Here is a 67,846-nt window from a genome sequence, read left to right on the forward strand (position 1 = left end):
ATTCCCGGGATATGGAGGTGACTGAATACATAATCCATGAGTGAGAGTATTGTCCCAATACTGGGCATAACTACAATTGCTGAACCGAGTTGTCATCTTCTGGCTGGGATACATTATGCACCACTGAAGCCCACACACGCATTTTTCAGTATCATGATACATTCCCAGATTATGACCAAGTTCATGGGTCACAGTAAGTGCAAAATAATACAGACTGTCTCCTAAAAAAACATCAACTCCACTGTTAAAAGGACGGAGGCATATTCCTCCGACGTAGGCAACTCCAAGCTTTTTGCCAAAATATTTTTTTATGAAAAGATGGGCAGTATCGTAGTGTAGTCGGGCATCAAGATTGAAATACTTCCAAATAGAAAAGTCTTCCACAAGCTGATCAAGGTTATTGGTGGCAACTAGGTTTCTTCCGGTCCAGATTTCAATCCCGGTCAAAATTACATCAACCTCCAAAGGGTAATAAAGAGTACCTATTATATTGACAATATCAAATACTTCACGCTGTACTACTGTCACGTTACTTCTGTAGTAAAGGAATAGAAGATGATCCACAACTACTACCAGCTCAAGAAACCGCAAGTGGGTCCACCAGCCTGTGTAAGAACTTTGCATAAGAGTAGAATTAGATGATGCCCTCAACTGCAAATGGCGTGCTACTTCCTCTTCTGTTAACCCACATCTCATAGGTGGGAACTGTGTATCATTACTGTCCATCTTATACACCAGGTGTTCAAATGTGGAAGATAACCTCATTGGCTCAATTTCATAAGCAAGGTCATTAATCTGTAGCATTCCTCGAAAACCTCCAGAACAGGTACTGAGGGCAACCAGGGACTCAGGGATTCCTTCCACATAACCATGATAGTAGCAGTCATCAGGAACAAAAGGCTGTTCCTGGAGGAGGGCATGCTGGTCCGTGTAGGTGAATACTGGGAAGTGTTTGGAAACCAAGAGCTTCTTGACCCTCATGTGGACAATGTATCTCTGGCCCCCAAACTGCAGGCTGTAGGAGAGCCAGCCTGGACCTTTTATACCTCTGCCCCTGCCGGTCACCTTCAAGGGGATCACCAATTCTGGGGACAAGGGCTGGGAGGTCCTCGCCTGAGAGTGGCCAGAAATGAACAGAGGCACTCCTCCCCAGAGTAGCAGAAGAGTGACTCTGATGTACACCAGGGCCTCACCCACTGCCATTATGGAGCTGTCATTATGGAGCCATCTTTCCGGGGCAGAAGAGGGCAGGGTGTGAAGCACTGCTGGTCCGGCTCCTCCCTCTGAGATGCTTAGTGTGCAGAGCTGACTTTTATGGATCTGTGTCCTGGAAGAGGTGGGCCATCAGAGCTGCAGTGTGAAAGTGAAAATTTTTAAAAAGCTAGGTGGAGTTGGTGGGGTAGGGAGAGTAGGAGAAGGACAAGGAGGAGTAGGGAATTTGGGTAAATTGGAAGGGGAGGTGAACCATGAGAGACTATGGACTCTGAAAAACAATCTGAGGGGTTTGAAGTGGCGGGGGGGGGGGGTGGGAGGTTGGGGGAACCAGGTGGTGGGTATTATAGAGGGCACAGCTTGCATGGAGCACTGGGTGTGGTGAAAAAGCAATGAATAATGTTTTTCTGAAAATAAATAAATTGAAAAAAAGAAAAAAAAGTGGTTCTTCAGTTGGAATGTGGTTGGAATTAATAAAATGCCTGAGACTATCATATAAATATACATATATATTTACACACACACACACACACACACACGTATATATATACATAGGCAGGGGGTGGGGGAAGCACAGATTTCCAGAGGAAGAGATGAAGGAGGTTAGTCATAGATGGATAATGGTTGAAACTAGTTGATGGATACAAAAAAATTTATTACATACTGTTTTCTAAACATGTAAACTGGCATGACATTTTTCCATATTAAAAAGACTGACATCTGACTCCCAAATTTCTCTTCCTCCCAAAAGTTTAACAGTACCCTGCTGTCTTCACCAAGCATGTGGACAACGCACCCAAAAGCCACCATTTTTTTGCCCCTTTATTCAGTTTATTCCACCTCCCCTTTTCTGACCCTTTCCTGTGCGGACATCCTATCCAGGCCCCATTCTGTCTGAGGTTAGGAGTTAAAGTAAGCCTTACTTAAGGGACTTGTTAATTTGGGGAGACCCCTTCCAAACAAGCCAAATTTGTATTTTATAATGCATTCTTAACTGTAGAACAACTTTGGACATCCAAAGAAAGGCAGGCATACTGATGGGAAAACAGGGGAAGGGCTGCTATCTGGGGGAGGGCAAATAGCTCAACTGCCCCCAAGCATAGCACGCAGGCAGCAGCTTACTCCCCACCCAGCCCAGCTGCACTGTTTTCAATCATAAGAGGCTCATCTTAGATGTGTAAATACGGATACTAGTCTATATTTTTTCATGGCTGGTGAGTTAGCTGAATTCTCTAGAGACGGCAGAATTGAGGAGGGTCGGTTCATTAAAATGTTCAAAAAGCCACAGTTCAAGGGGACTTACGCCATTCCTGTCGAAGACATAAATTTTAGCTCAGGTAAAAGTTAATTTTGCTTATTCACTGACTTTCAGTTAAAAGTATCAATGATTTGTTTAATATTTGAAGGCAAAAAGTAAAACAAAGTTAGAGCCACATCTGAACGCACACTGGTGACATGAGTATTCTACATAAGGACACAAATGGGATCCGTAGTACCGTGTGTCAGACATATCTTCAGTGTTGTAATGTTGAGAACACCTGTATATGTCTGGATACTTCTTTTTAGAACTAATGGATGGCTACTGGAAGCCAAGAATACTAGATAAATTCTCTTAGGGAAAGTATCTCTGGTGGAGTTAAAATCTTAATTACTCAATTTCCTCTCCATTTCTCTCTTCATGAGATCCTTGGTGCAAGCTACAAATCTGGGAATATTAAAATGAGAGCATGGATTTGAAAGATGACTATTAAAGCATTATAAAGAGAAAAAAAACCTGTATTAAGCTTTGTCAGAAATATGATGTGGTAATAATAGAAAAGTTCATTGCTGAGAATCTTTGAGACATGTGGTCTGTCATCATTGGGTGGCTTGAAAGAAAGCCCTGAAGGAACAGGGCCTGACCATGAATTATGCAAACTACCATCTCTCCAAAGCCCTTCCTTCCTACCATGACCCGCACTTCAAGCAGTGTGAGAGTTTCCTCTGTGCGAATCCTTAGCTCTTCTATTTCCAGCAGCTATTTTAGATTTCTCGAAGCCCCTTTCTTGCCAAGTCTCCTCTCTTGCTCCGTCACAGCCTCCATTTCACTGTTTCTCAAACTTGGGTCACAAATCAAACAGGGCCACAAAATCAGTTTAGGGAACCACAACTAAATGAAACAATATTAAATGTCAGGGTACAATGGTACTACATGTCAGAGAGCTTCCCACAGATCAGTGGAACCTGCGATTACCTATCACCATAGAAGCTCTAGCAGCCTTCTACTGGTACTTCTTATGCTGATTATCAATCATTTCCTAAACTCCAAAACTAAAATTTATAGTTTGTCTATGAAGCTGGAGATGGGAGTCTGCACATTATATTTCCAATGTTATTTGGGTTCCTTAAGTTTTATCCACAAGGACACAAAAGAGAGAATAAAAGGCAAAAAAAAAAAAAATAAGGACAAGGGACTTGTAATTGCCTATTTGCCAGCTCTTACTTTCTATGAATCCCAGCTCTGGTGCCTTGCTCTGGTTGTGAGAGTTGGTTAACACATTCCCAGAAACGAGTCCCATCAAGCCCCAACAAAGGTAGAGTGCCTGATGAACAGTGTGCCCTCCTCAGAAGTCTGAGTACCCGACGTCCAGAGCCATTCTCCAGTACCTTGGGAAACCCACCCAGCTACCCAATGTCCCTTTTTCAGATGTTCCAGGCATACCACAAAGAACCCCGATACAAGCTTCATGTGTGTAGCGCTTGTCTCTCTGAGATCTGAGTCACAATTTTGGAGGAGCTTCTTCCAAGTTCCTGAGGAACAAATACCATGGTGCTCCTTACAAGAAGTCCAGCTTTTAGCTCTACAGAATCCCTTTTCTGATGTCCTGTCACCAACATGCCTGAGAAATGCTCTGTCTTCTACAGTCCAGATCTATGAGGCCCATTATGAAAGTATCTAGTTAGATAACCCCAACCTCTTCCCTTCCCCCTTCCCCCAATCTTAGGAGTAGGGCTTTTTCTCACATCTCATACCTCCATGTACCTCAGTGTTCTCTTTTCATCTTTTTGGTCCTCTAAAGCCTTTTCAAGGATTTCTGTATATTAACTACTCTTGGTGGGTTTCTTTTTTGGACTAGACCTTGAAAGATACAGGATTTAGTACCAAGAGTGCTGTCAAGAGAGACAGACAAAATGGGACTCCAAGACTGGTATGGGCAGGTCCATTGCTTTACACACTGCTAAACTCCTGTCCAATGGGGAATAGGCATGCAGTGGCATCACAATGAATTAAATTAACACTCAGTGTTTATTATGATGAAGTGCATTATTGAAGCAAATGTGTGGAGGACCAAGGGTGATGATGACAGTTAAGTACCCCGAGGACTGTTCCATCAGAGAACTTGCACAGTGAAGGTCAAGGCTCTAAACTCACAGCTTGGAGAGCTGATAATGGTAGACCTAAAAGAAGCCCTCATTTGTTTTAGCCACAGAGTCAGTCTTACCAAACACACACACACACACACACAAACCAACAAATTTTAATTGTGGAGTTAAAGAATCACAGTGTATGTTGACTACATAGATTTGCCAAGATTCTAGTGGGAAAGTTAGGACATTGACTGAGAAGGAGAAAAACCTTGACACTTGCAAAGAAAAATTCTAGGTATGACTTAACGGATTCTGAGTATCTCAATTCTCCCAAATCCCTGAGTCTCCTTTACCCAGGGGAGAAGCCAGACTTCTGTCTGAAAATCCTTCTCACCTCAAGCTAGAGACCCCCTAATTATCTCTTCTGGGAAGATACCTAGTCTCCTCAAGAAATAGTCCTACCATCTTTTATTGGCTCTAGATGCAAATCAGAATCTAACTCAACATGCTCCAAAGAAACAAATTCAGTATCTGAATTGAGAGGAAGGAACTTCTACTACAAAATAATGATATTTTACTAACTTATATTGGTAAAAGAGGGGGTGGAACAAAAGATATTAAGAGCAGAAAAGGTAAAGTAGTTACAGAGATAAAGATATATTTAATAAGGGCCTGGTTGGCCAGAGGGAGTCATTTTGTGTTTATGCAGTAAACTTAGATTGACCCCATGCAGTAAACTTAGATTGACCCTGCTCCTCTCAGAGGAACTTACTTGCAAAGCCTAGATACAAGGGCAGGTCAGGCCAGTTGAAGACATCCAATCAGTGGGGCGTGCATATATCTACTAGGGTAAATTGAAATTCAATTGGCCACCCGTGTGTTACCTAGCAGTTTTTCCTGTGTGTGGCAGACTTAGCATGACTGTGCAGTTTTCTCTGTGTATTGCAATCTCATTGGCCACCTGTGTATAGCTCGGCTAAACTACCTCTATAAAAGTTAGTCTGTGAGGCTGGGAGGGGTTGCCTCTTTGCAAGAGATGGCCCTGATGGGTCAGTTTGATTCTCCATGCTTGGCGTGAAATAAAGCTTTGCTTGATTTGTATCAGTCTCACTCCTTTGATTATGGACCCTAAAATTTAGTATGACAAAATTCAACAGAGATGGGGCACTTGAGTGGCTCAGTCAGTTAACATCTGCCTTTGGCTCAGGTCATGATCCTGGGATCAAGCCCCAAGTTGGGCTCCCTGCTCAGCAGGAAGTCTACTTCTCTGTCTTCCTCTCCCTCTGCCCCTCCTCTGGACTGCACCCATACCCCCCTCCTGTTCATGCTCTCTCTCTCAAATAGATAAATAAAATCTTAAAAAAAAATTCAACAGGGATTTGTATCTACTAAATAGCTTCAAAATATATAAAGAAGACATTGAGAAATCAAAAAAGGATAAATGGAAAAAATCCAAAATCTACTTGCAGATACTAACATACTTCTCTCAGTGACTGAGAAAAAAATCGGACAAAAAAATTAAGGAAATATAGATTTAAGCAAGGTTAATCAAATTAACCTGACACATATGAAACAGCATATTCAACAATTGTGGAACACCTATTAAGTTCAACTGCACATGAGATATTTAGCAAAATTGATGATATCCATGGTCATAAATGAAGTCTCAACAAATGGAAAAATAAAAATTGCATAATATATATTCCTTAACTATAGAACTTTTAAAAATTATATAGGAAAAAGAGTTAGAAAGTAGTAATTTGGTTTAAAACTAAAGAACAGCCTTCTAAATAAGCCATGGTTCAATTATGACCAATATGTATAATTAAAAATATTTTGGTCTGAATGAAAATAGAACATATTAAACTTGTAGAGTGCAGTTAAAGCAACACTTACGTGGAAACTTCTGGATTTCAAGGTGTATATTAGAAAAGGAGATAGACTGAAAATATTTTATATAACTAGAAAGATAACAGCTAATTAAGCTTTTTTCTTTTTAAGCTTTAATAGTAAACTTTAAAAATAAAGATGACAGTACAAAATAATATACAAATGGCTATCAGACACATGAAAAAATGTTCATCATCACTAGCCATCAGGGAGATTCAAATTAAAACCATATTGAGATATCACCCTATACCAGTTAGAATGGCCAAAATTAACAAAACAGGAAACAACATGTGTTGGAGGGGATGTGGAGAAAGGGGAACCCTCTTCCACTGTTGGTGGGAATGCAAGTTGGTGCAGCCTCTTTGGAGAACAGTGTGGAGATTCCTCAAGAAATTAAAAATAGAACTTCCCTATGACCCTGCCACGGCACTCCTGGGTATTTACCCCTAAGATACAGATGTAGTAAAAAGAAGGGCCATCTGTACCCCAATGTTTATAGCAGCAATGGCCACGGTCGCCAAACTGTGGAAAGAACCAAGATGCCCTTCAACGGACGAATGGATAAGGAAGATGTGGTCCATATACACTATGGAGTATTATGTCTCCATCAGAAAGGATGAATACCCAACTTTTGTAGCAACATGGACGGGACTGGAAGAGATTATGCTGAGTGAAATAAGTCAAGCAGAGAGAGTCAATTATCATATGGTTTCACTTATTTGTGGAGCATAACAAATAGCATGGAGGACAAGGGGTGTTAGAGAGGAGAAGGGAGTTGGGGGAAATTGGAAGGGGAGGTGAATCATGAGAGACTATGGACTCTGAAAAACAATCTGAGGGGTTTGAAGTGGCGGGGGGGGGGTGGGAGGTTGGGGGTACCAGGTGGTGGGTATTATAGAGGGCACGGATTGCATGGAGCACTGGGTGTGGTGCAAAAATAATGAATACTGTTTTTCTGAAAATAAATAAATTAATTAAAAAAAAAAGAAAACTAAAAAAAAGAAAAAAAAAGAAATTCAATCAATGTAAGTTTCATGTTAACAAACCAAAAACTAAACATCATATGATCACATCAAAAGATCAGGAAAAAACACCTGACAAAATCCGATATCCATTCCTAATAACCCTCAGAAAACTGGCAATAGAAGGAACTTTTCTTTTTTTTTATTTTTATTTATTTTTAAAATTTCTTTTCAGTATTCCAGAACTCATTGTTTATGCACTACACCCACTGCTCCATGCAATACATGCCCTCCATAATACCCACCACCAGGCTCATCCAACCTCCCACTCAGTGCCCCTCCCAAACCCTCAGATTGTTTTTCTGAGTCCACAGTCTCTTACGGTTCATATCCTCCTCCAATTTCCCCCAACTACCTTCTCCTCTCCATCTCCCCATGTCCTCTGTGTTATTTCTTATGCTCCACAAATAAGTGAAACCATATGATAATTGACTCTCTCTGCTTGACTTATTTCACTCAGCATAATCTCTTCCAGTCCCATCCGTGTTGATACAAAAGTTGGGTATTCATCCTTTCTGATGGAGACATAATACTCCACAGTATATATGGACCACATCTTCCTTATCCATTCGTCCGTTGAAGGGCATCTTGGTTCTTTCCACAGTTTGGCGACCATGGCCATTGCTGCTATAAGCATTGGGGTACAGATGGCCCTTCTTTTTACTACATCTGTATCTTTGGGGTAAATACCCAGTAGTGCAATGGCAGGGTCATAGGGAAGTTCTATTTTTAATTTCTTAAGGAATCTCCACACTGTTTTCCAAAGTGGCTGCACCAACTTGCATTCCTTCCAACAGTGGAAGAGGGTTCCCCTTTTTCCACATCCCCTACAACACATGTTGCTTCCTGTCTTGTTAATTTTGGCCATTCTAACTGGTGTAAGGTGATATCTCAATGTGGTTTTAATTTGAATCTCCCTGATGGCTAGTGATGATGAACATTTTTTCATGTGTCTGATAGCCATTTGTATGTCTTCATTGGAGAAGTATCTGTTCATGTCTTCTGCCCATTTTTTGACATGATTATCTGGTTTTTGTGTGTTGAGTTTGAGGAGTTCTTTATAGATCCCGGATATCAGCCCTTTGTTTGTATTGTCATTTGTGAATATCTTCTCCCATTCTGTGGGTTGCCTCTTTGTTTTGTTGACTGTTTCCTTTGTTGTGAAGAAGATTTTTATCTTGATGAAGTCCCAAAAGTTCATTTTAGCTTTTGTTTCCTTTGCCTTTGGAGACATATCTTGAAAGAAGTTGCTGTGGCCGATGTCAAAGAGGTTACTGCCTATGCTCTTCTCTAGGATTCTGATGGATTCCTGCCCCACGTTGAGGTCTTTTATCAATTTTGAGTTTATCTTTGTGTATGGTGTAAGAGAATGGTCAAGTTTCATTCTTCTACATATCTGCCCAGTTTTCCCAGCACCATTTATTGAAGAGATTGTCTTTATTCCAATGTGTGTTTTTTCCTGATTTGTTGAAGATTATTTGACCATAGAGTTGAGGGTCCATATCTGGGCTCTCTACTCTGTTCCACTGGTCTATGTGTCTATTTTTATACCAGTACCATGCTGTCTTGGTGATCACAGCTTTGTAGTAAAGCTTGACATCGGGCAACATGATGCCCCCAGTTTTGTTTTTCTTTTTCAACATTTCCTTAGCAATTCGGGGTCTCTTCAGGTTCCACACAAATTTTAGGATTGTTTGCTCCAGCTCTTTGGAAAATGCCAGTGGAATTTTGATCAGAAATTTTGAAAGTATAGATTGCTCCAGGCAGTATAGATGTTTTAACAATGTTTATTCTTCCGATCCAAGAGCATGGAATGGTTTTCCATCATTTTCTGTCTTCTTCAATTTCTTCCATGAGTGTTCTGTAGTTCCTCGAGTACAGATCCTTTACCTCTTGGGTTAGGTTTATTCCCAGGTATCTTATGGTTCTTGGTGCTATAGTAAATGGAATTGATTCTCTAATTTCCCTTTCTGTATTTTCATTATTAGTGTATAAGAAAGCCACTGATTTCTGTACATTGATTTTGTATCCTGCCACATTACTGAATTGCTGTATGAGTTCTATAGTTTGGGGGTGGAGTCTTTGGGGTTTTCCATACATAGTATCATGTCATCTGTGAAAAGAGAGAGTTTGACTTCTTCATTGCCAATTTGAATACATTTTATTTCTCTTTCTTGTCTGATTACTGTTGCTAGGAGTTCTAATACTATGTTGAACAAGAGTGGTGAAAGTGAGCATCCTTGTTGTGTTCCTGATCTCAAAGGGAAGGCTGACAGCATTTTCCCATTGAGGATGATATTCGCTGTGGGTTTTTCATAGATAGATTTTATGAAGTTGAGGAATGTTTCCTCCATCCCTATACTTTGAAGCGTTTCAATCAGGAATGGATGCTGGGTTTTGTCAAATGCTTTTTTTGCATCAATTGAGAGGACCATGTGGTTCTTCTCTCTTCCCTTATAGATTTGTTCTATCACATTGATTTGCAAATGTTGAACCACTCTTGCAACCCAGGGATCAATCCCACCTGGTCATGGTGGATAATCTTTTTAACATACAATTGGATCCTATTAGCTAGGATCTTGTTGAGAATCTTAGCAACCATATTCATCAGGGATATTGGTCTGAAATTCTCCATGAAAAATTTCCCAGTCTGGTGAATGGAACCAAAATTTGTGTCCTAGAGGCAGAAAGGTCTCCCCCCAAGATCACAGAATCCAGAAAGACCTCAGGACACCTGATTGTGAAAATGATGAATCATAATTTTAGACAGGAGCTCTTGAAAGCAGCTAGGGGGAAGAGATTCTTTACATACAGAGGAAAGCCCATAAGAATAATGTCAGATCTGTCCACAGACACCTGACAAGCCAGAAGGGGATGGCAAGATGTATTCAGGGCACTAAATGAGAAGAACATGCAACCAAGAATACTTTATCCAGCAATACTGACATTCAAAATGGATAGAGAGATAAAGAGCTTCCAAGACTGGCAAGGTTTAAAAGAGTATGTGACCACCAAGCTGGCACTACAAGAAATATTAAGGGTGGTTCTATAAAAGAGGAAAAAACCCAAGCATATCATTGAACAGAAATTTATGGAGACAATCTGTAGAAATAAAGACTTTACAGGTAACACAATGTCAATAAAAACTTATCTCTCAATAATCACTCTCAATGTGAATGGCCTAAATGCGCCCATAAAATGGCACAGGGTTGCAGATTGGATAAAATGACAGGACCCATTCATATGTTGTCTTAGAGACCCTAAGACTCTAAGTTTATCTTTGTGTATGGTGTAAGAGAATGAACCTAAGGATACATCCTTAGTTTTTCTTTGTGTATCCTAAGTTTACGTATCTTAAGTTTGTGTATCCTAAGTTTAAACTTATCCTAAATTTATCTCTGTGGGGGTGCCTGGGTGGCTCAGTGGGTTAAGCCGCTGCCTTCAGCTCATGATCTCAGGGTCCTGGGATCGAGTCCCGCATCAGGCTCTCTGCTCAGCAGGGAGCCTGCTTCCCGCTCGCTCTCTCTCTTTGCCTGCCTTACCATCTACTTGTGATCTCTCTCTGTCAAATAAATAAATAAAATCTTTAAAAAAATTGTCTCTGTGTATGGTATAAGAGAATGAACCTAAGGATACATCCAGACTGAAAGTAAAGGGATGGAGAAGCATCTTTCATGCCAATGGGCCTCAAAAGAAGACTGGGATAGTGATTCTCATATCAGATAAATTAGATTTTAAACTAAAGACTGTAGTCAGAGATACAGAAGGATACTACATCATTCTTAAAGGGTCTATCCACCAAGAAGATCTAACAATTGTAAATATTTATGTCCCCAATATGGGAGCAGCCAATCAAATAAGAAAACTGTTAATCAAGATAAAGAGTCATAGTGATATGAATACATTAATAGTAGGGGATCTTAATATGCCACTCTCAGTAATAGACAGATCATCCAAGCAGAAAATCAATAAAGAAACAAGAACATTGAATGACACATTAGACCAGATGGACCTCATAGATATATACAGAACATTCCACCCTAAAACAACAGAACACTCATTATTCTCTAGTAAACATGGAACCTTCTCCAGAATAGACCATATACTGGGTCACAAATCAGGGCTCAACCAATACCAAAAGATTGAGATTATTCCCTGCATATTCTCTGATTACAATTCTTTGAAACTGGAGCTCAACCACAAGAAAAAGTTTGGAAGGAATTCAAACACCTAGAAGCTAAAGACAACCTTGCTTAAAAATGCTTTGATTAACCAGGAAATTAAAGAAGAACTTAAACAATTCATGGAAATCAGTAAGAATGAAGACACTTTGGTCCAAAACCTATAGGATAAGGCAAAGGCAGTCCTAAGGGGGAAATACATAGCCATCCAAAACGTTTTCAAAAAAACTGAAAAATCCAGAATACACCAGCTGTCTTTATACCTTAAAGAACTGGAGAATCAACAAAAAATTAAGCAAACTCCACACACAAGAAGGGAAATAATCAAGATTAGAGCAGAGATCAATGAGATAGAAACTAGAGATACAGTAGAATGCATCACTGAAACTAGAAGCTGGTTTTTTCAAAGAATCAATAAGATTGATAAACCACTGGCCAAACTAATCCAAAAGAAAAGAGAGAAGACCCAAATTAATAAAATTGTGAATGAAAAGGGAGAGATCATGACTAACACCAAAGAAATAGAAATAGTCATCAGAAATTATCAATAGCTATATGCCAGTAAGTTAAGCAACCTAGATGAAATGGATGTATTCCTGGAAACCTATAAAATTCCAAAACTGAATCAGGAAGAAATTGACAGACATAACAGACCAATATCTAGTAATAATATTGAAGCAGTGATCAAAGAAACCTCCCCCAAAACAAGGGCCCAGGACCTGATGGATTCCCTGGGGAATTCTACCAAACTTTCAAAGAAGAAATAATACCTATTCTTCTGAAGCTGTTTCAAAAAGTTGAAGCAGAAGGAAAACTTCCAGACTCTTTTTATGAAGCCAGCATTACCCTGATCCCCAAACCAGGCAAAGACCCCACCAAAAGAGAAGGAACTTTTCAACATGATAAGGAAATCTATGGAAAAAAATCTACAGCTAATGGTAGCTTTTAATGGTAAAATACAAAGAATCTTTCCTCACCCCAAGATCAGGAACAAGAAAAGAAATTCTATTCTTACTACTTCTATTCAACACTACACGACTAAAGATTTTGGCCAGTACAATCAGGTAAAGAAGAGAAATACATGGTATCTAGGTTAGAAAGGAAGATCTAAAACTATCCTTTTTTTTTTTTTTTGATAGATGACACTTCTAGATCTTTATGTAGAAATCTGATGGAATTTGCCAAAAAAGCAGCTACTAGAACTAATAAATTAGCTTTGCATGCTCAAAGGATATAAGCATTTGAATGAATGAATATACAAGCATTTTATTTTATATACAAACAATGAGCAATTGGAAGCGATATTTATTAAAATACATTATTACACAGCAACAGCACATATTTAGTACTTAGCAATAATTCTGGCAAAAGCTGTGAAAGATCTATAACTAAAAAATACAAAATAACACTAAGAGAAATGAACAATACTCTAAATAAGTAAAGAGACCTTATTCACTGAGCTGAATCATTAACATGACTAAAGATGTCAATTTTCTCCCAAATGGTCAAACAATCCAACATTTTTCTTGCAGAATTTGACATACTTCTTCTAAAATTTACATAAAAATGTCAAGGACCTAAAATAGCCAAACTAACATTGAAAAAGAAGAAAAAGCTGGAGGACTACCACTACCTGATTTCAAAACTTATTATAAAAGAACAACACTCAAGATAGTGGAGTATTTGTGTAATGACAGACAAATCAACAGAACAGGACACAGAGAATAGAAATAGACCCACACAAATATGGACAAGTGATTTTTGACAAAGGTACAAAGGCAAAGCCCTGAAAAAAGGAGTCTTTTTAACAAATGGTACAGAACTAAATGGAAAACAGAAGAAGAACTTCATTCAATACCTTGCACCAAAAAAGGTAATCCAAAATGGATCATAGACTAACATGTAAAACAAAACCTGCAAAACTTCTAGAAGAAAGCATAGAAGAAATCTTTTAAACCAAAGGTTAAGCTAAGATTTATTAGATATGGTGGGAAAATATACAATATTCATAAAAACAACAAAATAAGTTGAACATCAAAATTACAAAATTCTCTTCAAAAAACTTTAAGAGAATGAAAAGAGAAGCCACAACCTGGAATAAAATGTTTGCAAAGTATATATGTGTTAATGGACTATGAAGAATATATAAACACCTCAAAACTCAGTAAGAAGCAACCCCTCAAGAAATGGATGAAATTTCTGAAAATACACTTAAAGAAGATACAAAGATGGTAATAACCACAAGATGTTCAACATCACTAGTCATAAGAAAAATGCATTAAAACCTCAATGTGATATTATTATATACTTATTTGAATAGTTAAAATTAAAAAAAAATGCTGACCATGCCAACTGATGGCAAGAATAGAGGGACTGGAAATCTTTTTTTTTTAAAAAGATTTTTTATGTATTTAGTTGACAGAGAGAAATCACAAGTAGATGGAGAGGCAGGCAGAGAGAGAGGGAAGCAGGCTCCCTGCTGAGCAGAGAGCCTGATGCGGGACTCAATCCCAGGACCCTGAGATCATGATTTGAGCCGAAGGCAGTGGCTTAACCCACTGAGCCACACAGGCGCCCCAGAGGGACTGGAAATCTTAACCACTGCTGGCAGAAAAGTAAAACAGTAAACCCACTTTAGAAAACAGTTCCGCAGTTTCTTAAAAAGCTGAACAGAGATTATGCTGAGTGAAATCAGTCAAGCAGAGAGAGTCAATTATCATATGGTTTCACTCATTTGTGGAGCATAACCAATAGCATGGAGGACAAGGGGCGTTAGAGAGTAGTAGGGAATTTGGGTAAATTGGAAGGGGAGGTGAACCATGAGAGACTATGGACTCTGAAAAACAGTCTGAGGGGTTTGGAGTGGCGGGGGGGTTGGAGGTTGGGGTACCAGGTGGTGGGTATTATAGAGGGCACAGCTTGCATGGAGCACTGGGTGTGGTGAAAAAATAATGAATACTGTTTTTCTGAAAATAAATAAATTGGGAGAAAAAAAATACAAAAAAAAAAAAAAAGCTGAACATCTACTTACTATATGATCCACTCATTAAGTTTTTACCCAAGAGAAAGAAAGATCAGGCCCACACAAAGATTTGTGCATGAAGGTTCACAGCAGTTTCATTTGTAATAGCCGCAAACTGGGACAAACCAAATGTTCATCAACAGAAAATGGCTAAGCAAATTGTGATATATACATACAATGAAATACTACTCAACAATAAAAAGGAGTGAACTATCAATATGCATGAACACAGAGATTCCCAAAAATCATCAGACTGAGTCAAAGAAGCCAAGAAAAAAGTATATATTACCTAACTCCATTAATATAAAACTCTAGAAGATTCATCGGAACCTATATTGGCAAAAGCAGATCAATAGTACCCCAAAAGGAATAATTACTAAGGGACAGGAGGAAAGTTCTGGGGGTGGCACATATGTTCACTATCTTGATTGTGGTGAAGATTGCACAAATGCACACACATGTCAACACTTAGCTAAACACACAAGTTGAATATGTGCAGTCTGTGGTAGGTCAGATAAACTGCAATAAAACGGGTTGGTTTTTTAAAAACAAAGTTTAAAAGTAACGAGGTGATGGGCGCCTGGGTGGCTCAGTCAGTTAAGCATCTGCCTTCAGCTCAGGTCATGATCCTAGGTCCTGGGATCGAGCCCACATCAGGCTCCCTGCTCAGCATGGAATCTGTTTCTCCCTCTGCTTCTGCAGCTCTCCCTGCTTGTGTTCTCTCTCACTCTCCTTCTCTCAAATAAATAAAATCTTTTCAAAAAAACTAAAAAGCTAAAAAATTAAAATACTGAGGTGAAAGAGGTGTACTATATTAGAGAATTCACTCTCTCTCTCTCTCTCTCTCTCTCACACACACACACACACAAACTTTTTCAAAATAAAATTTAAAAGTGGTGAGGTGAAAAAAGTATACTCTATTTGAGAATTCTCTCTCTCTCTCTCTCTCTCTCACACACACACACACACACACCTTATTTAATATTTATTCCAAGAACTTAACAAAAAGTAACAACACCCTCATTGCTTCTAGAGGAAATCCAACTCACTTGGGCCCAGCCCAAGGGGTAATTCCGCAGAAGGCCCCCAAGCCTGTAGCCCTGGGGGATCCTTCCACCTGTCCCTCAGCGGATTGCCTACAGCCTGCACTTGGAGGGCCGTACCCTTGTCCTTTGTCTATAGCCTAAGAAGATCTTGGTTTCCAGAACCTGCCAGTGTTCCCCCACTCAGAGCTGTGCGCCTTCCAATGGATCAGTCCTTCATCCAGGATGCCTGCTGCCATCATGGTTATATGGAAGAGCCCCCTGGAGGTTCTTAACTGTCCTTAGGACATAGTTAGGGATCTTGCGAGGGATGCTATGGATAAATAACCATAAGGCACTCTACCACATTTGAACCCTAATTGTACATGACAATTAGCAATGAGACTCAATTCACAGCCATGAAATTTGGCTTACCAAGGTGACAACATCAGAAGCTGGCATTCGTGGCAGAGAATTCATAACTGCCCCAAAGTTCGCATGGGTGGTAGACACACACTGACCCTTTGTGGAGTTGGTTATAGTGATGGACAACCATCGTTTCAGTTACTTGAACAGAAATGTCTCAAAGGCGACAGAAGATACATTAAATGTGATCAATTTAGTAGATTCCATCTGTCCACATGTAGGCCTTCATGTTTAATTGGGATTGAGATTTGGAACCAGACACGTTTATCAATGTTGAACAAGGCAACTCCCTGACAGTTTCAGTGACTGGAAAAGTGTTCATCCCTATCCTCCTTTGGCACATGATTCTGGGCATCTGTTTGTGGGCTAGGATTTTTCTAATGTATTTGGATTGGCTTGGATCTCAGGAATATGCTACTGTCATTTGGTGCCAGCAGTCTGGAAATTCCTCAAAGAGGATTTTTTACATTGTACTCTAGTCATTGCTAAACAACTGGGCTATAATCTTGGTATGTCTCACATAAAGGAATTAGGTTTTTGCAGGAAAAAACACTGTATTGTGAGTGCTCATAATTCAAATACCAGTGCTTTTTCAACTGCAGTTATGGAAGTTATTTTAACCTCATGAACCTCAGGGGTGTCTATCTGACAGATATACCTGCTTCTTGAAATGTTATCCCATTGGAATAATGCAGTAACAAGGCAGTGGAAGGTGACGAACAGTCTAACTGCGAGTCAGAACATTGGTGCAGAAGGGATCCTTGCTGTGGCTCTCATTGTAGACTGAAACCTTAGGCAGACTGTGCTTTCGGACCTTGCTGTGTAAAATATAGGTTTGCATCTCCCAGAAAGCTCTGTAGAGCACGTATCTGTGAGTATGACCTTCTTAAGTGGTGCTGTGGAAGCTCAAGGTGCTGACTTAAGGATGCCTACTATTAACACAAAATATGCAACAGTCACAATAAACAATGTGTTTATTGTTTGGCCAAACAATTTTGGCCAAATAGCAAGGAATGCCTCTAACCTGTTATGAAACAACTAATATGCAAGATCATTTTGGCCACTGTGGTATAGAAGGTTTATAACATATAAAACACACCCTCCTCCAAATTTTGTGTGGGAGGGTGCAGTGGGACAGCATAGAAAAAATTCCCAATCTTAAACAACACAATGCCACAATTCAGATATCAGTTAATGGTACCAAGTGTTGGGGAACCAACTACAGCTTTGGGAGGCTGATGTTGGACAAGTAAAAAATAGCATCTTTTGTGGTCTAGCAAGATATAAGATATGTTTAAGGAGCTGTATCTGTTATCTGATCCTAAACTATAAGTGTAAATTAGAAAAATGGCATAGGGGAGAAGTATGCAGCAATGAAAAACTACAACAGCAATTATGGGTGGACTCCTCCCTAGTGTGAGTTTACAAGCTATGGAGGAAGCTCAGACAGTGGTCCAGCTCCAAGAGGAAGACCCCTTCACCCACTATTAACAATTAAAAAAATTTTTTTTAAATTTTTTCAGTGTTCCAAGATTCATTGTTTATGTCCCAAACCAGTGTTCCATGCAATATGTGCCCTCCTTGAAAAACAAAAACAAAAACAAAACAATTCTTGACACAGTAATTCTACTCAAACTCTTTTTCCTTGCTTCTATAGCTTGTGCTTTTATCAGAATACTGTTTTTAATGGAGGCCCTAGCCAAGAAAATATCCTGAGAACTTAAAAAAAAAAAAAAGAAAAAAATAGCAGGATTACAAAATATTCACTGGTTCAAAGAAAAATGTCTTTGGAAAGGGAAGCCACTGCATGGTTATTGTCCAATCATTGTCCAATGACCCACAGTTCACTAATTTAGAAAGTCCAATCAAAGGCAAATTTTCTTCATTCTTTATGTTTAATTAAAAGATTAACAGTCCATTAACTTTTGAAATTAAATGTCTTTTGCCTTTTCTTTGTAAGTACTCAGTTCCTTCCATTTAAGTGGTGGCACTCAGTAGGAAACCCTGAAGATGTGTCCCAGTGCTTTCATTGTATTAACACTGTGGCTATCCCCTCTAACCAGGCGTAAGAGAATGACTGTGTGGCATAATCATGGAGACAAAACATTAAACAGTACAGACTCCCTTTTTAATATCTGAAGGAGAAATGGTACAGGAAATCAGAGGAAAGAATGGGGCTAATACATAAAATACCCATAAAAGAGACAAAAAAAATCCTTTATAAAGAGATATAAAAAGGCAAAAGTCATGGAATCAAGGGAAAGCATAAGAAAATCTGCTTTCTGTTTTTTATGGTTTTCATGAAAGCAGGTAGCAGTCTTAAAAGATCTCCAGTGAATCATTTTACAAAGGAAATCTGGTAAAAGGTGAAGTGAAGTCTAAAATACAAATAACATATAGGCCAAATGTTATAGTTACTATCCTGGCTATTAGAAAGGAACCCTGGAGACCTAGCTGCCTTTAGCAGCCAATTTGATGTCTCTGGGCAGTGGTGCTGATGAATTACCTTTCAAGCGTATTTTGTGTGTGTGTTTGTGTATGTGTATGTGTGTGTGTGTGTGTGTGTGTGTGTGTTTGTAGTGCCACACTCTACAGAGTTGTGGGGACTCTCTTCCCCTTAGCTGGGTAAGTAGACATGAGAATACAAAATTATATTGGTAAGACAAATGCTATGAAGATAGTGCGCACAGAATTCTTGCAAGCATGGTATTGGAGCAGAGGGGAGGTGATCAGAAAGATTTCCCAAAAGGACAGCTGAATTACCTCAGCAGGAACAGTGATAATAAAAATAGTGAGCACCTGTGGGGGTGCCTGTCAAGTATCAGGTTCTAATCTAAAATAATATTTTTAAAGATTTATTTATTTAGAGAGGTTGGGGGAGGAGAGGCAGTGGGTGAGGAAGAGACTCTCAAGCAGATTCCCCACTGAGCGTGGAGCTGGACACAGGGCTCTATCTCAAGATCCTGAGTTCATGACCTGAGCCGAAATCAAGAGATGGACACTTAACCAACTGAGTCACCCAGATGCCCCTAATCGAAAATAATATTAATTAACTCATTTAACTTTCACAACAATCTTGACAGGTTGGTATTGTTATTACCCCCATTTTAGAGTTAGAAAAACCAGTCACAGAAGGTTTAGATAACAGTCAAGGACACAGCTGGCAAAAAATGAAGAGTAGGTGAACCTAGACTTTGCTCTTAGTCATTAAGCCAAGAGTGAGAGTTTAAAAATCTGCAGGGCCAAGAAGTCGGTGCATAGACTCTCAAGTTCTGCCACTTGGTAGTAAAAACACCTGGAGCTCACTTTAATCTCCACAAAATTTTACTTCCTTGATCACAACACGGATAGGAGTAGCTTACAAGGTTGTTGCCAATATCAGAGACAGTGAGTTGTGAATGTAAAATACACATAAAAACTCGTGAAATACCTGTCCTCTACTAAGGATGGTAATGTCCTTGCTCAAATTCCAAAGACAGATGGCGCCAGGTTTTTAGAGTGGAGTTCTCTGAGGCATCCTAAAATATGCCAGTCAGAGCACGTGCGGACATGATCATTCATCCGTTCAGACTCTTGTTCGACAAATATTTACTGATGTTGGGCCCTGTGAGAAATGCTGGCGATACAAGAGTGAATAAGACTGCCATTGCTGGTGGAAGATAAAGTCCAATAGAGGAGCCAGACTTAAAATAGATAATTAAGTATAACGGTGTGAAGAACCCCAACGGAGAGTAACGCCTATGAAAATGTATAAACTAGTCTAGGAGTCAGAAAAGGCCGTGATTACAAGACACTTGATTTGAGACATGAAGTAAAAATACGTAAGCTGGGGGCAGAATGTGAAAAATCCCAGCCAAAGGGAGCACTATCTATAGGAAATTATCGTCAGCATTCGACAGTGTTTGACGATCACTTTCTCCTTCTCGCTTTCTTCATTTGGCTTTCAGGGTTCACCTCACTAGCTGCTCCTTCTCCTCTTCGATGCTAGTCTTTCTTCTCCAACATTTAGATGTTGGAGATGTTTCAATTTCTCCAACATTTAGAGTTGGAGTGTTTTAGAGCATTTTTCCCCTTTCTACACTCATCCTGTTGGTGATCTCATCCCTTTCACAGTATGAAAGACCACAGATATGCTGATGAGTGTGTGTGTGTGTGTGTGTGTGTGTGTGTGTGTATCTCCAGCCTGGCACTTCTTTAAAATAGGCTCCTGCCTCCAACTGACTAGTTGGCATCACCACTTGAATGTCTAACTGACATCTCAAAATAAATATGTCCAAACTGAGTTCTTCATCTCCCCCACCCAACCACACCCCTAAACCTGCTTGTGCCAGTCTTCATCTCAGTTAGTGGCAGTTCTATCCGTTGAGATGCTCAGAACAAAAAAATTATTATGGTCCTCTTTGAGTCCTCTTTTTGTCATACCTCACACATCCAATCTGTCAGCAAATCCAATCTTCAGAATATATACAGAATCTGATCCCTTCTCACCTCCCCTCGCTATCATCATACTAGTCAAAGCTGCCATCATCTCCCACCTTGATTATTGCCACAGACCCATAACTTGTCTTCTACTTCCATCCTATCCACATCAGTCAATTCCCACACAGGGACAGAATGAATTGTTACAATGTAAGTCGTATCAGATCATATCACATATCCTATCATTACTTCACTTGGAATCCTCCAACGGTTTCCCATCTCATTCACAGTGAAAGTCTACAGAAACGTCTACAAGGACTTACCCAATATACCTTCTGCCACCAGTACCCGCCCCTCCCTCCTTACCTCTCTGACCCATCTCCTACATATTCTGCCCTTTGTTCATTCCACTATAGCTGTTCTCCTTGCTGATGCGCTAACGCACCAAAGCACACACTTCTCTCAGGATCTTTATCCTTGTTACTTGTTAACTCCCTTCACCTGCACTGATTGGGGGTATAAATAAAAGGTCTCAAATTCAGCAAAGAAATCTGACCTATATATATATGTGAGTTTCCAGAACATAGAAGGCAACTAAAGTCATAGCAGGGTTAAGATTTCCCATGAAAAGTAGAGGAAACAGAGAAAAGGGCTCAAGAGTGGGGGACACTGATGAAAAATAGTTCACAAAGGCAATTACTGGGTTGTAGGGTAGCTCTATTTTCAACTTTTTGAGGAACCTCCACACTGTTTTCCAGAGTGGCTGCACCAGCTTGCATTCCCGCCAACAGTGTAGGAGGGTTCCCCTTTCTCTGCATCCTTGCCAACATCTGTCGTTTCCTGACTTGTTAATTTTAGCCATTCTGACTGGTGTGAGGTGGTATTTCACTGTGGTTTGGATTTGTATTTCCTTGATGCTGAGTGATGTGGTGCACTTTTTCATGTCTGTTGGCCATTTGGATGCCTTCTTTGCAGAAATGTCTGTTCATGTCTTCTCCCCATTTTTGATTGGATTATTTGTTCTTTGGGTGTTGAGTTCGCTAAATTCTTTATAATTTTGGATACTAGCCTTTTATCTGATATGTCATTTGTGACTATCTTCTCTCATTCTGTCAGTTGTCTTTTGGTTTTGTTTGACTGTTTCCTTTGCTGTGCAGAAATTTTTGATCTTGAAGTCCCAATAGTTTATTTTTGCCCTTGCTTCCCTTGCCTTTGGTGATGTAGCTGAGGTCAAAGAGGTTGCTGCCTGTGTTCTCCTCAATGGTTTTGATGGATTCTGTCTCACATTGAGGTCTTTCATCCATTTGGAGTCTATTTTTGTGTGTGGTATAAGGAAATGGTCCAGTTTCATTCTTCTGCATGTGGCTTTCCAACGTTCCCAACACAATTTGTTGAAGAGACTGTCTTTTTCCCATTGGACATTCTTTCCTGCTTTGTCAAAGATTAGTTGACCATAGAGTTGAGGGTCCATTTCTGGGCTCTATATTCTGTTCCATTTATCTATGTGTCTGTTTTTTTTTCAATTTATTTATTTTCATTAAGACAGTATTCATTATTTTTTCACCACACCCAGTGCTCCATGCAATCCGTGCCCTCTATAATACCCACCACCTGGTACCCCAACCTCCCTCCCCCCTGCCACTTCAAACCCCTCAGATTGTTTTTCAGAGTCCATAGTCTCTCGTGGTTCACCTCCCCTTCCAATTTCCCCCAACTGTGCCAGTATCATACTGTCCTGATGATTACAGCTTTGTAATAGAGCTTGAAGTCTGGAATTGTGATGCCACCAACTTTGGTTTTCTTTATCAACATTCCTCTGCCTATTCAGGGTCTTTTCTGGTTTCATATAAATTTTAGGATTATTTGTTCCATTTCTTTGAAAATGATGGTATTTTGATAGAGATTGTGTTAAGTGTGTAGGTTGTTTAAGGTAGCATAGACATTTTCAAAATATTTGTTCTTACAATCCATGAAAATGGAACATTTTCCCATTTCTTTGTGTCTTCATCAATTTCCTTCATAAGTACTTTATAGTTTTCTGAGTACAGATTCGTTGCCTCTTTGGTTAGGTTTGGGGTGCTATTGTAAATGGGATGAACTCCTAAATTTCTCTTTTTCCTGTTTTGCTGTTGGTGTATAGAAATGTAACTGATTTCTGTGCATTGACTTTATATTCTGACACTTTAATGAATTCCTGTATGAGTTCCAGCAGTTTTAGAGTGGAGTCTTTTGGATTTTCCACATAAAGTATCATATCATCTGCAAAGAGCGAGAGTTTGACTTCTTCTTTGCTTATTAGGATGCTTTTTATTTCTTTTTGTTGACTGATTGCTGAAGCTAGGACTTCTAGTACCATGTTGAATGGCAGTGGTGATAGTGGACATCCCTACCATGTTCCTGACCTTAGGGGAAAATCTCTGTTTTTCCCCATTGAAAACGATATTCGCTGTGGGTTTTTCACAGATGGCTTTGATGATATTGAGGTATGTACCCGCTATGCCTACGCTGTGAAGAGTTCTGATCAAGAAAGGATGCTTCATCAAAATCAAAAGCTTCTGCACAGCAAAGGAAACAGTCAAGAAAACAAAGAGGCAACCCACGGAACGGGAGAAGATATTTGCAAATGACAGTACAGACAAAAGGTTGATATCCAGGATCTATAATGAACTCCTCAAACTCAACACACACAAAACAGACAAGCATATCAAAAAATGGGCAGAAGATATGGACAGACACTTCTCCAATGAAGACATACAAATGGCTATCAGACACATGAAAAAATGTTCATCATCACTAGCCATCAGGGAGATTCAAATTAAAACCACATTGAGATATCACCTTACACCAGTTAGAATGGCCAAAATTAGGAAGACAGGAAACAGCATGTGTTGGAGGGGATGTGGAGAAAGGGGAACCCTCTTTCACTGTTGGTGGAAATGCAAGTTGATGCAGCCTCTTTGGAGAACAGTGTGGAGATTCCTCAAGAAATTAAAAATAGAACTTCCCTACGACCCTGCCATTGCACTACTGGGTATTTACCCCAAAGATACAGATGTAGTGAAAAGAAGGGCCATCTGTACCCCAATGTTTATAGCAGCAATGGCCACGGTCGCCAAACTGTGGAAAGAACCAAGATGCCCTTTAACGGATGAATGGATAAGGAAGATGTGGTCCATATACACTATCGAGTATTATGCCTCCATCAGAAAGGACGAATACCCAACTTTTGTAGCAACATGAACGGGACTGGAAGAGATTATGCTGAGTGAAATAAGTCAAGCAGAGAGAGTCAATTATCATATGGTTTCACTTATTTGTGGAGCATAACAAATAGCATGGAGGACATGGGGAGTTAGAGAGGAGAAGGGAGTTGGGGGAAATTGGAAGGGGAGGTGAACCATGAGAGACTATGGACTCTGAAAAACAATCTGAGGGTTTTGAAGGGGTGGAGGGGGGGAGGTCGGGGTACCAGGTGGTGGGTATTATAGAGGGCACAGATTGCCTGGAGCACTGGGTGTGGTGCAAAAAATAATGAATAGTGTTACGCTGAAAATAAAAAATAAATTAAAAAAAAGAAAGGATGCTGTACTTTGTCAAATGTTTTTCAGCAGCTACTGAGAGTATCATATGGTTCTTGTTCTTTTTTTTTTGTTTATTTATTTTCAGCATAACAGTATCATTATTTTTTCACCACACCCAGTGCTCCATGCAATCCGTGCCCTCTATAATACCCACCACCTGGTACCCCAACTTCCCACTCCCCCGCCACTTCAAACCCCTCAGATTGTTTTTCAGAGTCCATAGTCTCTCATGATTCACCAATTTACCCCTTCCAATTTACCCCAACTCCCTTCTCCTTTCTAACTCCCCATGTCCTCCATGCTATTTGTTATGCTCCACAAATAAGTGAAACCATATGATAATTGACTCTCTCTGCTTGACTTATTTCACTCAGCATAATCTCTTCCAGTCCCGTCCATGTTGCTACAAAAGTTGGTTTCTTGTTCTTTTATTAATGTATTATATCACATTGATTGATTTGCAGATGCTGAGCCAAACTTGCAGCCCAGGAATAAATCCCACTTGGTCATGGTGAATAATCCTTTTAATATACTGTTGGATCCTACTGGCTAGTATTTTGGTGAGAATTTTTGCATCCGTGTTCATCAACGATATTGGTCTATAATTCTTTTTGATGGGGTCTTTATCTGTTTTGGGGATCAAGGTAATTCTGGCCTCATAAAATTAGTTTGGAAGTTTTCCTTCCATTTCTATTTTTTGGAAGTTTCAGAAGAATAGGTATTAATTCTTCTTTAAATGTTTGGTATTTTTTTAAAAGATTTTATTTATTTATCAGAGAGAGAGAGAGGGAGAGAGAGCTAGCATAGGCAGGCAGAGGCAGAAGGAGAAGCAGACTCCCTGCCGAGCAAGGAGCCTGATGTGGGACTCGATCCCAGGACACTGGGATCATGACCTGAGCTGAAGGCAGCTGCTTAACCAACCGCGCCACCCAGGCGTCCCTAAATGTTTGGTATTTAAAACCATCTGATCCTGGATTCTTGTTGGGAGATTTTTGATGAGGTATGTCCAATTTCCTTATTAGTTATGGGTCTGTTCAGGTTTTCTGTTTCTTCCTGGTTCAGTTTTGGTAGTTTGTATGTCTCTAGGAATGCATCTATTTCTTCCAGATTGTAAAATTTGCTGGTGTATAGTTGCTTATAATATGTTCTTATAATTGTTTGTATTTTGGTTATGATCTCTCCTCTTTCATTCATGATTTTATTTATTTGGGTCCTTTCTCTTTTCTTTTTGGGAAGTCTGGCCAGAGGTTTATCAATCTTATTAATTCTTTCAAAGAACCAGCTCCTAGTTTCATTGATTTGTTCTACTGTTCTTTTTGTTTCTATTTCATTGATTTCTGCTCTGATCTTTATTATTTCTCTTCTCCTGCTGGGTTTAGCCTTTCTTTGTTGTTCTTTTTCCAGCTCCTTTAGGTGTAGAGTTAGGTTGTGTACTTGAGATCTTTCTTGTTTCTTGAGAAAGTCCTGTATTGCTGTATACTTTCCTCTCAGGACCACCTTTGCTGTGTCCCAAAGATTTTGAATAATTGTGTTTTCATGAATTTTTTAAAATTCTTCTCTAATTTCCTGGTTGACCCATTCATTCTTCAGTAGGACCTTCTTTAGCCTCCATGTATTTAAGTTCTTTCCAACTTTCCTCTTGTGATTGAGTTCTAGTTTCAGAGCATTGTTGTCTTAAATTGCAAAGAATGATCCCAATCTTTTGATACCAGTTGAGACCTGATTTGTGACCCAGGATGTGATCTATTCTGGAGAATGCTCCATGTGCACTAGAGAAGAATGTGTATTCTGTTGTTTTGGGGTGGAATGTTCTAAATATATCTGTGATATCCATCTGGTCCAGTGTATCATTTAAGGCCTTTATTTGCTTGTTGATTTGATCAAAGCTTTTGCTTTGATGATGTATCCGTTTCAGTAAGGGGGGTGTTAAAGTCCCCTACTATTATTGTATTCTTGTTGATGTTTTCTTTGATTTTGTTATTAATTGGTTTATGTAATTGGGTGCTCCCATGTTAGGAGCATAGATATTTTAAATTGTTAGATCTTAATGTTGGTCAGAGACTTTTAGTGTCCTTCCACATCTCTTACTATAGTCTTTTAGCCAAAACAGTCTTGAAATGAAAGAACAACCCCATACTTCTGATTCTGAAAGTGTGTCCCACAGGGTTAATGAGGTAAAAATTAGTAGAAAACTTAAAAGCTTGCTTTTCATAGAAATGCTTCCCCTTAATTAGCTAGCTACCATTTCTTTTCACACCCCACTAACAAATACACCAGCCTTGTCTGCAGTAGCCTGGACTCAGGGTCAACTGATACACCCATCGAGTCAACACCTGCACACATGAGCCAAGTGTTCCACAGTTACCTCAGCTTCATCATGTTAAAAGTCTTCACCCTGGAAGGAACGCAAGCTTCATCATATGATGTGTGTATAGGCACATTTTCTAAGCAAGCCCACACAACCTTACACCTGCCTTTACAAGCCATGACAAAGTTCCCCTTTCTGCATATTCATCCTAAACCCTAAATTTAAGAAAAAAAACCTTGCTCACCTCCTGCTCAGGGAGTCACAGCTTTGGAAATTATTCCCCATGATCTCATTTGCTGCAAATAAAGATTAGTTTATGTGACAAGGCTACTTGGTATAATAGCTATCTGTAACTCACCAAGGAACAAACTCGCACTAGTCCAGTTAGAACTTCAAAACTTACTACAAAGCTACAGTAACGAAGTGTGTGGCTGGCATAAAAATAAACATATAGATGAAACAGGGAGCCCAGACCTTCACATAAGCCTTCATATATGTAGTTCAGTGATTTTCAAAAGAGTATCATGACTATTCAATGGGAAATGCAAGTCTTTTCAACAAATGGTGTTGGGAAAACTGTATTCCCAGATGCAAATGAATGAAGTTGTAGACCCTTATCTAACATCAAATATAAAAATTAATTCAAATATAAGACCTAAACTTAAGAGCTTAAACTATCTAAATACTTAGAAGAAAATGCAGGTGGGAAATACTTAATGACACTGGATTTGGCAATGATTTCTTCGAAATGACACCAAAATTAGAACGGTGCCCCATAGGGTTAAAGAGGTTAAAACTTGTCACCAGCAAGACCTCCTACTGATGACACCCCTTCTTCTTCACAGGCGTTAACCTTATCTTCTAGAGGCAAGCAACAGGAAAAGCTGCACAGGCCTAACCAGTTTGAGATTGACCACACCAGGGCAGGTGGACCATAGAGTATCTGACAGTTACCTCTACCTCACTGTACCGTTAAACTCTCCACCCAAGGACGAGCACAGGCTCTATTAACTAACACAGGATACATGTATAGGCATTTCTTCAAAGCAGTCTATACAACCTATGTCCACCTCTCCATGCAATAACAAAGCTCACCTTCCTGTTCATCCTGACCCTAAATTTAAAAAACCCATTCACCCCCATGTTGTTATTCCCTGTGATCTTATTTGTTGAAAATATTAAGTTTCCTTTGTGTGACAGCTCTATTCAGTGTAATCTTTATCTGTAACTCACCAAAGAGCAAACTCAATGTTACCTGGTCACAAAATCATAGGTAACAAAAGAATAACCTTTTTTAATTTTTTAAAAAATTAAAAACTTTTGGACATCAAAGAGTACTATCAACAGAGTGAAAAACCACCCAGAGAATAGAAAATGTTTACAAATTATGTATCTGTCAAGGGATTAACACCAAGAATATATAAAGAACTCTTAAAACTCAACAACAAAAAAAGCCAATTCGGCTCAGGTCATGATCTCAGGGTCCTGGGATCGAGGCCCGCATCGGGCTCTCTGCTCAGCAGGGAGCCTGCTTCCTCCTCTCTCTCTGTCAAATAAATAAATAAAATCTTTAAAAAAAAATGTGCTAATAGGGGTGCCTGGGTGGCTCATTTGTTAAGCATCTGCCTTCAGCTCAGTTCATGATCCCAGGGGCCTGGAATCAAGCCCCATATCGGGCCCCCTGCTCTGCAGGAAGCCTCCTTCTCCCTCTCCCACTCCTTCTGATTGTGTTCCCTCTTTTGTTGTATCTCTGTCAAATAAACAAATAAATAAAATCTTTTTTAAAATGTGCAAATAACTTGAGATGTTTCCTGGAAAATACCATTTCCATATCATTTTGAGATTATTTTTAATAAAATACTTCAATTTTTTTAAAAAGATACACATAGGGCACATAAAAAGAAGCTCAACATCCCTAATCATTAGATGGGTGGGATACTGTGACTCTTAATAAGAAATATACATTTGATTTTCATCACCTTCCTGTCACAGAGCTCCTAAAAACCTTGGGATTTCCTAAGTAAGGAGTCATAACAATACCTTTTGTATTATGAGGTGACTTCTGGAATGCCCTGAGATCACCTGATAGGGGCTGGTCACCTGAAGAACCAACCACGTGACTAGGACATTGGGATTTTTCAGTCCCTCCCCCACCCCATGAGTAAAAAGGATGGAGATTAAGTTCAATCACTAATGGCCAATGACTTAACCAAGCACCTCTGTGTAATGAAGCCTTCACAAAAGCCCAAAAGAACAGTGTTCAAAGAGCTTCCAAGTTGGTGAACATGTGACCATACGGGAAGAGTAGTACACCCAGGAAAGTCACAGAAGCTCTGCACCCCTTCCCACATCTCTTCCAACTGACTGTTCCTGAATTGTATTACCACCTTTCATAAACAAGCTGGTATTCTAGGAAGTAAATTGTTTCTGAGTTCTGTGTGCCACTCTAGCAAATTAATCTAACTGGAAGAGGAGGTCATGGGCAAGCAGTTATAGGCCCAAGCAGTTAGAGGCCCAGGAGACAACCTGGACTTGCAATTGGCATCTGGAGCAGGTAGTCTTGTAGACTGTGCCCTTAACCTGTGGGATCTGACATTGTCTCCAGGTAGATGGTGTCAGAATTGAGTTGAATTGTAGGTCAGAATTGAGCTGAATTACAGGACACCTGGCTGGGGTCTTAGAGAATCCTTGGTGGTTTGGGAAAAATACACACATTGGAATTGATGTCAGAACTGTATGAAGTAAATGCAGACCAAACCCACAATGAGAAATCACTTCACATCAATTAGGATGGCTAATTTCAAAACAAACAACAACAAAAACAAAAAATCTGTAACAATAACCCACAAGAGTTGGTGAGAATGTGGAGAAAATGGAACCCTTTTGTACATGGTTGGCTGGAATGTAAAATGACGCAGCTGCCATGGAATAGTTTGGCAGCTCCTCAAAAACACACGATTATCATTTTTGGGTGCACATTCGAAAGAACTGAAAGCAGGGACTCAAACACATTTGTACATAAGTGTTTATAGCAGCATTATTCACAACAGTCAAAAATGTGAAAACGCAAATGTCCACTGACCGAATAAACAGAATGTGTGTGAATACACACATACATACATACAATGGAGTATTACTTAACTTTAAAAAGAAAATTCTGACACTTACTCAAACATAGATGAACCCTGAACACCTTACGTTAACTAAAATAAACCAGACACAAATAGTTAAATACTGTAGAAGTATTTTCCCCATTTACATGAGATACCTAGAGTAGACAAATTCATAGTGACATACAGTACACTGGTTACCAGGGTCTGGGGGAAGGGGAAAAGAGGGGTTATTGTTTAATGAGTATGGAGTTTCAGTTTGGGATGATGAAAAAGTTCTGGAGATGGATGGCGATGGTTGCATAATATGAATGTACTTAATGCCACTCAACTGTATACTTTAAAATGGTGAAAATGATAAATTTCATGTTATTTAACAGAAATAAAACTCTTTATCTTCCCAGGTGACATCATGGATATAGAAAATCCTAAGCAGCGCACAAAATACCCCATCAGAACTAACTGAATTTAGCAAAGTAACAGGCTACAAGGTCGAATATACAAAAAACACAACTATAAGTCTACATACTAAGACAAAGTATAAATTAAAACTTTTAAACATCTTTATAATAGTATTTAAAAAAACACGTCTTGGAACAATTTTTTTTAAAGATTTTGTCATAAAGAGTGTGCACACAAACGGAGTAGCAGGCAGAGGCAGAAGCAGGCTCCTCACTGAGCAAGGAGCCCCATCCGGAACTTGATCCCAGGACCCTGGGATCATGACCTGAGCAGAAAGCAGATGCTTAACCAACGGAGCCACCCCAGCGTCCCTCAGAATAAAGTTAGCAAAACATATACAGACCTGTATTCTCAAAACTCTAAGAGAAATTAAAGAAAACCTAAATAAATGAAGAAATACAGCATGTCTGTGGTTCTGAAGACGTGATATTGCTAGAATGTCAGTTCTCCCCAAATTGATCCTATCAGTCAATCCCCACCAAATGGACCACATTCCTGAATGTGAAACTATAATCATGGAGCTTCTAAACAGACATATCAGCATTATCAATGAAGTAGTATAAAGTCATACTTGTGACCCAGCAATCTGAGTAAAACAGTAACATGTACACTGTTATTCGTTTCCTAGGGCTCCCAAAACAAAGTACCACAAACTAGTGGTTTAAAGCAAAAGAAATTTATTGTCTCAAAGTTCCAAAGGCTAGAAGTCCAAAATCAAGGTGTTGGCAGGGCCATGATCCTCTTGAAATTTCATTGCTTCTTCCTAGCTTCTGATGATTTGCTGGTAATCCTAGAATTCCCAGGCTTATAGGTGGATCACTCCTGTCCTTCATCTTCACATAGTGTTCTCCTGTTATTTCTTCACATGGCTTTCTTTTTTATAAGGACATCAGTCATCCTGGATTAGGGGCCAAGCCTAATTAAGATTAACAAGATCTCATCTTGAGTAATTACATATGCAATGACCCTATTTTCCAATAAGGTCACATCCTCAGGTACTGGGAGATGGACATACAATGTAGCCTACGATATACAAAAGTACAAGAATATTCATAGAAGTTTTTCATAATAGCCAAAAACTACAATCCATATGTCTACCACCATTAAAACACATTTTAAAAGCTGTAATCTATTTATATAAAGGAATGCCACATAGATATGAAAATAAAGAACTACAAAAACGTGAAACAACTTTGAAAAACCTCATAAACATAATATTAAACAAAAGAAGACATACATGAAAACACTGGATCCATTTATATAAAAAATAAATAGGTAATAAAAACTATACACTTATGTAGCGATGCATGGTTACATAGTAAAAATTTAAAGGAAATAAGTGATTAACCATGAAACTAGCGTAACAGTGAGCTACCATCAAAAGGACAAGTGCTGTGATTAGGAGAGGACATAATGGAGATTCTGGGGTATTGGCAATATTTTCAACTTCTTTACCTGCATGGTAATTTATACAGGTATAATGAGTTGTACTCTCATTCTTTTCTGTACTTTTCTATGAGTGATATTTACTTTATAATGTAGTTGAAAGAAAAGCTTGCTGAAAAAATTGGAAAAATACTTGAAGCAAATAGGACAAAGAGTTAATATCTTTATGTCTCAAGTTCACACCTAAATAAATGGAAAATAAGCAAAGTGCAAAATTTTATAAAATATGTTGCCCTTTGAGTTAGAGGGGAAATGAGAAAATATCTGCTCCTTTGTTGAAAAGAAATCTAGTAGAGGTAAACTAGAAACTAACCGGTTATTGGGGGAGGGTAGGAATGAGGTGGAAAAGACAGAAGAAATGAATAGGGGTGAGGAGGAAAGGGTGTGGTACTGAGAATCTTTTTTGGACAGCTCTGACATTTAGAGGCACATTAGTATCTCACACACCTCAAAACAACACAACAACAACAAAGCAGAATCAGTAAGATGAAGTGGAAAACTAAACTGGAATTAAAAACAGAACCAAATGTCATAAACCATTTAATAAGTAAATAATGTAATCACAATGAAGAGGAAAAAATATTAATCCAAATAATTTTTAAACACAGTATATGAACCATATATATAATCCTGGCTAAAGACAAAAAGAACCCTACCGAATACTGAACTCTTACAGTAAGTTTCTTTTTTGCAGTAGTAATAAGTTAGTAATTCTAAAACTTTGTTATTCTAGGATTAAGCAAATAAATTACATTATGGAGAACAGCAACCAGAATTCTCATCAATGTGGAAATGAGTTACAAATATACAAGAGAACAGTGAACAAGAGTCATGGACTGCAACTGATGTGATGGTATCGATGTGAACTGATGGCTTTTTATACACACAACAGACAGATACCAATGTGTGGGTGCACTGCATATTCATTCACCCCTGCATGTATCGATTTCTCAATTCCAACTGACAAGGCCTAGAAGCATGACAGCCCAGTAGCAAATGAGCACATAGAGCAAACACATCTTGGGTTTTCCAAATCCATTTTCCACCAAAAGGTACCAGGGATCCCTAGAGAAATGGCTGACTCCAGGGTTGGGATAAGCCTAAATATGTTACTGTGTTAACATTTAAAGAAAATGCTCAATCAATGACAGGGGGTCATTTCAAAAGGACACAAGAATCAGTTTGAAGGGACCCCCCCATTGGCCCAATCTGAGACAAATTTGAGCATCAATGTAAATAATGATAGTAAGGAAATATAACTTGTTGAATACATTAAGAATCTAGGAGTCCACGGGTCCACAATGATATAAATAAGCAGGGAAGAAAGGAAAGCTATTCTTTACAACAACAAAACCAATAAATATAAAAGGACTGATGGAATTAGAAAATGGACACTGGGCAACCATCAAACCAATACATGATTCAGAGAAAAATGATCAATGGATAATACCTACTGGGTAAAAGGTTGAGGAATAACAGGATATTTAAAGAGCCTTACACTATTTCCCCCACAAGATACCTATAAATTACAAAAGGAGAAAGAGTAACTTCACAGTATAGTAACCTAACAAACACTACTTTAACCAAATGATCAAAGTTAACATCACCTCTAGAAATGGGGCAAACCGACAGTATGTGTCTCCATAAGCACCTTCTATCATATTCCTCACAAAAATGCATGAGGTGAATTTAACCATAAAAATGTATCATACAAACCCAAACTGAAAGACAGTCAACAAAGTAACCGGCCTAAACCTTTTAAATATCAAGTCACGAAAAACAAGGAAGACTGAAGAATTGTTGTAGATCAAAGCAGACTAAACACACAGGGCAACTAAATCCAATGTGTAATTTAAGACATTCTTTTGCTGTGAATTTACTATTGTGCTGTAATTTCTTGGCACCACTGGAGAGATCTAAATAAGATCTACAGATCAGATAGTAGTATCATGCCAGCTTACTTTTGATAATTGTACTGTCACCATTTAAGTCAATGTCCTTGGTTTTAGGGTATGCAACTGACATAATCTGAAATTAAAGGTGTAAGTATGTGTATTATATATACACATACATAGAGAAAGGGAGAAAAAGCAATTGACAGGAAGAGTTAGCAAGAAATTAAAGAATAAAACAAGGATGGAAAATGTTAATACAGGAGGAATTTGGGCAAAAGGTATATATAGGAATTTTTTATACGATTCCTGCATATTTTCTGCAAGCTTGCAATTTTGTCAAAATAAAAAGCTAAAAATGTTACTATACAAAAATCAGACATTTCATAAAAGCAAAATCAAAGATGAGAATTACTCAACCACTTAAAACATATGTTTTGCTACTTAATTGGCACTAAAAACAAAAATGACAATATTCAGCGGTAGCCAGATTCTGTACTTTCGTACTTTACTGTTTGAAAAACTGGTTCCAAACCTTTTGAGAAAAACAGTGTGACAATATGAACTTAAAGTTATAAAAAAAAGAGAAAGAGTATAGATTCCAGTGATTCTACTGGTGGGACTCTATCCTAAAGAAAAAGCACTACAGAAAAGTCATTATACACAAATGTAATCACTACACCTTTAAGCAGAATACAGGAAGAGTTTAAAGAAAACAGAATCACCCATGGGAATTATTCAGTAACTAAAATAAATAGTCTATAAAAACTAAGCAAACATGGAGAAGTACTTACAAAAGACATAATATGATAAAAGTAAAACTGCACGAAGAGAATAATTACAAGCTGCAGTTTTAAAAATATGCACAAAAAACTTCATAACACTGTGACAGTATTTGTAGGAGGTTTTCCCCTTTATCTTTCAAATTATAACTTTATTATTTTAATACTGAGAAATACACAATAAAAGAAAATGAGCTCAGTTACTGCTTTCACAGTAATTCTTTATGTTTACAAAGTGCATCCGGAAACATTTCAGTGACAGAAATAAAGGGAAAAAGTCATGAGTAAGTGCTTTATATAAATATCTTTATTTTGTTTTTGGATGTAATATAGCAGTATACATTTGAGTAAGGAGGCTGCTCAAGCCAAATAGGGAAAAGGTTATAAAACATACATTAAAAATATTCATATCAAAAGCATGAGGATCCTTATATCCTTTTTTAAAGAATAAGCACATTCATACAAATGGAAGGGCTGTGACAAAGAATTTCAAAGTTCAAGAGCCTGTCACAGTAATGAGGTATAAATAACGGGCAAGAGGAGTCTTGCAAGCTTCTCTCTTCTCCATTGCTCACTGAAGTCTCATTCGTTTTTCAGGAGGGCCTTTGGTGCTCACTATCTGTTGGACGTTCTTTGTGGTCTCCTTCTCTTCAGATTTTACAGTTTCTGGTACAGGTTCTGCCTCTTTCTTTGTCTGATCCACTAGACATCAAAAGCAGGTATTTTTTGGAGAGGAAGGCGGAGGGATGAGCTCAATTTAGGCAACAGTAAAATGAATAGTTTAGACTCAACTCCATTTAGAACTGCCTATCTCAAGTTCTAAATTTGGCTGTTTTATCAGGCAGATATATAAAAACCCATTTACAAACCTAAAACCCTGATAACCCAGGCACATTTGTGATCATACACAAAAACACTTGGCCTTTAAATAAGACGATATGCACAAACAAGATACAGAGTCTCTCCCAGGCTGAACAAATGCTTCAATATTGTTTTCAATGAGGAAACAGAACAACCTTTTTTCACACTGAGATCTGAACTAAAACTCGGATCACCTTGGCTCCTGCACCCTCCTCCATACGAACTCTCCCTACTCCAACGAATCTTTTCAGTACTCACATCACTACCACACAAGCACCTTCTGGTCTCACAAATTAGGAGTAACAAATTACCATGAGCGTCTAGAAGGACAAAAGGACCTTAGCTCATTTCATGTGCTACAGTTGTCACTGAGTTGAACAGACCGGTTTTACTTCAAGTTCAATAAGAATATCAGGAACCAAGAAAAAAAAAAAAAAAGAATATCAGGAACCATACCTGGGACAGGCTTTTCTCCAGACTTTTGCTATAATTTTAAGAAAGGGGGATAGAGAGGAGAAAACAGGGCAGGTTAGCAAAGTTCTCTTCTTCTTGACTTCATAATTCTTTTTAAAATTATACTTTCATTCACATTATATTAAAAATGATTCCATAAAGAGGAACTACTATTCATGTACCATAAAAAGTAAATGTATCATTTTCTACTTCTCATCCCCTTGTTCCAGAAGTCACAAAACTAAAACTAGGACGAAAGAATGAAACATAAATGATCCTCCCTTGAACATCTATCTCCATGGCCCTCTGCCTCCGCACCCAGGCTCTAATACTTCACAAAAAGTAGCTAAGCAGAATCCAACGGCAGAGAATAATGGAGTCTTTCGAGACTCCGGAGGCATACTTGTTTAGGGGATAGGAGCTTGAAGAAAGCAGAATAAAATACAGATGAACACTCCAACTTACAAAGATGGCAGGTATGGGAAGCAAAGAGGAAGAAGGTATTATTCTATGAACATAAGGCTTCTGATGAGCGTCTATTAAAAAATCAAACTACGGGGTCCCTGCGGGGCTCGGGTGGTTGAGTGTCTGCCTCTGGCTCAGGTCATGCCACCTGCTCAGCAGGGAGTCTACTTCTCCCTTTCCCTCTGCCCCTCCCACCAGCTCATGCTTTCTCTCTCAAATAAATAAAATCTTTTTTAGAAATTTTATTTTTTTTTTTAAAAATCAATCTATGGTAAAATAATGACGGGGCATCGTGAGTCAGGAACAATGTCATTATGAGTCTGACCAAACAAGGTCAGATCCTCCATTCTGTGCAACAGCTCTTTCATTTGATAACACTGTCATCTTCCCTACCTTTTTTTAAAGGTTTTATTTATTTATTTGACAGAGAAGAGACAGAGCAAGAGAAGGAACACAAGCAGGGGGAGCGGGAGAGGGAGAAGCAGGCTTCCTGCAGAGTAGGGAGACCGATGCGGGGTTCGATCCTAGGACCCTGGAATCATGACCTGAACCAAAGGCAGACACTTAACGACTGAGCCACTGGGTGCCCATCATCTCCCTTTTCCTATCACCTAACTTAAATTCTTTAAAACAGTTTCCCCCTCCCTCCTCAAGGCTCACAACCTACCCTTCACTTGCAGTTAATGATTCTGTATTCTACATTTTCAAAAAAAAGGATGTCTAAACCCCAAGTTCCCTCCTAGCTACCTCCTTCAAACTTATTATTCCTTTTCCTATAAACACATGCATTAAATACACACATACATGTAACTTTACAGACTTCCCCATCATCTGGAAAGAACTTTTAAGTTAATGTTTCCAGGCATTTTCTGAATTTCTTTCTGAAATTACATGCCCTTCCTAAGCTTTCTCATCTATTCTATGACTAAAGACTATCATTTCCTGATATCACGTTTTCCAGATTCATGCTGACAACTGCCTGATAGCTCATTCCAACTGCAAGTTCTGGAAGCCACACTTAATAAGACCAAAACTGAGTTCCACATTATTATCCATTGTGCAGAAAAGATTAACACTGAAAGCCTGAGGCTGCTATCCTCAGAAAAGGCAGCTTGCAAGGTTAGCCCTTGCTGATGACTAAGAAATTTTGGAAGGTGCCCATCATTCCCTGATAGTGGTGCCTCACTGTGCAATGTTGTTTATGCTGAACATTTACTTCCCTTTCAGGAATATGAATTTTGGTATCAGCTAGATAGAGTACCTACATGATGAACTCCCTCTCCTGTATTAAAAAAAAAAAAAACACCAGCACCACTTCTCTAATGGACTTCCTTGGGCAAAAATACCACATATATGTTGCCTCAATTTCACCGTTGAGAGAAGAATGCACTTTGTCTAATCCCTAATGGGAAAGACATAATATAAGGAAGCCTGCACACAGGCTCCCCCAGACACTACTTGTCTTTTTCCTTAAATCTGGCTGTATATCCTTACTCTGTCGCTCTAGTAAGTCCAGTGAGCCCTTTGAGCAAATCTCCAGACACGAGGGTGCTCACAGGACCTCCAACATACCCACATTATCACACATCTTACAAATGTATCAGGATTTAAATATGTCTAAAGTGATCTGGGGGAACAAAGAATTTTTCTTACTTTATAACAGGAGAGGAAATACATGGCATAACACTGAAAAGTAAGAAATTGAGAGGGGAATTTTCTTCTACTGCTAGCACTGAACTATTTGAACTACACTGGACACTGGACTGTATGTGGACATCTGAATAATGTCATCACATACCCAACACACACTCTCATCTTTTCTAGTGAATACTGTCAGACAAACTAGTAGCATACGGTTTCAGATAGAATAGAATGGGGGCAGATTTTGACAAAATTTCATCAGTAACCTTGAGATAAACCTAGCTGAATACTATGGTGTTCAACAACTTCTGAAAACATTCATCAGAAAGGGCCCTGAACTCCCATCACATTAGTGTCAGTGCAACCTTCAGTAGTAAGAAGAATTAAAACACGGAAAAAGGAACTCCAAGGAAGCAGTCAGGGCTTTCCTAATATTCTCCTGAGTACTCCTCATAAGGCAACCCAGAAGCTCAACTGTCAAATACAACGGGTAAGTAAGAGTAAGTCCTGAGCTACAAACAGTTCTGGGAGACACAACTGGTAAACAGGGAGTTCACAGGAGACTTCAGGTAAACCAAAAATCTACTTTCCTCTCTAGATCTCAGAAGAAACATTTTGCGTAGAAGGAGGAGCAGGATTAACAATTCTAGAGAAAGCCATCTTTCTTCTAGTTCTGTTACACAGAAGTGGACATACTCTCTCCTTTGGAGTTGACTTTGGCCCTTGGATGGTTAAAAGAAATGTAGGATTCTAGAAAAATGACAACAGAAGTAGGACTATGGCTAAACCTTTCAAAGAAAAATGGCGCCACCTGGATGGCTCAGTGGGTTGAGCATCCGACTGTTGGTTTCAACTCAGGTAGTGATCTCATGTGTCAGGAGATCAAGCCCTGCATCAGCCTCCATCAACCTTTGCACTCAGTGGATAGTCTGCTTGAGATTGTCTCCCTTTCCCTCTGCCCCTCCCCCCACTCACATGTGCATGCACTCCCGCTCTCTAAAATAAATCTTTAAAAATAAATAATAAAAAAGAAAAATGTAAAAAAAGAGCTGAAATGATATGGAGTCTGCAACCAGCTTCAAAATAATTCAAAATAAATTCAAATAAACTCAAATTCAAATTCAAACTCAAACTCAAATTCAAATAAATTCAAAATAAACAAGACTGGCCATGTTTGATGACCGCTGAAGCCAGGTAACAGATACATACAGGGGTTTTGGTTTTAATTATTCTACTTGCTTTCATATGCTATTTTAAATTTCTATATTTTTCTATAAAGCAAAGTGTTTTTTAAGATTCGAGAGTCTGAAGTTTTCTACATTGTCTAGCTCATAAGAATAGGAAAGTATGTGGAATTTAAGACAGGACCCCTAGCCAGAAAAAAAGGTCATTCAGCTGGGATACCTCAGAACCTAAACACAGCAGACAATATTCTGGAGATGGTCAATTAAAATAGAACCTTAACAACTAGTATTTAAACCACTATCTGTTTCTTTTCCTATATTCTCAATTTTGGTTATCAATCAAAACTAAGTCTAAATCTAAGCCTGATCCAAATCAGCAAAAAAGTCCTCAAACTCTCATTCTTTGCAGACAACATGATACTCTATGTAGAAAACCCAACCGTCCCCCCAAACCCAACCAAAATTGCTAGAACTCATACAGGGATTCAGCAAAGTCACAGGATATGAAATCAATGCACACAAGTCAGCTGCATTTCTATACACTAACAAGAAAGAAGAAGGAGAAATTAACAAGTTGATCCCATTTACGATTGCACCAAAAACCGTAAGATACCTAGGAATAAACCTAACCAAAGATGTAAAGGTTCTGTACTCTGAAAATTACAGCACACACATGAAAGAAAATGAGGAAGATGCAAAGAAATGGAAAAACATTCCATGCTTATAGATTGGAAGAACATACATTGTTAGAAGATTTATGTTACCCAGCGTAATCCACACATGTATTTAGGGCAATCCCTATCAAAATACCATAAACATTTTTCACAGAGCTGGAACACATATCCTAAATTTTGTATGGAATCAGAAAAGACCTCACATAGCCAAAGGAATGTTGAAAAAGAAAACCAAAGCTGGAGGCATCACAATTCCAAACTTTAAGCTGTATTACAACATTGTAATCATTAAGACAGTAGAGTGCTGATATAAAACAGATACACAGATAATGGAACAGAATACAGAACCCAGAAATGGACCCTCAACCCTATGGTCAACCAACCTTCAACAAAGCAGGAAAGATGTCCAATGGAAAAAAGAGTCTCTTCAACAAATGCTGTTGGGAAAATTGGACAGCCACATGCAGAAGAATGGAACTAGACCACTTTCTTACACCATACATAAAAATGAAACTCAAAATGGACAGAAGACCTAAATGTGAGACAGGAATCCATCAAAATCCTAGAGGCAGCAACCTCTTTGACCGAGACTTCAACAAATGGTGTTGCGAAGACCAGGCAGCCACACGCAAAAGAATAAAACTAGACCACTATCTTACACCATACATAAAGATGAACTCAAAACGGATTAAAAACATGAACATGAGACCTGAAACCAAAAAACTCAAGAAGAAAAACATAGACTATAAGCTCCCTGACATCAATCTTGGAGATAATTTTTTGGATTTGACACCAAAAGCAAACACATCAAAACCAAAAATAAACAAGTGGGACTATATCAAACTAAAAAGCTCCCGCACAGCAAAGGAAACCGTCAACATAATGAAAAGGCAACCTACAGAATGGGAGAAAGTATTTGCAAATCCTATATTCAATAAGGGGTTAACACCCAAAATATATATATATAAGAACTCATACAACTCAACGTCAAAACAAAACAGAAACCCCCAAACAATCCAATTAAAAAATGGCAGAGGAGGGACAGCTGGGTGGCTCAATTGGTTAAGCATCTGTTTTCAACTCAGGTCATGATCCCAGGGTCCTAGGAGCAAGTCCCGCATAGGGCTCCTTGCTCAGCAGGGAACTTGCTTCTCCCTCTGTCTGCTGCTCCCCCTGCTTGTGCTCTCTCTTTCTGACAAATAAATAAATAAAATCTTAAAAAGAGAACAAACAAAAAAAAGGGCAGAGGAACTGAGTATTTTTCCAAAGAAGATATATACAACTGGCTAACAAGTATGTTAAAAGGTGCTCAACATTCTAATCAGAATGGGAAATGCAAATCAAAACCAGAGTGAGATATCCCTTCACACCTATCAGAATGACTATCAACAAAAGACAAGAGATTCCAAGTGTTGGCAAGGATGTGAAGAGGGAACCTATACACTGTTGGTAGAAATGTAAACTGGTACAGCCAGTGTGGAAAACAATACAGAGAGTTCCCAAAAAATTAAAAAAAGAAATACATTATCCAGCAAGCCCACTTATAAGTATATATCCAATGGAAATGAAAACAAGATACTGCAAATAACTGCATTCCCATGTTTACAACAGCATTAACTCACAATAGCTAAGATATAGAAACAACCTACAATCTATCAAAAGATGAACAGATAAAGAAAACGTGGCATGAAATTGATTATTATTCAGCCATCAGAAAGCAGGAAATACTGCCATTTGCAGAAAAAAAGATAAACCTTGAGGACACTACACTAAGTGAAATAAGCCAGAAAGAGAACGTGAAATATCCTATGTATCATTTATATGAGGAATCTAAAAAGGCCAAATTCATAGAGAGAGTTAAGTGATATTTATCAGTAGTTTGAGTGGTTGGCAAGGGAAATGGGAAGATGTTGGTCGCAGGGTACAAATTTCCACTGATAAGTTCTGGGGATCCAATTACAGGATAGTGGTTATAGTTAATAACACTGTATTATACACTCAGAAGTTGTTAAGACAGTGAATCTTAAATGATCTCGCCACAAAAAAAGAAATGGTAATTATGTGACATGATGCAGGTGTTAGCTAATGCTAGCATGGGTCATTTTGCAATATACAAATGTATCAAGTCAATACAGTGTATACCTTTAATATACATAATGCTATACACCAGTTATATCTCAATAAAGCTGAAAACAAAGTTTATTACTAAGTATTCTTTAATGCTACTGTTAATGGAATTGTTTTAATTTCCTTCTCAGATAGTTCGTTGTTAGTGTATAGAAATGCAACTGATTTTTGAGTGATTTTGCATCCTGCCACTTCACTGAATTTGTTGACCAATTCAGCTTTTGAGTGGTATCTTTACAGTTTAGTATGTATAAGATCATGTCAGGAATCACATAAAGACACAATTTTACTTCTTTTCCTATTTGAATGCCTTTTATTTATTTTTACTGCCTAAATTCTCTGGTAGAACTTCCAGTACTATGTTGAACAGAACTGTGCAAAGTGGGTATTTTGTCTTGTTTCTGATCTTAGAGGAAAAACTCTGTTTTTCAACCATGGAGAATGTTACCTATGGGTTTATCACATATGACCTTTATTATGTCAAGGCACATTCTTTTCTTATCCAGTTTGTTGAATTTCTTTTATCATAAAAGTTGTTAATTTTGTCACATGCTTAAGAATAAGCCATCTTATTCTTAAGAATAACCCATCTGTTGAGATGACTGTGTGATTTTTAACCTTTGTTCTGAAAATATAGTATATCATCAAGACTGACTTCAGTATGTTGTACCATCCTTGCATTCCAGGGATAAATCCCACTTGATCATGGTATAGGATTCTCCTAATGTGCTGTTTAATTGGGTCTCCTAGTATTTCGTTGAGGATTTTTGGATCTGTGTTCATCATGGATACTGAACATAGTTTTGTTTTCTTGTAGTGTTCTTTGTCTGTCTTTTGTATCAGATTAATGCTGCCCTCATACAATTTGGATTGAAAGAGTTTGAGGTTTGGTGTCAGTCTCTTTAAATGTTTGTAAAATTCACGTATGAGGTCACCTGGCCTAGACTTTTCTTTGTGGAGAGGTTAATAACAGGATTACTAATTTAATCACCCTACTCAATTTTGGTTTGTTCAGATTTTGTTTCTTCATGCCTCAGAGTTGGGAGGTTGTACATTTCTAGGAATTTCTTAAAGGTTTTGCAGTATTTTTAAGGTTTTCCAATTTGCTGAAATATAATTACTTATATGTAGTCTCTTGATGATCCTTTTGTTTCTGTCTCCTCTTTCATTTCTAATTTGAGTCTCCTCTGTTAGTCTAGTTAAAAGTCTGTCAATTTTATCTTTACAAAACACCAACTCTTAGTTTCTTTTTTTTCTAAAGTTTTTTTAGTCTCTATTTCATTTGTTTTTACCCTTATCTTATTCACTTCTTTCCTTTTGCTAACTCATATGTGAAAACTAAGTAAGACACTCCTGAACAACCAATGGTTCAAAGAAGAAATCAAAAAGGAAATCAGAAATTATCTGGAAAGAAATAAAAATGAAAGCATACCATACCAAAACTTATGAGGTACAACAAAAGCATTACTAAGAGTAAAGTTTATAATAATAAATGCCTACATTAAAATGGAAGAAAGTTCTCAAATAAGCAATCTTAAGTTTACACCTCAAGGAACTAGAAAAAGAAAAACAAACTAAAGATTTCTGGTTTCTGAGAAATTTGTCCATTATTATTAGTATGTCCATTAATTCATATGAACATTAATATGTCCCTTCATACTCTTTCCTATTTCTAGTTTTGTGTGTTCTGTTCCCATTTTCTACATCAGAACTGTCCAAAAGAAAGATGTGAGCCACCAATGCAAGCTGGTCGTTAACATCTTTTTTTTTTTTTTTAAAGATTTTATTTATTTATTTATGGATAAAGATCACAGGCAGGCAGAGAGGCAGGCAGAGAGAAAGAGGGGGAAGTAGGCTTCCCGCTGAGCAGAGATATGGGGCTCGATCCCAGGACCCTGAGATCATGACCCGAGCCTAAGGCAGAGGCTTTAATGCACTGAGCCACCCAGGCGCCCCTCATTACATCTTTTTACTCTGTACGCCACCCCCCAAGTCCTTGAGCCCAGTGTGCATTTTACACTCCTATCACAGCTCAATTCACACGGGCTGTGTTTCAAATGTTCAATAGTCACATGCGCCTAATGGCTACTGTAGTGTGGAGGTCCAGGTGTTCTTCCCTAAGCCTCCCTCATATATATTATGTGCTCACTGAATGGTCAACCACACCGAACCTCCTGCACTATTATAGTCCTCATACCCCTACACACACTGTAATTTATTTATTCAACAGACACTATTTTATCTTCAAATGCAATTCATCAGAGTTCTCTAAATTAACTTTCCTGTCCTACATTCCATTCTGTCCTCCGCTCCCTTCGCCACCACACCACCATTCCAACAGCATACAACTCTCACACAGTGGAGTCAGGGAAAGGGGGAGGGGAAGCCTGTTCTAAAGTCACATCAAAGTGTGAAAGATCTCATTTAATCTAAAACCAACCTGGGGCGCCTGGGTGGCTCAGTGGGTTAAGCCTCTGCCTTCGGATCAGGTCATGATCTCAGGGTCCTGGGATCGAGCCCTGCATCGGGCTCTCTGCTCAGCAGGGAGCCTGCTTCCCCCTCTTTCTCTGCCTGCCTCTCTGCCTACTTGTGATCTCTCCCCCTCTCTCTCTGTCAAACAAATAAATAAAATCTTTAAAAAAAAAATCTAAAACCAACCTGAAAATCTTAGTCCCCCCACTACAAGAAAAGTAGTATACATGACCCTGTGTGTACAAAGCCCTGTATTAGTATGAACTGAGAAAAACATATTCACATACTCCATCTCATACCTACTTCACTTCAAAAGCTCATTTAGTAAAATGGCAGGTGGATGTTATTGCTATTATGCTCAATAAAATAACAGAATTCATATAACTTAATAACCGATATGATGATACTCTATTTATTACTCCTTCATTTATTATGCCAAACTCTCTACCTCAACTGTCCTTTTTGTTACGAAAGTTTTTGTTTCTTACGTTTACTCCTGATCTCTCCACCCAACGTGGGGCTCAAACTCATTACACCAAGATCAAGAGTCACGCGCTCTAGCAGCTGAGCTAGCAGGTACCACTTGTTATAAAAGTTTTAACTTGTCTATCATTTAAGACTTAGATATCTATTACATCAGGATGAAAGGCAGCACAGAGAGTAGAAACAGCATGGGTTTCAGATTCTAGTTTAGTTTGTTACCATCTATGACACTTTCAGCAACTTTGGAACGAGAATGTTATGTACATCCTCAGTTTGTGAAGATTCAAAGAGAAACTAAACATAAGAGCACAGAACAGTGTTAATTCCAATCCCTTTACCCACTTCTCCCATTAAGTCATTAAAAACCTTCCTTTGATTCAGAGACCCTTTCCCTCCGACCCAGAGACCATTTTTAACTAATGAGGAAAGTCAGTATTTTTATGTCACAACTGCAACAGTTCTCAATTAAAGATAAATATTCCAGGAAAGTGTCAAATCAAAATTAACCACATGCATTCTCATTACCTGCACAAATTTGGGTGGAAATTTCTGTCTTAGGTCTAGGAGTAAAGCATCCACACGTTGTCTCTGAAAAATAGAGCTTGGTTCTTCTTTCCTTTTAGCTTTAGGTTTGACTTTATCTATTAAAATATGAAGTCCAAATCAAAACACTGCCTAATTAGTTTGGTGCCTTACATTTTACAAAGCTCTGTCTACCGTGAATATACTCAAACATTATTTTTAATAACTACTATTCCAAAGATTATCCCCCAAAATAAACACAACATATAGAAACAAGTATTCTTAACTCTTCCCTCTTAAATGAAGTTAACATTTTAATATTTAAAAAGCTTATTAAGTCTTTTAAAGATGCTTCAGTTTTACTATCTAAGCTCAGACAGACATTAAGAATTTTAAGGCTAACATTTTCCATAATTACCTAAATCACAATCCAGATTATGGATCTGAAATTATCTTGTGTATTTTAAGTGTATTAAATTGTCTTCCCACAAAACCCAATAGGTACAAATGGAAATGCAACGTTCACAAACTCAAGTTAACATACTCAACTATGAACATTATAATTCACTGGAAAAAAAAAACAGGACAAACCAAACAGCAGATCATAAAGGTAAGAAAGAAAAGAACTTGCAAGAGAAATTCTGAAATTATGCATGTGGGAACTTTCCCCTGCAGGGAGCTGCATTGGGGGACTATCTATAAATGATGAGTTCCAGGTAAGTTTTATTCCAAACATTTCATTAGAATAGGGGCAAACAGATCAAGAGAAGTTTATTCAACAGATGCAAACTTTCCTAAGCCAAATGTTACTGCCTATACCTACAATTAAGAATAAATATAACTAGGGGCGTCTGGATGGCTAAGTGGGTTAAGCCTCTGCCTTTGGCTTCGGTCATGATCTCAGGGTTCTGGGATCAAGCCCTGCCTCGGGCTCTTTGCTCAGCAGGGAGCCTGCTTCCCCCTTTCTCTCTGCCTCTCTGCCTACATATGATCTGTCAAATAAACAAATACAATCTTAAAAAAAAAAAAAAAAAAGAAAGAAAGAAAAAGAAAAAATATAACTATATCTGAAAGACCATGCATTCCACAGGTCTGAATGCTATTTAAAGGCTACTCTTCCTTAAGTAATTTATTCTGAGTTGCTATTTCTCAGAGAAGGAAATTCAGAAAATAGGTATACTGCTATAGACACATTTCCAGAGCACTTTTATTGTAAAGTATGGTGCAGAACCAGTAGGAGACTAGCAGTTATGAAAACTAGGGGACCTTGCATCACAACAGGTAATAACATGGAGAGGTCAGAAAACAGACTGGCTATCTGGAGACAGGGCTATAAAATCATCTCCCCTACTTTGAAGATGGGAGATTCAGGTCCCAGATTTCAAGAGGACCTAACAGTTAGGTAAGCAGGATACATGATCATAACTCATTCCTCATCACCGATATCCTCTATATCCTCCAAGTATTTTAAAACCTTGAATCAACTTACCAAAGATTACCAGTTACCTATAGATTAAAATTTCTCTCTGTTCCTACGGGAAAGCTAGCATTACCACATCTAGTTACAGGAATCGTAGCTATGAAACCGTCATTATCCTATGAAGTCTCCCTATTTAAAACACACCTAGAAATCAATAGCTCTTTTTCTATAGAAAACAGCTTCATTCTCAAAATACCAAAAAAGTGTTCTTAGGAGGTCTGGGTGTTTTACCCACCTTGCTCTTCATGATCTTTGAAATGCCACCAATACCCTTTGGAAGGATGGTATCGACAGTAGGACATAGCTTCATCAAAAGCTGACTGAATGCCATGCACTGCAGTAAGCTTGCAAAAAGAAAACAAATTCTGAATTTCTCATTAGATCAACTAAAATCTCCAAAGTAAATACCCACAATATTACATATGCAAGGACAGTAATTTTCTCTTTTGTTTTGTTTTTCAGAACTTTAATCACTACAGAGCTGGGGCTGTGATATATACTTTTAACATGGACTTGGCCCATAGAAACCCATGTTCAATACATTCTAGTAGTCCAACACTTCATGCCAACATACACAAGGAAGAAAAGCTTCTGTTTGACTCTTGGAAACAAAGTAGCTCGATTAAAAGTTTTCTTTAGTGTTTCAAGAATGTGAAATACTTACCACCCTAGAGTTTATAACAGACCCCAAGTCTGGGGCTTGATAAATCACTCCAGCAATGATATAGTAATCAGCCAGTGGTATAACTAAAGCAGAGAAAATAGAAATATTCATGAATATAGCTATGCACATAAAATGCTAAATAGATTTTCATAAAAAGAACAATTAAAATTAAAATTAAATTAAAATTCCTATTACAATTCTCATATTAAAGCTTAAGGCAGGGTTTGGCAATTCCTATTTCTGTAACTAAATTTATACTGGAAAACAACCATACTCATTCATTTATATTATTATCTAAGGTTGCTATGACACTAGTTGAGTAGCTGTTATAGACACCCTGAGGCCCACAAAACCTAAAATATCTACCCTCTGGACTGTCAGAGAAACAGTCTGCCAACCAGGGCAATGCTTCTCAAATTGGAATGTGCATCTCAATCACCTAAGTATCTTATTAAAGTCAGATTCTACCCAATAGGGACAGTGCATTTCTGATAAGTTCCCAAGTGATCCAATGCTGCTATTAGCCACCTACACATTGGGGAGTAAGACCTCAGAGTGAGAGATTTAGCGCCTAGGATGAAGATATCAGATGCACTGAACTTGCCAATGTGTCCCATTCCTGGGTCCCAAGGAATAAAATAGCTGCTAGTGAAGCTGGTACTACCGTGTGTCGCTACCATACCTCAAACCCTCTCATCATGGAAATCTTGTTCCTGGTCTTACCTTCGTTCTGAAGTTCCTTTTTTCTGCTGGGCAGGGACTCTAGATCATTAGATTTTGAAACTAAATGTGGATTCTTAGCTCTGGAACTGCAACTTCTTTAGCAAGTCGTTCTCTGAAATCAATATCAGGGTGAAGGTTTTTCCTAAATGTCTTGATGAGGTTATCTAATGAGAGATGTAGCTGGTCATCTCTGGAATAGTACCTACTTCTTTGACTCAAAGTCAAATCTGAATTCTATACTCTTCAGTGTGATTTCTAAAGCAAGTTTGTGTTTGGTAATATAAGCCATGTAAGAATTTCAATTGAATGCGTTAATGAGGATTTTCAATTGATCCTCTATGAATTTGGTGCAACTGTAGCTACCATGTATTTTTTAAAAGAATTAAGACTTAGTGGACTGAGAGAATAAGTTACTTAGTAATGTCAAGGTTCCCAACAACTATCCTCACAGAAGAGAGAGCTTCAATGTACTGAGTTACTTTGTTAGTGCTTAGACAGTTGTCCTTGGGCATGCTGGAAGACTCTTGGTGTCCAAGCATGTGACTAGTGGAACTTGGCTTTTGAGGTATCTTCTAAGGGGTAAATTTATGCCTGCTATACTAGTGTGCCTAGACAATTTGTACAAATAATACGATTATAGTAGACGCATCACTGCCTTCTCAGAGTCTGGAATTTTGGCAGGCAGATGATGTCCAGGATTAGCCCTTGAGAAGAATTCTGGACTCGGAGTATCAAAAGGACTTCCTTAAAGTAGATATACTACACACACAATATGTGTGTGGGGGCTGCTGGAGAAAGGATGCACTTGGTGTAGCCCCTTGCAGAAGGGAAAGCAAAGGAAGCTTACCCATGGATTCCTACAGATCCTACTTGATATCGCTTTTTCCCTTACTGATCTGTCTGTGGAACCTTATTGTGCTGCCATAACAAATCTTAGGTATAACTAACATACCATATGTGGAGTCTGCTGAGTCCTCTCAGCAAAGCACTGAACATGTATGTGGTCTTGGGGATCCCCAAAACAGAACCCAATCCAAAAAAGTAAGAATACGTAGCTCAGAAAGTTAAGTAAATCATAGTATTTTAAGAAGAAAATTATGCCTGAAGTTTACATTTTTACCTTGGGTAGGGGACTGCCGCTGTTGCTTCCGAATGATAAAAAGAATGGGCTCTTGAGCATGTAAAAGGATGTATTCTACTCCAACCATTTGACTAAAAACAGAACACACACATCTAGAGATCTATGAATGCTTTATAAACAATTGTGTAGAACAATCAGATTATTGTATAAAAGTAGAAAAACACTGTCAATCAAATTAAAACTGCCTATGTTTAATACTAAAAACTGGCTGTCCAATAAAACTGGCTATTTTCTCAGGTAGGTAGAATATAAAGTAAGATTTTATTTTTAAACAACAAAATTTCTCTACAAAAATCTACAATAAGCTTACATCTGAGTATTTTCAGTCATGAAAGTACACAGGAGAGTGTACATTTCAAAAAAGACAACCAAAATACTGCAACGCTTCCTGAGATGTACAAATATACGTAAAATCTAAAAATATATAGTACATGAAGACCATTCACGTCTTGACCATAGATTTCAATACTCAACAAGAAAACAAGAAAAACCTTATCCTTGTCTCCTACAAATTTTTTGAACTGATAGATTATTTAAAAGCAACAATAAGTAGTCTTAATAGTTGTAAATATTTGCTTCTTAAACGCTATTTAAAATTACCTCAGGAATTTAATTTCAAGAACCCCCTCTGATGTTTAGCTGACAAATGAAAAACTGTATTACACAATTGTTTCAGAAACTTTCATAATAGCAATAAACTCTTAATTATTTGGCATCCAAAGTCTGAAGACTCTTACTTTGCAACTGTCAAGCTAAAATTCCATCATACAAAGAAAAATCTACTATAAGCCAGACTATGGCTTAAGACATTAAATTTGATGTAAAAGAGACAATGAGTATGGTCACCTGATAGAGAACAATTGCCTTGCGAAGATCAGTAAATGGATCTGCATCTAAACCTCATAGCTATATCTCAACTGGACAGGAATACATGAAATTATACAGAAAAGCATTCCTAGGTTATGACTACTGATAATTCCTTTGCATGTCAAATTTGTACACTCCCCTCCCCAAACTCTAGTTCTTCCAAAACTTCTACTCTGTATTTCACTATCCACAGCTTGAGAGAACCATTCATTTCAACATCTCTAATTGGCAAAGATGCAACCTTCTTACAATAACTTACTTTAAGTGTTCTAATGTTAGCCTCTGCATTTTGACCACCTCATTATTACATGTTCTGTCGTAAAAAGGATTACTTCTTTCTGAAAAGTAATCCAGGACACTTCCACTGTTCAAAATGGGGATCCAGGAACTGTCAACCCAAGAGATTCCCAGCAGATTATCTACAGGAAAGAAACAAAATGATAAAGCATGAGAAAAATGACAAAAAGCCAATCCAATATTTATTATGCATCTAATGCAGAAGGCACTATTAATGTTAAGACCTGTATGAATCCTAACCCACATCCTCTCACAGAAAAGTGTGCAAGAAAGCAATAACAAGATGATATGATAAGCACTGTAACAAAGATATGAATAAGTACGTTATCAGAGCACAGTGGAAGGAGAATCCCTTACCTGAGGGAACAGGAATGGTTTTTCACAGGATGAGGAGGAGGTGGGTTTTGGCACTAGATGTTAAAAAATAAATGTACCCCAAAGAAAACATTCACAGCCACCAGTCTGAGGCCTCCCAATTAGGGACAAAAATACGTTAGGAAGCTATTAATGAAGAGGAGATAATGATGCAAGAGTTACGAAGCAAGTGAAGTAGAATGCCTTTAATTACAGCAATACAGTTTCATATTTTGGAATAGAATTAACTCTAATATTTCAAAATGCAAAAAGAAAAAAAAGATACAGTAAATAGAACTAGATAGCTTTATTAATGAGCTTTTATTCCCTACTGACGGCTATAATATTCCATATCACTGACAGTACTAAAACCCATTAGGTTTAAGTTATGAACATCAAAATGCCTATTAATACTAGTTGAAAAAGAGAGAATGGAAAACTTCAATCTCTCCTAAACTGTAATTGCTTCTGACACCTTTAAAGAAGTCAGGCCTAATCCAAGGCAACAAGCAGTTCTAAGGGAAATTAATCAAATGAGAAAGAGTAATTTTATAAAGGTAAAATGTGCTCTGTATGTTGTAAAATAAAGGAAAAAACAAACAGATGAAGTGAATCATCAAATAATCAACATAGAGCATCAAGATGGCTCATCATAAATACACCATACCATAACCAAATATCTAACGTGCCAGGAAATAACATTTTCAGAAAAAGATTTTTTTTAATGAAAAGCAACTAAAGATAATTATTAATTTCAGCTTTAAACCTAGAGCCCAGTTATTAAAGTAGTTTTCTTCAAAGCAACATTCTTAACATTTTTAAAATTTCTTTAGGAATAATTATATAAAAGCATTTGTGGGTGCACCTGGGTGTTTCAGTCAGTTAAGTGTCTGCCTTCAGTTTAGGTCATGATCCCAGGGTCCTGGGATCAAGTCCCACATAGGGCTCCCGGCTCCCCAAGGAGCCTGCTTCTCCCTCTGCCCTCTGCCACTCCCCCTGCTTGTGCGCTCCCTGTCAAATAAATAAATAAAAATCTTTAAAAAAAAAAAAAAACCGCATTTGACAATTACAGGTTTGTTTCTCACATAATGGGAACTATGTCTATACAGTGTCATAAGTTACTGATAATAAACTGTTACAATATTACAGATCATTTCAGCATAGGTAGAATAAGCTGCAGAAATGAATAAATATGTAATTACAGATTCTACCTGCCAACAATTATGAAGAGTCAACAGTTATGTGCATAAGGTGATAAGGACCTGGTGGAAGGCAATGGCAATTCACAGAGAGGTAAGGACGAAATTGACATTTTTAGGGAGAAAACAACCAATTTTCTGAATGATCAATTATAAAGTCAGAGAACTTGGGAACCAATAACTCATTTAGTAAAGAAATGATAGTGACTTTGGCTTGGATATGTTGAAGGGTTTTTTTAAATGATTTTTAAAAGTTTATTTATTTACCGGAGGGAGAGAGAGAATACAAGTGGAGGCTGGGAGTGGGGGAGCAGCAGGCAGAGGGAGAAGCAGGATTCCCACTGAGCAGAGAGCCCAATATAGGACTCAATGCCAGGCCCCTGGGATCATGACTTAAACCAAAGGCAGACACTTAACCAAATGAGCCACCTAGGTGTCCCTAGATATACTGAGTTAAATGTGGAATCAGACTGTCAGAACTTGGAAGGAATCTTAAATATCTTTTGCTCCAAGTGACTGTTCAGTGTATTTTCCCTATAATTTTCTTCACCAAGCTGTATTCTGATCAGCAGCTGTCATATTTTCCCCATATTATAAACCAATGAAAGATGAAAAATCAGTCAAGTAAGGCCTATGAAACCAATACAAACACAAAGAATATTATTCACCACTTCTGAACACTGTGCCAGGCACTACTTTAACCACTTCACCACACAATACTTCAAGAAGGCTGGTACTATATAGATACTACATAATATCTCTGTGCTAGATTGTAAACGTGAAATGCTTTTAGCACACTGTAATAACCCAGTAAATGTTAATTATGAAGATGTTGGTGGCAGTGCCAGTAATCAATTTGTTTTAAAATTTCAATGACCAAAATTTATTTCTGCCTTAATCAAGGCTGTTCTAGTTTGTACCTCTCTCCCCACCTCCAGTTTATGCCTTTAAAAATAGAGATCCCTTTCATTCTCAAAAAGGTGTGAGCTTAGCAGATAATTTAGTCACACTAATTGAACTCATTTCAAATGTCAGTATCTCTACAAAGACTTTCTCTGCTTTGCAAGATAGAAATGTGTTCTCACGGCATTTTTTAATACTTTTGTTAACACTCCTCATATTTTAACCCAGAAATACAAATGTGTTCCCATTAAATTTGACTTTATGATTGAGGGCCAAGGACAAGTTACTCTACTGGACATAGATTTACACATACTCCAAAATCCAAGGATGTTCAGTTATAAAATGGTTAACCGAGATTACGAGGGTGGTATGCAGCTGAGAAATATATCTGTCCCATCTGGGGACTAGCTGTGACCACAGCCCCATTAAGAGAATATACTACTAAGTCAAGTACCACCCTAGCCCCAACTACCTCCAAATTTCCTTGCATTACACAAATGACCTCCTAACTGTTCTCCCTAATGCCACCCTTACCCTCTTACACTGTTCTTAGCAGACAAGCTAATCCTTAAAAACAGCAAGTCAGATTATGTTCATCCCCTTTGGACAAAACCCTCCAGTGGCTCTCCATTTTAGTCAGTTAGAAAGCCAAAGATCTTTTATCATGGCTTGCAACCAAGTCACCAATTTCTCTGACCTCATCTCCTTCCCAACTTTTCTCACTCTGCTTCAGCCACACTGACCTTACTTTTCTTCTAACACACCAGAAACGCCCCACCTTAAAGCCTTTGCAATGACTGAACCAAATCTAAGAAAAACACCGTGAAAGGTTAAGTATCAGAAAACACTCTGATGGAGTAAATGTTCCTTTTTTATCCGGTAGCAAGGGAACATGTTGACATAGTTAAAGTACAGCTTTCTATCAAAAAGTAATTAAATTAGGCACGCTGAAACTCCCTGAAAAACAAACATAAAAACACTGCAGAAATGGTGAAGATCATTGGACATTCTGGGTAAATATAAATGAGAATGTATTTCTATTTCTAATATATCTCTATATATTTCTAGAGTGCAATTTGGTTAATATAGAAAAAGGCATCTCAAAACACTTCCCTTTAGTAATCAGGTGTAAACAAACAAAAATAACTCTAGGTAAAAACGATTAGGAACTATTACAGCTAGACAACTTCTGAGGAAAGCCCTTTTTCTTTAAACTGCTGGGGGTGAAAGGTCTCGTATATAGGTACAAAATTTCTTATTTCCTTTAAAGCTTCAAATGGAAATAAATGCAGATTAAGAGTTGCATACAAGGCCAAGAAGTTTTGGGGGAGCCATCACAACAGCAAAAAAATAAAGATATTCATGGGCACTCTCTCTGTCTCATAAATTTTTCTCACTCTCATAAGTTACTTCCAATCTGGAGGACCCCGGACAGTTTGGAACTAAGTTCTCAAGCTTCATACTGTATTTTAACCGCCCTTCGTTTACTCTTTGGAATCCCAGAGCACAATTCCTAGACATTTTTTTTTTCCAAATTCACTGAAAAAGATGTGTGTACGTGTGCTGAGAAGAGAATGTACGGCCTAACTGGAACGAAAATCAAGTAGCTAAGGAACTGTGCCTCCCTGTATTTATTCACTGATTGAACAAATACCTGAGTACCTTTACAATTCGGCTGTGAAAAAGGACCGATCCCTGCTCTCAGTATCTGTTGGGTGTTCGATGGAAGGTACTGCAGACTCAAAAATAAAACTTACAGAAGAAAATCTTAGGGATTCATGCCCAAGGACATGAGGGGCGCAGGGTCAGGAATAAGGCAGCTCCCACGCGTCGTCCCATGAGACGAAGCAAATCACGTCATCCCAACCCCATCTCTACCCAAACGTCGTCCCTTCACCCGGACGGAACAGTCCCAGTCTCGCTGTAGAGATACGTGTCTCCAACAATACTGCAGGTCTGAGGGCTCGAAGCACAGGGCTTCTTCCAACCCCTCCGTTTTGAAGCTTCTAAGAGACCCCTGAGGAGCCGGGGAAAACGATTTTTCGCCACATTAGAGTCTTGGGCTGTCCACAGAAACCACTCATAAGCGCCTGAGAGTCCTCACAAAAGATCCTGAATTTTCCCCCACCACGAGCTATAAACCCCCAAACAAGGCCGCAGCCAAGCAGGAAACAAAGGATAACATTGTACCTCGAATATCGACCGCCGCCATAGTTCTAAAAGCGCTCGCAGGTTCTCCTTCCGGCGTGCCGTAAACGTCACAACTCCGACGACGGAAGCGGCGCGCGGCGAACCGCAGGGCGGGTCAGGAAGGTGAGGAAGGGAAGAGACCGCACGGCCTGGGAGGGCCTGGGAAAAGGGGAGGGGGGAGGAGCCAGGGCTGGAAGAGGGGGCGGGGCCGGGAGGAGGAGGAAGCGGAGAGGAGTGGGGCGGGGAGGGGAGGGGAGGCGGGTCTGGGAAGGAGAGGGGCGGGGCGGGATGGGAGGTGAACGCGAAGCGAAGAGGTTACGGTTGTGGCTGCGAGGTGGGAAAGGGGCGGGGCTAGAAGGACGGAGCCGGGCCGGGAGGTGGAGGGGAAAAGGCTGGGAGTGAGCATTAGGGGTAAAAGAAAATGTGGAGACTGAGGAAAGAGAGACTGAGCGGAGTCCTGCCCCTTTTCCCTCTCCCACCACTGAGAGATCGGAAAATTGCACGTTGATCTTTTGTGATCGTTGAAAAGAAAAAAAGCTTTCTGGTTATGCAGAGTTGCGGGGGAATATCTAACATTTTGAAAGCTTCCTCAGGTGTATCCAAAGTGCTGTTAGATTTAGGAGCTACTCTGTTCTGTTTTTGATCCTGCCTCAAGTATGGGATGCTACAGAACTAAGCAGAAACAATTTGAGAGCCGTTAGCTTTTAAGTGACTAAACCCATTAAAAGTCTAAGCCCATTAAAGAAGTTGCTAGATGCCTCTGAGATAAAAGTTTCACAAGACAGGAAACGTTTCTGAAGTAAGATATTAACAAGATTAAAGGAATGGGAACACCTCTGGGTCCCTGATTAATGATTTAGTGTCTGCATTTCAGGTAGTCCGGGGTAGGAAGCAAGCCGGCAGAGGGAGTAATTCTGTGATACGGGGAGACCATAGAAAGCCCCAGAAAGATTCTCGAGCTCCAGCGTGACCCCATAAGAGCAAAAGGATGAGGGTATCTATAAGCAAGACACTGACACTGAGAAGAGAACCTCCAAATCTGAGGGCGCCCTGTGTATAGGGATGAGGTGTGGATGCCTACATCTTCTCCAAAACTCATATTATGAGGGTTCCCCCAGAATTTAACCACAAACCAGGAGCCAAGGGGGAGGACCTGAATTTACTGTGATTTTTCACCTCATATACTGGGAATTCAAATTTTAAAAATCTGAGTGGAATAAAAATATACTGTGTTGCTTTGTCACATTTCAATTTTTAAGTGGAATTTTATACCTGAGGTGGAATGTGTCCCAACAGAAGTATGCACGTGCACAGAGCAGAGTTTTAAAAAAACAGATTTTTTCCCTCCTCCAGGAGGAAATTTTCAAGAGGGACTGGTAGGGGGCTTGGTGGAGAGGGCATTCCAAACAGGGGGAACATCATGTCCAACAAACAGAAGTGTGAAACATTAAGCTTTTTGTTTTGTTCGTTTTATTTATTTGTTTGTTTATTTGGATTTTTATTAAGAGAGCAGATTGAGGAAAAGAGCACCAGAACATGGATCTGCAGATAATAAAACCATGATAATCATGGTAAGCCAGACATGAAATCTCAGCCTTTATCTGGTCAACAGTGGGAGAAATGCAACTGGGCTTCCATCTTAAAATACTCAAGGAGTATGAGTTGGAGGCATTTATAAGACTCAAAGCAGAGAGTCCATTTAGGAGACGTTTGCAAACTAAATGATGTCTACACTCACACAAAGGCAGTAGTAGCTGAGGGAAGAGAAAGGATTACAGATATTTAGGAGACAGAATGGGAAGGGAATTCGTGACTAACAGATGAGCATGATGAGGGAGACAGAGAATGATTTCCAAGGTACTGATTTATTAGATTAGATGCCATTAATCAGATTAGGAATGACAGGTAACAAATGAGTAGATGAAAAAAGGGATAATGATTTATTTTTTAACATGTCCATGTCAAGTGTTGTACATGAAGTCTTTGCAAGACATTCTGTACCCTACGGTTTCTCAGCCTTTGCACTATTGACATTTTGGGCCACATAATTCTTTGCTGGATGTATGGAGAGCTGTCCTATGGTTTGTAGGATGTTTAGCAGCATCCCTACCTTCTGGTGTTCTCCTGGCTCCTCGGGGGTCTCTTAGAAGTCTAAAGGGGCAGGAAGAAGCTTTGGGCTACAGTAATGTTCTACAAACATATCTCTATAACAAAGTTGGGGCTGTTCTATCCGGGTGAAGGGACAGCCTTTGGGAAGAGAGAGGCTGAGATGACATGACTGTGTTTATCTCTTGGGACTGGGCATGGAAGCTGCCTTACTCCTGATACTGTGCCCCACAAATCCTGGGCATGATTATGAAATGGAAATGGATTTATGCAAAGTGACAAGAAAACTCCATAAATCTCTCTTGATCTTAGAACAATGTAGACCAACTACTTCATTTATGCTAATGTTCTGGAAATCCACAAAATAAAAAGATAAATACATCTTAATGTTTTGTACGGGTGTCCTACAAGAAAAGGGTTCTAACAAGTATTAAATGTATGGGGTTTTTTCTCTCACTCTCTTATTAGTGAGGAAAAAGCCAGCTATTTCATTATATAGACCAGGACAGAAAATTATCTCAGAATTCCTTAGGAAGTATTGAAAAGTTACCCTGGAACCCTTGAGAGTGGCCCTGATGGTCCAGGGAGAGATATGGTACCAAATATTTTGTTGTTTAAGGGTTATAAGAAAATCTACACCACCCTTTGTGGCAAAGACCAAAACTTGACGTGGGTTAGTACCTCTGAAGTCAACAGTTCGAAAAAATCTGAATAGTAAGAATTCAATCCTAGAATCCCAAACATAGAGCACAGGTTAGCTTAACACAGAAGAAACAGAATCCTTGGGATGCCTGAGTGGTTCAGTTGGTTAAGTGACTGCCTTCTGCTCAGGTCAGGATCCCAGAGTCCTGGGATTAAGTCCGGCATCCACATTGGGCTCCTTGCTCAGTAGGGAACCTGCTTCTCCCTCTGCCTACAGCTCCCCTTGTGCGTGTTCTCTCTCTCTTTCTCTGACAAATAAACAAAATCTTAGAGAGGAAAAAAAAAAAAGAGAAGAAAGAAAGAATCCTTCCAAGAACCTCTTCTTGGATTCATATTCTCATTGCAGACAGTGGCCATGTATCCATGAGATTGTGTAGGAGTAAACTTCGTAACACTCCATGAGTCATCAAAAAGCAATAGCAAAGCTGGACTAAATTGATAAATTCCAGTATGACATTCAAAGACAGCTAACAATTCTCACACCCTTTAGGTTGAGTATGCCCCTGAGACATCTGGCTAATTCTGGAGTGAAGCACAGGAAGTATCCCAAGGAGGATCATTGACGGATGACTGATATGGCAAGGAGAGCCCCCAAAGGTGATGCTGAAAGTCAAACTGCTAAATCTCAAGTGACGATCCCAGCAAATTTTGGGAGGGGGATGGTTGTGGCAATAGCTTGTATATCTGCTGGTAGATCTGGCTTTATTCTTAGGGTCCTTCAAATAAAGGATTAGATGCCTTCCTAAACAAGATTACAGGGAAGAAGAAAATAGTAATTCCTAGATCTTTTTCTTTTAAGACTTTGTTTATTTATTTGACAGAGAGAGAGAGAGAGAGAGAGTGAGAGAAGGAACCCAAGCAGGGGGAGTGGGAGAGGGAGAAGCAGGCTTCCCACCAAGCAGGGAGCCCAATGAGGGGCTCCGTCCCAGGATCCCGGGATAATGACATGAGTCAAAGGCAGACGCTCAATGACGCAGCCAGCCCGGTGCCCCCGTTATTCCTAGATCTTATTTGTAATGAAATTGCTCATAGTGTTCTCATATTATCTTTTTAATCTAGGCTATTTCAGCACGTATGTCCCCATTTCTAGCCAATTATTTTTTTCTTTTCTCATTATTAATATCACAAAGGTTTATCTAATTCGTATTTTTTTAAAGAAAAGTTTTTAGTTGGGGCACCTGGGTGGCTCAGTGGGTTAGAGCCTCTGCCTTCAGCTCGGGTCATGATCCCAGGTCCTGGGATCGAGCCTCGCATCAGGCTCTCTTCTTGGCCAGGAGCCTGCTTCCTCCTCTCTCTCTGCCTGCCTCTCTGCCTACTTGTGATCTCTCTCTGTCAAATGAATAAATTTTAAAAAAAGAAAAGTTTTTAGTTTTATTGACTCACTCTATGCTGTCTTTTTGTATTTCACTTATTTCTGCTTATATATATATATATATATATATATATATTTTAAAGATATTATTTATTTATTTGATAGAGATCACAAGTAGGCAGAGAGGCAGGTAGAGAGAGAGAAGAGGAATCAGGCTTCCTGCCAAGCAGAGAGCCTGATGCAGGGCTCAATCCCAGGGTCCTGGGATCATGACCTGAGCCGAAGGCAGAGGCTTTAACCCACTGAGCCACCCAGGGGCCCCTTCTGCTTATATTTTTATTCTTTTAATTTTCTTTGGCTTTATTCTGTCAATCTTTTCCTAATTTACTGAGACAAACATTTAGCTCATTAATTTTCAGGCTCTATCCATTTCTTGAATAAGCATGCAAGGCTATAAATTTTCCTTGGAGAAACATTTACATTGTATACCTCAAGATTTGATATATAGTGTTTCATTATCATTTCCTTTAAGCATTCATTAAGTTCTAATTCAATTTATTCTTTGACATATCAGTTTACTTATAAGTGTGTTTTCAACTTCCAACTACATAGAATTTCTAACCTATCTTCCTATTTACTTCTAACTTAATTGTATTATTTTCAGAGAATGTGTTCTACATAATACCTATTCTTTAATATTTGTTTAGATTCGCTTTATGCCTTATATGAATCATGTGTGCTGAAGAAGGGTATGTATCTGGGACACCTGAGTCGCTCAGTCAGTTAAGCGTCTGCCTTTGGCTCAGGTCATGATCCCAGGGTCCTGGGACAGAGCCCCACAACCATCTGGCTCCCTGCTCAGTGGGGAGCCTGCTGCTCCCTCTGTTTGCCACCCCCTGCTTGTGCTGTCTCTCTTTATCTGACAAATAAATAAATAAATAAACTCTAAGGGCGGGGGGGTGGGGGAGAAGGATATGTATCCTTTAAGTGTTGGATACAGAATATGGAAGCATGAGATACTCCAGCTTCTCAAAGTTGTCTTTCTTGATCTCCATGCCATGACGTGCTTCTAGTATCCTGCTGCTTCTCAGACCATTCCTTTTCTATCTCTTACATTGGCTTCTCTTCCTTTTACCTACAGACTTTCTTTTTCTTTTTCTTTTTCTTTTTTTTAAGATCTTATTTATTCATTTGAGATAGTGAGAGAGAGCAGGAGCAGGGGGAGAGGTAGAGGGAGGAGCCGACTCCCTGCTAAGCCAGAAGCCTGATGCAGGACTCGATTCCAGGACCCTGGGATGATGACCTGAGCCAAAGGTAGATGCTTAACCATCTGAGCCACCCAGGCGCCCCTACCCATAAGTTTTCTAATCCTTAGTTCCATGCCTCATCTTTTCTTTATTTTTTTTTACTCTCCTCTCTAGACAATCCAATTCCTACTGTCTTCAGATTCCATCTGTGTCATCATGGGTTACAAAGTAGCCTAATCCTGCTTTCGCCTGAGTTCCAGAAACATATTTGCAACTGCCAACTGGACAGCTCCAGCTGGCTGTTCTATGTCTTGGATTGCAAGATTTTCACTCTTGCCTGTATTCTTGCCCTTAGCTAAGAAGACTTGCCACCCCTCTCTCTTATTGCCTGTATCCAGTGAAGCATCAAGTCCTGCCCATTCTCCTCAGGCTCCTGTCCTGCATGAGGCTCCTCCTTGGCATTTCCACTGCTGCTTTTCTAATCCCAACACCCAATCTGTCTTGCCTGAACATTGTTGCTAGGGGAACTTTACTTTTAAAAGTGCTTTCTTGGGCACCTGGGTGGTTCAGTCTTTAAGCGTCTGCCTTCCACTCGGGTCATGATCCCTGGGTCGTGGGATCGAGTTCCGAGTCAGGCTCCCTGCTCAGTGCAGAGCCCGTTTCTCCCTCTTCCACTTCTCTTGCTTGTGCTCGTGTTCCCGCTCTTGCTGTGTCTTTCTCTGTCAAATAAATAAAATCTTTAAAAAAATAAAAATAAAAGTGTTTTCTTGTTCTAAAATCTCTACTGACTCCCTGTTTTCTGCCCACAGGACGTAAGTGTGCCCCAACTTGCTTCTCAGCTTTATCTCTCAACTCCAAACCACCACCCAATACACTGAACCCCTACAACACTGGGCTTCTCATAGATTCTGAAACTGCACAGGATGTTGATGTCTTTGAGCCCTTGGAAGTGGTTCCACTTAGAAACTTTGAATGCTATTTTCTCTCTTTCCTCACCCCCTAGGCTCGATATCCAGGAAAACAAATGTGTATGCATACACAGGCGCACACACTTAGAAAGACCTACTCATGTCTTAGCAAGATTAGAATGATGGGGAAAGTATTTTAAAGTTTATTGCTCTGCAGATGTTGACAATTAGGGACTAATATAATTTAGTTGGAGGAGAGCAGGTGAGTAGGGAGAAGCCAGGGAACGGTTAATAATACCTTTACTAGCCAATCGTCCCCTTCTCTTCATTTTCTCTTCTGCTGACTTGTTAGGAAATTTTCTTAAGTCTCCCATGAAATGATAACGTGTTCATTTCCACTTCTCCTCAAACACCTAATTGCCCAGGCATCTAGATGATTGGATGACCTTATCTCCCAATCCACTTTCATGTTACTTTCTCTTGGGATTGGTTGCCTGGTAACTCTGACACCAGGCTTGCCTTCCTAATAATTATGCTTTTTGTATTCTCCAGTAATTATCTCCTGCTGAGTTTTCTTGTGGTTTACATTTTATTTCTAGATCTAAAATGTGTGGACATAAAAAAAATAATAGTATTTTCTTAGGACCACATATGGAGTATATTTATGTAATAACCCTTACCAAACACTCTTGGTGGGAAGAAAATTTCTGGGCTCATTTTCCATTTCCTGCCAGATAAAGTGCCCCTTCCCTTCACAGATCTCTGTCCTTGTGAGTATGGATTTATGTGAATCTGACATATAATGTGAGATAATTCTTAACTTTCCTGTGGGTGCTCAAGTGTAAGCGTCAATGTCATTTCATAGATCCATATTAAAAGAAGATTTTAAAAATTGACTTTAAAAACAGAAAAAATGTTTGAAATGACAGACTTTGTTATACAGTGCCTTTTCTTGTGTCACCTGTCCATGACATGAGTTCTTCCTAAATTATATTACCTGAAGAGTATCAATGCATATACCATTTGGACATACAGTATATCCATGTAAAATGTAAAACCATATCGTACATGTGCTAACATTCAGGGTGTTGTATTGTATTTTATTTTGTTGTTTTTTAAGGATTAATGTGAGATTTATTTGGACAGCCATGCATATAGTCACCATTACCACACTTAATATGAGATGTTAAATATTTGATCCAATTTTCTTTCCTGAATAAGTTTTTCTTTCCTATCCCAGTCAGTTTTGAAAACAATGGTAGAAGAAGAGGGGCCAAATTCCAAACTGAACTCCTCAGAATGAGGTCTTGAGAGTGGGTCTGAAATTGGGGTAGATATTTGCTGATTTTGTGTGAATCTAGGAAGGATCTTCAGTGGGCCCTTGGTTGTTGAGATCGTTGTACCAGAGCAGGTAGTCCTGTTTAAGTTGGGACCTTAGGCCAACCATGGCCTTGTGCCTTTCATAGTTTCCCGAGACTCATCATATTCACCTGGGTGGAGCATATGGGGCAGGTGGCCAGGTGCAATGGTGGGTCAGGACTTTGCATTTTAATATGCCATCCACTAACCTGAAAATATTGTCTGATTCATGGACAGGTCACTCAAAGACACAGTTTGTCTTTTCAGCATTCATTCATCTATTCATTTTTATTTATTCATTCGCTTCTCAGTTGTAGACACAGAATGACCCTGTGAACCAATATTGTAATACAAAGTGAAAAGTGAGGTGATACAGGTTATTATAGGTTTGTAGAAGAAAAGTCAACTGCAAAGCTGTGGAATAATGGGGGAAGGTTTCTATTCTCAACATGTTTAAATTTGTGATTTTAGATGAATAAGACATCGTTGTACACATGTATACAGTCAAAGATGAAACAATTCATTCACAATTAATTTTTACTGCAAATTCTATTACCTTCTCTTGGCAGAAAACTCTATTTACATATAAGAGCTGGTCAGATCCCAAAAGCTAGATTAGAAATCACAATAAAATCTGTGGCATTTTGACATAGAATAGAAATAAATTTGACTCTGACATGTCATTTAATTGAAATAAATGGTATTAAAAGATCACACTTATGTGTATAAATTCAATTAAAAATACTTTTCTTATCAAGCATAGGGAATGTAGGTAGAAAGAACTTACAAACATAGGGTCTTTAAATTATTTGATTATGTCAATATTGCTTATTATCAGTGCAAAGTGTTAAAAATACCTGACTGGACTCTAAGAATCCCCTAAGTACAAAAACTTGATCCTGGCTTAATAGTTTTTGATAGAACTAAATTTACAATATCACTACTGTATGATAGTTCCATACAATTTGTTCAACCATACTCCATAAGATACAGCCGTGGTAAATGTTAAGGAATAAATAAACTAGAATTGGTAATGACTATTACCTTGGTCATTCAAGTTGCCCAAGCTAATACAATTCTAGGCGTAAAAGCTAGCTTAGCTAAAACATAACAAAGTTAAAATACAACTGAATTGGATAAAATATCAGCAAAAATAGAAATAACAGTTAACATTTATATATGAAACACTTATAATATGTCAGGCACTGCGTTAAGCACTTTAAAAAGGTTGCTGCAGTTGGCCCTCCCAACAAACTCATGTGCGGTGACTATTAAATTTCCAACTCACAGAACTGGAGGGTAGAATGGTGGACTCCAGGAGCTGAGGGAAATGGGGAGATGTTGGTCAAAGTGTATAAACTTTCAGTTGTGAGACAGATAAATTCTGAGGATCTACTATACAGCGTGATGGATTGTAGTTAATGGTATTGTACTATACACTTGGAATTTGCTAAGAGAGTAGATCTAAAACATCTTCACTACCTACACAAACCCACACACACACACACAAAGGTAACCGTGAGGTGATATGTGTGTTAACTTGATTGTGTAAACATTTCACAATGTATACGTATATTAAATCATTATGTTTATAATATAAATATATATAACCTTTATTTGTTAGTCATACTTCAGTAAAGCTGGGAGGAAAGGTTGCCGACTTACTTATGAGAGAACAGAAGCTTAAGGAAGGTGAGCAAGTCACTCAAACTCACAGTGATGAATGGTGGAGTCCAAGCTCCAGGTGCTTTTCCTCTCTCCTATTTTGCTCTTCTGCTCTTAATGTATTGAACATAACAACTAAAATTTGATCTAGTAGCAAAAGAAGAATATGATGGCTCCTAGAAGAGGAATGTGCAATTTGCTTAACCAGAGAAATCATTGGTGCAAAGACACAGAAGTGGAAGGGATTTTGTTCAAAGGAGAGTGGGGATATTATGCTTTGAGCATATAATATGATGCTAGAAAATGAGACAGAAAGAGACTTAACTTGCTTTGGAGTTGTTTTTGTTTGTTTGTTTTCTACTTAGGAGTTTTGATTGGATCCTAAAGGCATTGGCTAGTCAATGGAGGCTTGTATTCGATAATAGGAACTCAGATGTCAATGTGGAGGGAGAATTGGATACATACTACGCATTAGTTCCTAACAATCCAGACAAGAGGTGAGGCTGTACTAATCTATGGAAGGAACTATGAAAGTAATAAAGATACGGACCTTGCAGGGGTAAAAGAAATTTGCTCTTCTCCTCCCCCAGAGCAAGAGACACAAGCACTTCAATTGACTATTGGCTATGTGCAAAAATGGGAACGGTCAGCAAAGGAATGCTGCCCTGAGTTTTTGACACATCAGTAATGTTTCCCACTGTGGATTTTTCTTTACCAGTCCAGATGGGGAGTCATCATTTGCAGACTTCAGAGGAAAAGGTAATTATAAAATTCATTAGGCTTCCTGAATAAAGAAGTGTAATGTCTTCCAAGAAAATAATTAAACTACCATGGGCAAAGAGCCTCATCTGTGTAATTCAAAGCAATGTAGCAGGTCATTGTTTAGTGTCTCAAATCTAGTCTACACGTAGCTAATTCATAATCATGCTCCAGCTGGCCAAAATTAGTCACATTATTCTGTAGGCCAAGCAAAAATACTGCTTTTGTTTTAGAGGTTTCAATATTCTATCTAATGTTGTCTAATGTGCATCGGGATCATCCATTCTCTTTTTCTCAATATATTTGAATCTTGCTAGAGTGAAAAAAAAATAGAATCTATAACATGTAGAATAAATAGGTCTTGTTTCAAGAGCCCAGAGCCTTTAGTAGAAGGAGTTTAGGATGGAATATTCTTATACCTATTTAAAAGAAAAGGAACCCAAACAGATGTGGGCCAAACTGTCAGGGGTTGAAGGGGTCAATGAGGATAACACACTAAAATGAAAATAACAAGCAAACCTTTTTATTTACTTACTGCAACAGTATAAACAAGAGGGAAAGAGAAGGGCACTAGCTCACCAGGGCACTAGTGTTCCATTTCTCCCCATGGCATGGCACCAGGCAGGGATCAAATGGAAACACAGATGGGGATATCCTCTCACTGCCAAGGAACCCTGAACGAAAACCCTTGCTTTTTTATGGACTTGTGGGGCCGCAGGAAGGAAGAGGGGAAAGGGCTAGGTGTGAAAAGGTACTGAGTCCAAGTGGAGAAAACTGCCTTGGCCAAGCTCTTGGTGGAAGTACTTGATAAGTGTCTCAACAACCCCCCCACCCAGCCATAAGGAGGCCTCCAAATAGAGGTGCCTATAGGCTGGGAATGCTGATATGCTTATGAGTATGGCTGGCTCAAAAAGGGCCTGAGTCCTTGACTGCAACGCCCTCCAGATGTACTGGCTGTGCACCAAATCTGGCATGGGGAGGGCAGCTTCCCCTGGGGAGCCTGCCAGGCAAAGCCTTGTTATTGCCTGTGGTCAGACCTGACAGATCACACATGGGATTTTTGGCCGGGAGCCATAGTTCTCACGGGGAATCCAGGAGATGGCAGATTTGGTAGTAAATCGAGGTGGACTCAGCTGTCCTGCACGCCCATCTGCCAAAAGCCATAAATTGTGGATAGAGGGCATAAAGGAAATTTTCTGGTCTAATGTCATGCAATTACTAAAAGTATTCAGCAGTTTTGATCTTATATATCTGGGAATCCCAAAACCAAAGATTAGACCTAGGGTTTAGAGGAGAAACTGGCATTTTCCTTCTTAGTTCCCAGCTCCACTGGCTTCTCACTCATCGGTAAAACCGACTTGGAAGAGGGAAGGGAAGAGAAAAGGAGCAGTACTCTGAAAATGTTTGCCCTTCCTCAACCCTGTGAGCACTCACTTTGTCAGCCTCCAACACGGGAGAAGGCGACCTCAGCAGCTATTGTGTAATTTCAGAACACCGGCAAGTCCCCCTATTTGGGCTGGATGCAAGTTATATCTCAGATGTGTCTTAAATTTGTTCCCTCATTTCTACTCTCGCTGCCTCTCACTAAGACTATTGTAATAGACCTCTGAGTACTGTCCCTACCTTTGGCTTATTTTTCCCACTGAATGTCTAGGAAGTAATAAAGGACCCAGAACCGAAGCCTCTTTGGAAGTTACTTCTGTAGAGGCGATCACTGAGCCCACGGGCATGAACAAGCTCTCCTAGTCGGTGACATAGGATTAAGAAACAACCACCAAACTCTTCCACTAATGAATTAAGGAAAGAGCACACGCCCAGTTTTTTTCATTTCTTCAATAAATAATTATCAAGAATATTTATTTTTATGCTGTTGCTACATGCTGGGGATTAAGAAATTCTTCCCAGGACATAATGAAGGCAATGGGGTGGGGTTTTCAGCCAAACCCGACAGGCCGGATGAACAGGTTTCTCTGAATGCCACGGGAAGGGGGGGAAAGCGGGGGAGAAGGTAGGAGAAAGGAAAGGAAATGGAAAAATGTTGACATGAAGAAACACCCTGCCATATTCAAAGTTTTGTAAACATTTCCCTCTGGATATTGGGGCTTCAGGGGATAATGAGTAAGATGAATGAGTATAAGATACAGCAAGAAGCAGATTGCAGTGCAGTAACTGGAGGGCTCATATTCCACTGGAGAAATAGATTTATTTATTTATTTATTTGAGAGAAAGAGAGTGCAGGAACAGGGTGGGGGAATGGACAGAGAGAGGGAGAAGTGGACTCCCTGATGAGCAGGGAGCCCCCCACGAGCCACCAGCTGATCCCAAGACCCTGAGATCATGACCTGAGCCAAAGTCAAATGCTTAACTGACTGAGCCACCTCGGCGCCCTGAGGATTTTTTTTTAAGTGTTATTCATCTGAGAGAGAGAGAGAGAGAGAGTGCATGAGTGCACATGAATAAGTGGAGAGGCAGAGGGAGAGGGGGAGAGAAGCTGACTGCTGCTGAGTGCAGAGGCCCCTGCAGTGCAGGGCTCAATCTCACAACTGAGACTGAGATTATGAGTAGAGCAGAAATCAAGAGTCAGATGCTTAACTGACTGAGCCGCCCAGAAGTCCCAGAGAATTTTTTTACTTAGAGTAATGAAAAGGTCAGATTCTGGCAGTTACATGAAAGACAGGTTGTAAGGTATAGTGACTGGAGACACTTCAGCCTATATTCTAAGTGAAAAAGAACATGGGTCTGAGTAGGGAAAATAGCAATGGTGTCAAGAGGATGGACATCGGGAGGGTATGTGTTGTGGTGAGCGCTATGAATTGTATAAAACTGATGAATCACAGACCTGTACCCCTGAAACAAATAATACATTATATGTTAATAATTTAAACATTAAATAATAAAGAAAATTTAAAAGAGGGAGGAATGGATGTGATGGACATCCAGTAGAATTTAAAGGACTTAGTGACTG

The 67,846-nt window shown here is 39.0% G+C and overlaps 2 protein-coding genes and 1 long non-coding RNA gene across 3 annotated transcripts in view; 1 reads left to right on the forward strand and 2 right to left on the reverse strand.

Annotated features, from left to right (window-relative positions):
* Positions 1-1,345, reverse strand: part of ADAM20 (ADAM metallopeptidase domain 20) — a 2,689-nt gene extending 1,344 nt beyond the window's left edge. The window contains exon 1 of the mRNA XM_044231473.1: positions 1-1,345. This exon is cut by the window's left edge and continues 927 nt beyond it. Within this exon, the coding sequence (XP_044087408.1) occupies positions 1-1,203 (1,203 nt within the window). The 5' untranslated portion in view covers positions 1,204-1,345.
* Positions 1,346-34,412: 33,067 nt separating this feature from the next.
* MED6 (mediator complex subunit 6) lies at positions 34,413-54,895 on the reverse strand. The gene is made up of 8 exons (XM_044229669.1): positions 54,824-54,895; positions 50,140-50,299; positions 48,993-49,084; positions 47,150-47,232; positions 46,721-46,829; positions 45,009-45,124; positions 35,441-35,468; positions 34,413-34,825 (listed from the first exon to the last, which is right to left on the reverse strand). The coding sequence occupies exons 1-8, from the start codon at positions 54,843-54,845 to the stop codon at positions 34,695-34,697; spliced, it is 741 nt and encodes a 246-aa protein (XP_044085604.1). The 5' UTR covers positions 54,846-54,895; the 3' UTR covers positions 34,413-34,694.
* Positions 54,894-60,704, forward strand: LOC122892956. Its single transcript, XR_006381545.1, has 3 exons — positions 54,894-54,946; positions 58,122-58,228; positions 60,365-60,704. It is a non-coding gene; the product is annotated as an uncharacterized LOC122892956 (long non-coding RNA).
* The last annotated feature ends 7,142 nt before the right edge of the window (positions 60,705-67,846 follow it).

The sequence above is a fragment of the Neovison vison genome, chromosome 13, assembly GCF_020171115.1.
Source record: "Neovison vison isolate M4711 chromosome 13, ASM_NN_V1, whole genome shotgun sequence".
NCBI lineage: Eukaryota > Metazoa > Chordata > Mammalia > Carnivora > Mustelidae > Neogale > Neogale vison.

Excerpts from the sequence above, each read along its gene's own strand:
- MED6 (XM_044229669.1), bottom strand. The coding sequence starts at position 54,845 with ATGGCGGCGGTCGATATTCGAG. Across the intron at positions 47,233-48,992 it reads GCGGCAGTCCCCTACCCAAG|TTATACCACTGGCTGATTAC; the intron begins GTAAAAATGTAA and ends TCTCTGCTTTAG. Across the intron at positions 35,469-45,008 it reads TTCCACCCAAATTTGTGCAG|CAAAAGTCTGGAGAAAAGCC; the intron begins GTAATGAGAATG and ends TTAAAATTATAG.